This window comes from Cyclopterus lumpus, chromosome 5 (assembly GCF_009769545.1).
Source record: "Cyclopterus lumpus isolate fCycLum1 chromosome 5, fCycLum1.pri, whole genome shotgun sequence".
In the NCBI taxonomy this organism is placed as follows: Eukaryota; Metazoa; Chordata; class Actinopteri; order Perciformes; family Cyclopteridae; genus Cyclopterus; species Cyclopterus lumpus.
The window spans coordinates 8,220,928-8,293,016 of NC_046970.1; the positions used below are offsets into that span (position 1 = coordinate 8,220,928).

The 72,089-nt window shown below is 41.7% G+C and overlaps 3 protein-coding genes and 1 long non-coding RNA gene across 5 annotated transcripts; 1 reads left to right on the forward strand and 3 right to left on the reverse strand.

Moving 5' to 3' along the window:
- Nucleotides 1-3,885: 3,885 nt before the first annotated feature.
- On the reverse strand, nt 3,886-11,184 carry wnt7aa (wingless-type MMTV integration site family, member 7Aa). The gene is made up of 4 exons (XM_034532984.1): nt 11,114-11,184; nt 10,578-10,804; nt 8,135-8,406; nt 3,886-4,442 (listed from the first exon to the last, which is right to left on the reverse strand). Exons 1-4 carry the CDS (start codon nt 11,182-11,184, stop codon nt 3,963-3,965), a joined length of 1,050 nt encoding a protein of 349 aa, XP_034388875.1. The 3' UTR covers nt 3,886-3,962.
- Nucleotides 11,185-14,261: 3,077 nt separating this feature from the next.
- LOC117731142 lies at nt 14,262-16,985 on the reverse strand. The gene is made up of 2 exons (XR_004609510.1): nt 16,946-16,985; nt 14,262-15,227 (listed from the first exon to the last, which is right to left on the reverse strand). It is a non-coding gene; the product is annotated as an uncharacterized LOC117731142 (long non-coding RNA).
- A 2,715-nt stretch (nt 16,986-19,700) lies between these two features.
- On the reverse strand, nt 19,701-33,510 carry ptpdc1a (protein tyrosine phosphatase domain containing 1a). The gene is made up of 10 exons (XM_034533639.1): nt 33,292-33,510; nt 29,366-29,461; nt 26,723-26,894; nt 25,781-25,861; nt 25,493-25,611; nt 24,519-24,656; nt 22,890-24,001; nt 22,281-22,466; nt 21,028-21,138; nt 19,701-20,933 (listed from the first exon to the last, which is right to left on the reverse strand). The coding sequence occupies exons 2-10, from the start codon at nt 29,451-29,453 to the stop codon at nt 20,820-20,822; spliced, it is 2,121 nt and encodes a 706-aa protein (XP_034389530.1). The 5' UTR covers nt 29,454-29,461; nt 33,292-33,510; the 3' UTR covers nt 19,701-20,819.
- A 3,977-nt stretch (nt 33,511-37,487) lies between these two features.
- On the forward strand, nt 37,488-41,024 carry barx1 (BARX homeobox 1). 2 transcript variants are annotated; one of them, XM_034533198.1, is made up of 4 exons: nt 37,488-38,134; nt 39,373-39,664; nt 40,047-40,126; nt 40,479-41,024. In XM_034533198.1, the coding sequence occupies exons 1-4, from the start codon at nt 37,930-37,932 to the stop codon at nt 40,733-40,735; spliced, it is 834 nt and encodes a 277-aa protein (XP_034389089.1). In that variant the 5' UTR covers nt 37,488-37,929; the 3' UTR covers nt 40,736-41,024. The 2 variants fall into 2 exon arrangements, with proteins under 2 accessions (XP_034389089.1, XP_034389090.1); XM_034533199.1 differs by having other exon boundaries at nt 40,042-40,126; nt 40,479-40,709.
- Nucleotides 41,025-72,089: the final 31,065 nt, after the last annotated feature.

A 72,089-nucleotide genomic window follows, 5' to 3' on the forward strand; every position in this document is an offset into this window, starting at 1 on the left:
GTTACGTAACAAACAGTTATTTCACGTAACAAACGTAGGGTTACTTATTTTAACCTAAATACGATAACCAAGTAGCACCAGCAAAATTGGACATTGTGGTCATGACATGGTTTTGTCAACGAGTGTTTCAACAATTATATTATATATATATATATATATATATATATATATATATATATATCAATAAATAAAATCCACATTAATGAGGAAAGATGCATTATAAGGAAGTGGAACCAACGTCACATACATACAGCGGTAGGTTGGTGAGAAAAAAAGGAGAAGTGGTCATTATAAGACAGATAATAAGATAACAGACAATCAGCGTGCTCAGGTATCAGTGTGAGTGTGTCTATTTCATGTTGACAGAAGTAGTTGGCGAGCATATCATTGTAGGCCCCGTGAATAGAAAAGTGAAGCATGTAACAAGCCGGCGCTCTGTCAGACACTCGGATAACGTTGTTGGGTTTCTCAGTGACAGAGCCTTGGTGTTACTCTTAGCGAGGCTGTTTGGCCAGCTGCCTTTTCAAAGCGTCACTCTATTGAGGCGAAGTTTAGCCGAGGAATGTTTTGTGCCGATTATTCCGGGAGCGAAGACCTTTTCTATTGCTCGGACTGAAATCCTTCTTGACATCATCCCCTTGCAATTGTAAAGCACCCCAACCCCCTTCCCCGCTTTCGTCCCGTTTGCCATTTCCACAAAATAAATAGCGTCCAAATTTTATCTGGGTTTTGCATGGTTACCATTTTGTTAATGGGCAGTCTGGCCTCTTGATGAGACCAAGAGCATTTTTGGGGGGCACAGTGTGGTTGTTGTAGCAACGTCGTTGAGGAGTGAATGAAGCAGATGTCAGAGTAATCCATCAGCCGGCAGCTCCACACTCCCACACACGCTCACACACACACACACACACACATGCACACACACACACACGCACGCACGCATGCACCCACACACACACACACACAGACACACTGGTGTGACAGTCTCTGCAACCGCAACCCTCAATCACACCCACTTCAGTCTGATCCTTCCTCATAATAACACTTGAAAAATGTGTCTCAAATACAAAAACGACTTCCCTTCTGTTAATTCCGACAGAACTTTTATTAGCCAAACGATGAATGAAAAGACAACGTGGTTTTACTTATACGTCAACAGTGCCCTCTGATTTAAGAGCACTACAGCAGCGGTTGGGTGATATCGCTTCGTCAGTTCCGTCGCATGCAAGAAGAAGCATTAATGAGGACTGAGTCAGTATTTAATGTCCCTTTGCTAGAAAGTCTTGTTAACAACATAATGAGGGAACTGTAACTAAAGAATACTGCATGGTGATGAAGGCATGTTACAGTTATGTCATGAACCTACACTATACTGTACAATCACAACAGGTCACTAGTGTCCCTGTTATGATTTGTTGTTTTAGGTTGAAGTATTAGGGCTGGATATCACAATTTCATACTTAATAATGACAGACTATCAAGTATTAGAAGTTGTATTAGAAGCCTCTGTCTTGTTTATTTATTCCTCAATCAGATATTTCATGAACCTAATTACAAACTTTATTTTAGTAATTTTGTTTTATATTGGAAGAAAAACCAAATAATTGTTTTTACAGCTGAAGTCCTGGTGGCATAGCGGTCAAGGCTCTAACCATCCACTTATAGACATTTGTTGGACATTATTCCACCGTCATCTCTTCCCAATCTATCTAGTTTTGACTGTCTTTTAAAAAACAAAAGTATTCAGAGGAAATGATACCCATCCCTAGTTGGTATTTGTTGAGAGCACAACGATCAAAAGAAAGAGCACAAAAGTAAAGCAGTGGATCTGTGCTTAACCATATAGGTTAACTCACAGAAACGGTAACTCACAGATTCTGAAGTATAATAACCTCATTGCAACACGTTCCCCCTCCAAGCTTGTAGAATACAGACATTCGAGCAGTGGCCCTACGCTTCAAACTATGATGCTTTTCTTTTAAAAGTAGTATTCTGTGTTCACATCAAAAGGTACAGTTTCCGCTCATTGCATGCATACAATGTCTCTTAAAATTAACTTCCAACGTTTACTTTGATTTTAGGTTTACTTACGGCGTAAGTAAACCTAAAAGTCTTACGCAGCAAAACTACTTGGTTAAGCTAAGAAAAACAAAAAATATGGTTTTGGTTAAAATAAGTATGTTTGATACGTAAAATAAGTAAGCTTGTTGGGTAACATGCGTAGTTACATAACAAAACAACGGTAAAATAAGTAATCTTAGACATAAACAGCAGTCTCCTAGGTGAAAGTCCTGTCTTGGTTTGACCTGTCCGACCTCCACTCCCATCTGGCCTTCGTAGACTTTCTCCCTCTTTATACTCAGTCAGTTGCTATGAAGTCTAATAATGATGTGCATGGGTTTACATTGGAGTTAGTTGAAAGCCAAATGCGTCCCATACAGATACTAACGGTAGCCTTTTAGCGTTGGTATCATGCCAATGGCCATGCATCAGTATTTGACGAGATGGGAGTGAGAGTGAGTTGGTCAATCCATATGTCTAGATGGATAAACAGTTTATGTTTATTTGTTGTTGTTTTTCCAGCTGTCAGCAGCCTTTAACCAACACCATTAAAGACTGTTGCTAGTCATGGCAGAATGACCCAGACGTTGTTTAGACAACAGACATTACAGCTAAAAAGATGGAAAGATGACAAAAACACCAGGTGGATATTGTAGATAACGGAGAGACCGACAGTTACAATGGCTAATACGTACCACAAACGCAATGCACTGTAGAAATTCATATTAGCTGTAGATTTTGATTAGTTTTGTTTGAATTTACAAGTGTTCGAATTTGAATAACAAAAGCTGTAGCAGATACTAGTTTAACTTAGGCTATGGATAGTAAACCACAAAAATACATTTGACTTTTTCCGGAAGGCAGATAAAAGAAGCTGAGCCTCATAAGCTAAAGTTAGCGGAACAGCAGCTAGCATGGGGGTGACGTCAGGACTTTGTCTTTCTACAAGTGGCAAAGCAAGGTGAGATAAAGTTTCCTGAAATGGGTTACAAATCTCAATGCTGCACATTTCATTCAACATTATTATATGTTCCACTGCCGAGGAACAAGGCACATTTTCAAAACAGTGCTTCAGTGGCAAACTCAGTAACTCAACAGTTAGAAATGCTAAGGGAAATCTCTATCTTACATAGAGATAAAAAATAAATTAAAAAAAATATTATATAAAAATAATCTCTTACAAAATATATTCTATCAACCAACATCAAGGAAAGGGGGGGGGTCATGCCTGGAAGCTCGCATTTGCTCCTCGATGCATTCATTTTAGCTTGAAGAGTCAATATTGCTGCTCAGTCACAAACTCTGTAACATTCCAGACAACTAGCAGCAAACTGTGGACGGGGGAGAGAGACAAGTGGAAAAACAATACTATCATAGCGAGCCCAGGATCAGTAGTTTAATGTTCCTCTGCTAGGCTTAAAGCACATGAGCTGCAGGCTCACAAATGTGTCATTCAGTCGAGCTCCAGTGTGTAAGTTGTCTTGTTAAAAAAGAAAAAAAATGTTTTTAAGTGCACTTGAATGCTTCTACACCAACTTAAAAACCTTACCAGATTTAGTCAACAGTGAATTTTCAAATATCATCAGTAGTTTTCTTATTTAATAAATTATTAGTCTCGAAATAAAAATAAAAACTGCTCGAGGTGAGTCATGCCAGCAAACTAGTACGGCCTGCAGAGAAGTCAAGCCTAGGGCAGCAAATGGCATTCAAATGTAAATTTTTTTTAAAAGGAATTTAAAAGTCCACAGGTTGAGTCCAGTGTCAAGGCAGATGTCCATTGGCATCAGTATAATCGACACACATTGGAGGAACCCGGTGTCGTGCTTATTGACAGAATGGAAGTCACTCCGCACACGTGTATCGGTCACAGTAGTCCAAACGCACGTCAATGCGTAATATTTCTATTTACAGGTGTACACCTCTGTCCTCTCGCTGCATGTGTTGCATTTTACGTAGCAGCACCACAGGAACTTGCAGTTGCACTGCCAAACGCGTGAGTACTGGTGCGTGTCGTATCCCCGGCCGCAGCACATCAGGTCGCAGCTGTTGGGCTGCAGAGCTGTCTTGTTGCACAGGCGACCCTGCGTTCCCATGCTACCCGTCAGCGGGTCGGCCTCGCAGTAGTTGGGCGACCTCTCAATGTAGACCAGCTCTGTGTCCGTGGGCTTGCGGTAGGAGTGGGGTTTCTTGATCTTCAGGAAGACGGGGCGCTTGTTGCGGCTGGCACGCACCGGCTCCACGTGCACAGCCTGGTTGTACCTGTCCTTGAGGACGTATCCCAGCTGGCGGAACTTGGGGAGCGTCGTCCAGCACGTCTTGGTGGTGCAGGACCCCGAGACGCCGTGGCACTTGCACTCCAGACGCATGCCCTTCTCCAGGACCTACAACATAGAGGGGAAAGTTGAGATGGCGCAATGGTTTCAGAGTGTCAAACTGAAAGGTGTGTACATTGAGCTTTGCCTGATTAAATTGCGTCGAATTTAGATGTTTTCCAGCATCACAAGATCAAAGTTGAGAAGTATTCTTATTTCATACAGCCGTCTTCCCATAATGAGCAAGTAAGAAAGATACGAGTTCACAGAAATACCCAGTCTAACTTATTGCATGAATAGTTCAACAGGTTGAGACAAACGTTTTCGAGCATTCCAAATGAATGTAAGCATTCCAGAGATCTCAGAGCTGCTACAGTATGTCGCCCTATGGCCAGTAGCTAGGTATGTGCCATTCTTTTTACGAGACAGGATGAGCCAGAAAACACTCACGGAAAGCACATACTCATACAAGCATGGAACCCTTGTCAGTTCATGTATGTCTTGTTATTAAGAATCATAACGGATAAACATAAAACTTCTGAATTTGAAAGGTACATGTTGGGAAGTGGTGGAAGAAGTTCTTAGATCTTTAACTTAAGTCAAAGTAGTCATACCACAGTTTAGAAATACTCTCTTACAAGTAACAGCCCTGTATAAAAAAATAATTGTATCAAAAGTAAAAGTACTAATATGCAGAATGGCCCATTTCAGATTCATATATATTTAGAATATAAAATATTGTATCTTAATTGGTGATGCATTAATGTGTTCGGCACTTTAATATTGCAGCTGCTACAGAAGGAGCTAATTGTAATAACATTATATACTATAATCTATAATTATACATTATAATGAATTAGATGATTCATATTTAGTATGAATAATGTGAATCTGTAAAGTAATTAGAAGCCGTCGAATAAATGTAGAGTAGTAAGAAGTTAAATATTTACTTCTGATACATTGTGGAATGGAAGTATAAAGTACTATAAAATGGAAATGCACAAGTAAAGTACACGTATCTCAAGATTGTTCTGAAGTACAGTACTATTAGTGACATTGGGACCCTATATTCACATTGCAGGCGTTAACAGCAGGGGAGTAACATTACGTTCATACAGCACAAATATCAGAGGCAACCCAGTGTTACAGAGAGTTACAAATACAGCATCCAACAGAAATTTAACAAATATAAATCTGATCATTGTCATTTTTCAAACAAGCAGACAACAAGAGCAAGTGCCAAATATAGAAAGAGGCAGGCATATGTATATACAGTGTACGTATACCATGTATTTCTATACATATTTCATGCTTTTCAAATGGTTTATTCAAGTCATAATAAGCAGCAAAACTAATTTGAAAAGGCTCCATTGACTTTACATCAGTTCCCTAGTCATGGGGAGTACTGCTCAGTCTTACAATCCAGTGAAGTGTTGTATGTGTCCCGCAGCTCTGGAGCAGATTGTCAAGTCAAGGAAAAGAAAGCCGCTAATGTCATAGTGATGACATCAGAGTTATATCAGCTCAGGGACTACTTTACTTTGTTTAATGGAACGCCTCTGTTACAAACTGGAGGTGTGGAGTTTGACCGAAGTGACCATTTACTAGGGATGATAAATTAATTAAAATGTCATTGAAATTGCAATAGGGCAATATATGCAATGCAATGTTGGCATTATAGGTATAATAGTAAATAATAGTATATAAATACTATGTTAGATAATCATCATATTAAACAGATATTAAACAAACAACTAGTTCATAATCCTTTTTAGAAAAAATGAAGTAGAAATGTATGATTCCCTCTAATATTGCAGATCATATCGCAATTGTAATATGAGTCAAACAAATCAGAATTCGATTTCTTTTTCAAAATCATTCAGGGCTATTGAGTTGCATTATGGGAAATATTAGCTGCTCATTCAAGGGAAGTGTGTTTGTACAATAATCCGTTTTCGTTGTTGACCGATTTTCACCCCCAAAAATCTCTGGATGTTTTGAAAATAAGCGGATCGATTCTAACAAACTTTAGGTAAAGCCTAAGGAGATTTTTGTTTTTCCTGCGGCAAAGAAATAAGTGAGTCAGTTGTAAAAAATCAATAACTGATTCATTCTGCACATTGTTTTTTTCCAGCCTTTCGCATTACTGTGTTCTTTAAATCTGGTTCAATGTAAATGTGTAAATGTGATACTTTTTGATATAAACCAAATATAATAACTCTAAACCTCAGAGATCATGTATTGCTTTAAGAGGGACAACCGCAAAGGAGAAACAGGCAGCGTAACCACAATATATGGCTTTCTTATGGGGGTCATTTTGTGCACAGTCATTTGGCTCCCGACATCTGTCCACTACTAAACAACATCAGTCTGGCTAATGCACCCTAATATGGTCCTGGGTTCATCTCAATGGGCATCTTGTCGGGCGCTGTTACCTCTTGACTATACATTGCTTGTGTTCTCTAAATACCAGTAGGATCTGACCAAACTTGTCCTCTGTGGCCTCCAATGTTGCCTTATTTGTAAACCATAAATACTCACTTGCACTGGTGATGTACTTTCCCCCTACCAAAGTCCTACCTATTAGCTGATCAACAAACCATGTGTTAACCTTGTACGTATATTAACACATTTCTAAAAAGAAAATGATATACGCAAGTGAGTAAATTATAGAGATTAACTTGTATAGACTAAAGCAGGGCTGAATGAGATGACCTAAATGCTTCGATTAAACTGAGACCAAACTTTTCTATGAATGTCAGTTTTGTGTGGCCTGCAACCGACTAGGTAAGGCTTGTTTTTAGTCTAGCCAGAAACAACTTTAGCTACTGAAGCAGCTGCTGATCACTTGGGATCCCTACTAGCCCATTAGGAGTGAGGGGTCAGCAGTCAATGACGTATAACATAGTCAATAAATTAGGTTCTTCAAAACATTTTGAATCACCACAACCATGAGCGGTCCTTGAGAATAAAGTCATCAATGAGCACAGAAAATATTAAGCTTATGGGTCGGTTAGTAGGCGAGATTAGCCGTGGACAGACACAGGCCTCACTTAGATAATGACACAATTTACCTTACTTCATTTACTGTTCATTGGTGCACGTATATGTGTTATGATGTGTTTGTTCTGTGTTCTGTGTCTTACTCACTGACCAGTTACAGACTGGGCTGTTGGCTGATTGGTTGGTTGAACTCCTGGTACAACGTTTCCTCACAACGGTTCATATGATATGTCACGAAAAGTTACTTCTCATTTTTTGTCTGTTTACCTACGAATGCCAGCCACCCGTGTAAATAGACATTGATTGAAGATTGTGGTATAAAGACATTTTTGACCAGTAAGAAAATTCATAATGCAGTTTAATGAATTAAATGTATGTCCCGAACAGGGACAGATACTCGGTACCGGCAGATACCCTGAGTTGAGATATCAGAGGATAAAAAGTTGGATCGGTGCATCCCTAGCATCAACCCTGAGAGAGACTACCCCCATGTTCCTCCAAGTATTCAATGGTGTACCCTATTATGGAATATTCTAAATATAACATGATAAGTCTACAGCAGAACTTTGCCTTTCTCCTGTGCTAAAACACCTACTGTCTGTAATACAATTCCTATGGAGAAGCACCTCACAAAGCCCCACTTCCAAACACCCAAACATATACCTTTTGATGTGCCTGAAAGCATCTACAGTAAATTACTTGTCAGATCTGTTCAAAGAAATGTAAAAGGTCAGACTCCAGAATAATACGAGCCGTACCTTGCGTCCCACTTCGTTGTTGTGTAAATTCATGAGAGTCCTGGCGTTCTGCTTGATCTCCCGGGCGTCCACAAACACCTTGGAGAATCCCAGGCCGAAGAGGACATCTGCAGAGCAGCCGCCCCACTTCCAGCCCTCGTCCTGGTTGTAGAAGCCCTGCTTCTCCTTGTCGCAGCCACAGCCGCTCAGGCTCCCCTGGGTGCAGGCGGCGGTGACCGCGTGGGCGACCCCGGCTGCGATGATGGCGTAGGTGAACGCGGCCTCCTTGCTGCCTGCGATTGGAAGCGAAAGAAAAAGAATACATATATTAAGCACAATTGCCGACAACAGGATTCACTATTTCAGGCACTGTCAAGACTCCTTGCATACCTGACATAGCTGCTGCCTCAGACCAAATCATAAAATACAAGTGCCAAGCCCAATTGCTCAAACAAGCTCGGTAAAAGCAGATACAGAAGGAAGCTCTGAATCGTGCATAACACATAATGCAGTTTGGAATGGAGACATTTGTCTTTGTGATGAGTTATCAGTTCTAAGTGTTCTTACTAGTCTTTATGCTTTAATACATTCACAAATTACCAGTCAATGTGCAGATTATTTTTGAGTGGTAAAGATGTTTTTTTGTTGTTTTTTTTAGATCATTCAGATGTGTTCAAATGTTTAGGCATCCTTTATGGCCTTCTTCCAAACTGCCGTCGCACGTAGGATTCACCATGCGAGATGCATCTGAGAGGCATGCAGAGCCTCCCTATATAGATGAATTTCCACTCTATAAATCTGAGTGCTTCAGGTCAACTGCTTTTTTAATTTTTATTATTAATAATAAAAATGGAGATAATACCTGAAGCATATGTAATGACCATAAGTTGCAAGAAAAATGCTCTGAAAACGTCATCCTCTTTAACAATTAACAGAGGCCTCCAGTGCTTCAACCTGAGAAGTCAAACTAACCCTTTACAGCCAGTCAAGGAGCAGCCGGTGCCCACAAGAATACTTGATCCTAATGCCAAAATACTGTACATTGCTGCATCGCTGCCAACCGCAATCCCAAATGGATGTGCTCTTGTCAGTTATCAGTGTTCCAGCCTGCTGAAACAGAACAATGGACTCAGACATACTGTGTGCAGGGGCAGCTGGACCCAAGCTGGAACTTCATCTGAATTTGGGTCGTAATGGGTTCCAGCAACGTGGAAATGATTTTTCAAATGAGAGGATATGCATTTAAAAAACTTGTGTAGTGGTCTAAAATCATTCCACCTAAAACATCCCCTGCCAAAGCTGCAGGACCTGGAGGTACATTTTGTAAACCTAGAAGAGAGTACTTGTCTGAACTTGAAGCTTCTTTTTTTTTTTTTAGAGGAGGAGGAGGGGGGGGGGGGTGGGGGGGGGGGTAATTTATGAACATACATGATGGAGGTTTAGCTGAGAGCAGATAAAGAGCATGTAGCTCTCTGCGTGTTACCAGCTATAGGAGAGCATACGTGCACACGGCTACAGTACGTAGTCATGGTAACAATCAGACATCCCAACCATCACTATCAGAGGTCATTAAGGAGTCTTTATCACCGTATACACTGAGCTACAGTGTGTGGCCATTCACACGTCAAACTAGAAATACATCTTGAGTTCATTAAACTGGCAAAGCAAGCCGAGTCCACCAGAATGTTTCCGCTAATGTTTCATTATATTTCATTACAATATAATAGACAAATATAACAGACAGTTGAACACCAGTGCATTAAACGTGTTTCTCCCCACTTATTTCTGCAGTCCTTCTCTTTGGAGAAAACATCGCCTCGAGCCTTGTTCCACACACACGGGATGAAAAATCTGTGGCTTGGTTTTTTTGTTTTGTTTTTTTCCACCGGGAGAAGATGCATCAAGTCTGAGCTTTCAGACATTTGTCAAAGTGTCAGAGGTCAAAATGGGAGGAATGCCCTATTGGGACTGTTTTCGTTTTTTTTGTTTCTGACAAATTATAGCAATTTTCTAAACTTTTTTTTTATAACTTCCTAAACAGTAAAGATAACATACGACTCAGTACATCAAATAAAACATGCTGTGGTTAATAGTATGCAGCAATTAAAAACAATTCTAAGTAATAACTACTTTACAATCTTGGGAGCACTGTAACTGACGATGACATGCTTCAAGAATATGGAACTAAATGATGAAGTGGAGCTCTCGGTATAATAAGCAGTTAGAAGCTTTCTCTCCTTGGAAAAACAGCAGCAATGGTAATGCAGTCCTAATATTTGTATTTATACTCAACTGCACCGCAATTGTATAGACTTGGGAAAGCCCACAGAAATCCATAAGATGAAAAAAAAACCTGCGCTCGAACAAAACAACCGAATATAATTAATATATTTATAGGGCTTTTTTGTGTGTGTTTTGTTCTTGGTGCACAGCTTGCTGAAATGAAATGAAAAGTGCAACATACCCACTTTGAGCTCTTTCCCGAACACGGTCCTCTCTGCCAGGGCCGAGCAGTTCCAGCGTCCGTGTCTGAACTGGAACTGGCACTCGTTGATCCCCATCTGAACCCCCTCTCCGACCACGATGATGGCGTCGGGTCGGCTCTGACAGATCGTCCTCTGACGGGGGGCCAAGCCGGGGATCTTATTACAGATGATGCTCGCTCCCAGTGCGACCACCGATGACAGACCCCTGCGGTGGAGGCGAGAGGTTACAATGTGGCTTTTCTTTGCAAGTTATGCAGTTGTTTTCATATTATAATAATTATATAGACACTTGACTTGACGTATCACACATGCATAGAAGTGCACTACATTATTAATGTAATAATACGTTAATGAATTGCATGAGATGCGTAGCCAGAGAGCACCCGACTTCTCACTTTTCGGCGGAACTCTTTAAAATATTCATCCAATTCTTTTTTTTTGTTCTACTGCATTGGTTTGCAAACGCGTAACCAACCCGCAGGACCGGCCTCCGCACCCCCCCCCAATAACTCACCCGATTTTCAGATACAACACTCCAAGGCACAGGAAAAAGTGGAAAATCCAGCGCCGCGTCTTCCTACTCATGGTGCTCGCTCGGCCCCAGAACAGCCGGTGGATCAACGCTCTGTCGGTGCAACAAACCGGCCTCTACTCCTCCGCCGAGTCCCGTGGGGTGTCAAGGTGCTCCGAGCTGCCGCGCGCGTGAACGATAGAGCTCCTCGGGACAAACCAAAGTCCGTGGTGATCGACTCGTCCTGATTTCATTTGGTGGTCGGTGTCCGGCGGTGCGAGCCTGCGGTGGAGCATTGGGGCTGTTGTTTTCCAGGTGCGCAGCTCCGCTCCTCCGTGATCTGGCTTGAGAGAGAGCGCGCGCGCGTGTGTGCGTGTGTGTGTGTGTGTCTCTCTCTCTCTCTACCTTTTCTATCAGGGCGTGTTCTGCGGAGGATCTGCCTCTGAGCAGCTTGCAGGTACACGCTCAGCTCATCGGTCCCTCCGCGCGGAAGACCCGGGTCCAGCTGAGGGAGCAAATGTCGCACTTGTTGCAGGTCATGAGCTCTCTCCGGGGCGCCGCATCATCCGCGCTCACTTCACGTCTGACAAGACAACCAGCTTTACAGAACCTTTTTTTTTATTTTGTATTCCCCCTTCCAACAATGAACGCCCCTCCCACTGACTGCCTGTTGTCTTGGCACGTTCTGGGACCCCGCATCTCCCATCAGATCACATGGCACGTGATGCGAACTGGCGCTGCAGACCGAGACTGGTCCGGTGGAGCGTGGCTGCATGCATTTCATTTTGATGCACTCACGTGCAATTTTGATGCACTTTAGGCGCACTTTTCGTTACCATATTATACTGGCATAAGACACGTTAGAAGTTCCTTCACATACACGATGTAAAGACTCGTTGTTAGAGTAAATACAAGCCAAGTGAAGCCTATGTGTCAAGTGCCTTCAACTTGCATTCTCTCTATTGATCAGCAGGGGGCGACTCCTCTGGTGGCAAAAAGAAGAACGGTTGTATAGAAGTCTAGAAAAAAATGACTCTACTTCTCTCCTGATTTATTCCCTCAAAAAACATTGTAAATATGAGTTTATGGTCTCAATCACTAGTTTCATTCAGTAAATGATGGTCCTATACACAGTAAAATAGACCATAAAAAGGGTATATGCTTTCGGGCTTTGTCTCTACATCACTCCTACATCCAAATATGGTCACTTCCACGGGGCAACAGCCACCCTCATCACAAACGGCTTCTGAAATTAAGATTAAAGTTGTGCATTTGTGCCAACCAGACCTATCACAGGGTTGACGCACCTTTGTGATGTAATTATTACCTATATCCATTGAGCAGGCATTTCCCAACATCCTAACATGGTTGTATAATACATGAGTCTAGAGACCACTCCCCCCAATACACTTCAATTTTATCCTCACAAGCGCAGAATCTGAATTGTTCGTGGTTTTCTCTGTAAAATGTCCTCAAATGTGTTCGATAAAAACAGTAAAGTAGTACAATTGGCTTTGGCTCGACCAGCTGCAACTCTAGCAGCTTCTTACATGGCAAGACATCAATAGGAATAATAACTTTGTACATTTTGCCAATAAACCTAATTTGCAATGAGCGTTGAATAATTTTAAGTGCAACTGTTTATATATATATATATATATATATATATATATATATATATATATATATATATATATATATATATATATATGTAAACCATATATATATATATATATTTCATATATATTTCATATATATATATATATGATATACATTCGCCCTGTCAGCTGGGATAGGCTCCAGCGCCCCTAATGAGGATAAGCGGTATTGAAAATGGATGGATGGATGGATGATATACATAATATATTTATATATATATCCACATATATAGTTTCTCTCAAAATTGTTCAATCATTGCAAATTAGGCTTATTGGCAAAATGTAAAAACTGTCAGCTGTTTTCAATAGACAAGTCAAACAAGGACAATTTAAATATCTCAACACAACAAATGTTACAAGTGGTTTCTTCTCAAAACAAAATGCCACTTTTAATGATTCCTCGAGGGCAATGGCCTCCAGCTCTCTAGTCTTGGGTTAGCGTGCTGCAACCACCTTCTTCAAGTCCCGTTAGAGATTGTCTATGGGGTTCAAATCAGACAGCCACTCTAGAATCTTCCAGGACTTTTTCTGAAACTAAGCCTTGGTGGACTTTGAGGTATGCTTGGGATCATTGTCTTGTTGGAAGGTCCAATGAGGCCCAAGCTTCAGCTTCCTCATAGACGGCATGACATTTTCTCAGAGGATTTCCTGATGCTTGCATCCATCTTGCCCTCCAAACGCTGCAGGTTTCCAGTGCCAGAAGAAGCAAAGCTGTCCTAGAGCATCGCTAAGCCACCGCCATGCTTCAGTGTAGGCAGGGTGTTCTAATCAGCGTACGCTTCATTCTTCCTCCTCCAGACATACGCTGATCCAGAGGCCCAAAATGGGCATGCTCCTTATTGTGGAAACTGAATCCTCAGTTCCTGCTGCCCGTTGATTGATTCCTCTTTCTGCCACTTCCAGGTAGTGTAGCCAGTGTTCCTTCAACTTTGAACGTGCAAACTATGCTTCCAACAGTATCGCTAGGAACAATTAATGCCTTGAAGTGTTCTCTCAAGCACACCTGATGCAATTAATGAGGGCCTCGATTAGTTCAGGTGTGCTTAAAACAACACCTGATTTGGAAATGGGTTCTGAGGGATTCTAGTAATTTCTTAAGAGGTTTAATGGTTTTGAGACCGCAGTAGTAATTAAAGTTGCATTTTGTGTCAAATTAGGAGAAATAATTTACCGCTATTTAAATTGTCCTTGTTTGAGTTGTTTATTGAAAACTGAAAGTTTTTGCCATAAACCTAATTTGCAATGGGGGTTGAATAATTTTTTGTGCAACTGTATGTGTATATATATATATATATATATATATATATATATATATATGTCTATATTGTAGTATTGCTACTTTTACTGAAGTAATGATCACTAACAGATTCAGATTTTAATCATTATCCATGTATAAACAAGGCGAGTTCAGGTCGTATGGAATGAAAATGGAAAATACAAACTTCCTCCATGAAACATATCAGAGCAGGAAAAAAGAACTCAGAATCTCATCATTGAAGACCATAATTTCTTTAATGGTTCAGATTTTGAATTAAAGGACTATAGCACCATCTATTGACACAACTGTGTAACTACTATTCCCATGTTCCAAAGTGCATCCAGTCAGTTCTGTTGCACCTGGTACAGTGAGACTTATACCGTAAATCATTCTCAGCACAAGTGTGAGACAGAATAGGTGAGGACACCTGTGATGGTGTGCAGGGCCTTTAACGTCTGTGTTAGATAGCTGTGACCAATGACGCTACAATTGGCATTCTAATGCCTCTGATATTGGTGGAAGAGTAAATGTAAATTAATGTGTAAACAAACATGTAAGAAATCCTGTGTGCAGGTCAGCTAATCACAGACGCATCTTTGCCGCCGTTGCACGACATGTCACCTTATTATCGGGTCTTCACAAAAGATGATAACGGCGCACACATTACAAGCTCAAAACTTTGAAGGCACGCAAGAGAAAAGAAGAATTTCTGAAAACAATCACTCCGGTCAGTGTTACAAAAAGCTTTTTGGTGGCATAAAACACTTCATGAATACTAAATATTATACACTGAAGACATGCCACTCCACAGGGAAGGCAATAAATTGTATAGTTATCTCCCAAACAGGGCAAAATCAAAACCCTAAAACTATACAATCTACTACCTCACACTGTGTGAGCAACTGTGATAAAACATATTTTCCCTGTGCAACCACGACTGAAAAGTGGCCTTCAGAAGACATGAAGGATCCATGGAGACATGTACATGGCACTTTGAGAAAGACAGTAGGTTGAATAGTTATCTCCCAGTGCGGGTGTGACCCTAAAACTATACAACCTACTACCTCATCCCACGGTGCAAACAGAATGGATTTCTGCCGGGAAAGTGGAGGCTGTGGCCGATTTAATGACGATCAGACTCTTGGGTCAAGGACATCCACAGGCTGAATTGAGGTCTTCTGACACAGGCAGATGGCGAGACCTGTTTGGAGAAAAGGTCACATGGGTGTGGAGAAGTTAGGCTCAACCTCAATAATTTTACAGCTGAGGAAGGTTCTCAACAGGTGGGACCCAAGCAGGGCATTTCAGCTCAGGAGTAATTACAAACATACATTCAGTCCAAATAATAATGTGAGAACACAACACAGTTTGTAAGGTTACAAGATACTGTAATTTGAGCCAGAACCAATGGTGGATGCCAATTTGAATGTTCAGGACCATGGACAGCAGCTGGCATCATATCAAATATATTGTGGTGGCAATGAATGCAGGACATGCAGCTGGAACATCCCATTTTCTTCATTTGTCCATGTTGATTCTGACAAAGATTAGCAAACATAAACTTCAGTGCGTCCAGAGTTACGGACGTACAGATGGAGAAGACTGGTTTGAACATCTGATGAATATCAATAGTTCATTCTACAATGTAGTTCAATGCTCTGGCTGGAAACAAATTCAGAAGTAGGAACCGCCTGCACTTCATTTGAAGTTGTAGCTGTACATTCTATTGGGATTAGAGCAGGGTTTCCTGTAACGTATTAGACAATTGATTTAATTAAAGAAATTAGTCTCATTAAGCTTTAGGGGAAATGAGTGGTGGTGCAACAACAAGGGTCACATATTTGCTGAGGAAGGGGATGTTTAAACATTCATCAAGCTCCTTCATCAATAACGAGATGAGATGCATCAGGATCAAACGAGAGCCAACTGAGCAGGAAATTACTTGAGGGCTAACATTCTGAATATCTGTCAATAAAGGTTATGAAGGTTATCTTTCAATTCACTTGGAATATTCCACAATGACGTCTGGTTATGTCTGACTAAACAGTTTTAAACCAAAGATCCAGTTTACAATGCAACAGAGGGACGCAGCGAATCCTCTCAATTGAGTATTTGAAATTAAAGCATCTTTGGATATTTAGCTTGAAGAATGACAATTCGCTGATAACAAAATTGCAGCTCCGGGGCGTAAAGTATCGATACCATGACTAAGACCACTTAAGATAACTCTGCTTGCTTTGAGAAATGATTACCTTCATAACGAGGACATGGAATTATACTTCTAGAGTGCAATAATCAGACGAAACGAGAGAAACGAGTCTGAGGAAGAATTGACTAAAGCCAAATGAGACAGGAGGCTTATGCAACTAATGTGTGCCAAGCTCTATTCATAAATAATATTTTATTTAACTCCTTTTCATTGGGGCTGCTGTTATTTTATTAATTCGACGGAATTATGTTCCCCTGAACGTTTCTGCCCGAGGAGGACCTGGACTGACACTCCTTCAACAGGCAATGGAAGCTAACAGGCTAGCTAGCTAGTTCTAATTACTAGCCAGCGTGACCGGACATTTAAGAAGTAGTTACACCTTATTTGGATATTTTCACCGTTAGGAAAGTCTTATTAAATGCGATATGAAATGCATCTGCAATGTGCTCAACACACTGAGCTGCATTTAGCCAGCTAACAGCTACGTCAGTTAACCACTCCTTACAATTCGCGAGCTAACCCTAACTAGCTAACAGCTAGCTAGCAGCACGTTCCAGCATGGTTGTCTAGGAAAGCGACCGCTCACAGCACCGCAGCGGGCCGGTCCGCGACAAAACAAGTCCAGTTGTTATTATAGAGCGTTTTAAAGAATACGTGGCCGGACACTGAGGTATATGTATTCAATAATGTGTAATTACTAGTCTACACACCTGACTGCCATGTCTGGACCGCTTCTCCACACCTTCTGACTACTTCTTCTTTGCGGCTTGTTGGCGCAGTTTACAACGACCTGAAAGGGCCCATTATTCCCCCTGCTGTTTAGGAGTGTACACTACAGCAATAATGAATGAATTAATCAATAATTAACTCACACATAGAAAAATCAATGCTGGGGACATCCACATGCAGAAAATCATGTGGATGATTCGGTTGATTCGGTTTCTTTCACAAAACAGAATCGAGTTCTTCTCATTGCAACCCCACCCCCCTCCCTTCTTATTTAGATTAGATTCCATCCATCCATCCATTATCACCCGCTTATCCGGGGTCGAGTCGTGGTGGCAGCAGGTTCAGCAGGCCGACCCAGGCTTCCCTCTCACCCGCAACACTTTCCAGCTCATTCTGGGGGATCCCGAGGCGTTCCAAGGCCAGCCGGGAGATATAATCCCTCCAGCGTGTTCTCGGTCTTCCCCGGGGCCTCCTACCAGTTGGACGTGCCCGGAAAACCTCTAATGGGAGGCGTCCAGGAGGCATCCTGACTAGATGCCCAAACCACCTCAGCTGACTCCTTTCGACACGAAGGAGCAGCGACTCGACTCCAAGCTCCCCCCTGATGTCCGAGCTCCTTACCCTATCTCTAAGGCTGAGCCCTTAGATTAGATTAGAACACTTTATTAATCCCAAATGGGGAAACTCATTTGCCACCAAAAACTCATACAGACCACAATAGACTCATACAGACAACAATAGACCTAGTCGGCAGTGCACAACAGACAAAAAACACATTACAAAGAATAAATAACACCAGAAAAGGCCATATGAAACATGAGTGACATCAGAAAGATGCTAAATCTAAAAAGGTGTTCATTAAATAGTCCAACTGCTGCTGGAATGAAAGACCTTCCGAGGCATCTGAGTTGCTCACTAAATGAGTTTCTGAGTCCATTAAAAACACTGTGTAATAGATGGCCTTCAAAAGAAACAATCGTTTTTTAACTTGGCCCTTGTTCTCTTATCTACAGTGACCTCGAGTGAGTCCGGGGTAAGGCCAGTCACTTAGCCAGCCTTTCTGATCATTTTATTGATCATCCGCAGTAATGCCGCCCCTCGAGCAGAGCACAGCATTGAAGAGGACACTAGATCCCCTGGTAGAAAACATGAAGACTAAGGATCTAAGCTTCCTCAAGAAGAAAAGTCTTGACTTCGCCTTTTTAAATACAGCAACATTGTTTTTTTCTAGATAGACAACATTGAGTTAAAAAGAAAAACGTCATCACGCCAGCTGACAAAAGATTCAACCTCCCGTTTATAGGCCAGGTCATTGCCTGCAGGGCGGTGTCATCTGAGAACTTTTGGATGTTACAGGATACATGACTCTGCCCATAGTCCGCTGTATAAAGCGAGAATAAAAAAGGAGATGCAACATGTTCCCTAGTGTGCTCCAGTTTTAGCTAAGCTCGTGTCCAACAGTTTTTTATCAAGCCTGACAAACATTGGACCTGGCGGTGTCTGATGCCTGGTGAGCCGGCCTCCCGCGTTGGCCCTGCTGATGCCCCCCCCCCCCTATACAAAATAAACTGAATTGAATTGAATTGGTCGAGACAAAAGGTAATCCAAGACCCAAGCTATAGTTGTATTGTGCAGTTTTTAGCTAAAAGGTGTGGTTGGATTGTATTAAAAGCACTAGAAAATGAATATAAATACTGTGAAGCATATAGTGAATACAGTGTGGAACAATGCTTTATAAATGACAAATTAAGTGTTTACTCATACTTAACTAATGCTTCAAAGCTTGCATTATAATTATTGTTATTATAAAGTGTTACCCACTAATTTCAATCATTACTCAGGTCACAGGTCACAGGGGACGAGATCAAAAAAAGAAAGAATGCATTTGCTTATAATGCAAAAGCTTGTGAGAAAACAAGCTGATATACATCAGCCGACTAATATAATATGTACTGATTTGCCAGTATCGCTTCAGGATTCAGTTACACATACCTAATGTGTGTGTATTGCGTGTTCAATTGGCCAACCACCAGTTGTTTAAACCTATTGGCCTTGTGATAGACTCGTAATATGTAACATGTTTCATGAAAATCACCAAAACATGCTACGATTTAAGACATAATGCCAATAAAGCTGATTCTGATTCTGATAATTAATCTATCTCAGAGTCCCTGCTCTTTACTATAATTCATTTGGCAGGACTTTAACAGCACATATGTTCAGTGAAGATCTAGCTGGTATGACAGATGCTCTCTGAAGTCTGATTTAATATACTTAAATTAAGTCGAGTTAGCTCGGATAACTTAATGCTACTGCCTCTGACTCAGTTTATTACAACATGAAGAGACAGTGCTAGCAAAATAAAGAACAAAGTACCGTTAGCCAGTATTTAGCTGGTGTTGTGGGCTCCCTTTCATTGTTTTGACCAAACATTATTATCCGACTCACTCAACACACTCTCGTGGACAAACGGAGGCAACACCAGGAGGAGGCAACACCAGGAGGAGGAAACACCAGGAGGAGGCAACACCAGGAGGAGGAAACACCAGGAGGAGGAAACACCAGGAGGAGGCAACACCAGGAGGAGGCAACACCAGGAGGAGGCAACACTAGGAGGAGGAAACACCAGGAGGAGGAAACACCAGGAGGAGGCAACACCAGGAGGAGGCAACACTAGGAGGAGGAAACACCAGGAGGAGGAAACACCAGGAGGAGGAAACACCAGGAGGAGGCAACACCAGGAGGAGGAAACACCAGGAGGAGGCACACTTTCCTTTCCCTCTGAGCCGTATGCCAACAATAAAAGCTGCTCATCCTAAAATGGGTTAAACGGCCTGTAAAAAGATTAACACGCGCTTCGACACAGCTTGCAGTCAGTTGAGTTTAATTATGTAAGTAGCCCGTTGTAACAATGAGAAAATAGTGCTTGTCGGAAAAATTTCCCACAGTACAACGTCTCATGTCCTTTGTTATTATTATTATTACCATTCAGAACGTGTCAGCAGATCAACATTACATTGTATCCACACACGAGACATTGGAGGCGAGACACACACACACACACACACACACACACACACACACACACAGGCGAGGCCACGTTACACACAGCAGCAGGACACAGGCAAGAGGCCGGTGGAGTTGAGGCAGGCAGCACTGTGCCAAATGCAACAGTGGAGGCAGATCGATGTTTGACAAATACATGAACAACAGAACAGTACGAGAGGTTTTTTTTGGTGCACGCGGTGTTGAGGACATAAAAAAATCGATTGAAAAATGCACTGTGTGGCCTGTCGAGTTTGCATTGCCACAACAGTAGCCACAGTTTGCATTTGACTCTGAAGAGATACACTTGCCATTCTACGTGAGCTAAGCAGAGCGCGCAGCAAACCGATCGCTGCATGTTTTAAAATCGGGAGATCTGAATAAATAAGACACGTTGTAGCATCTGCACAGTGTAAAAACATTTTGGTTTAAATAAGAAGTCAAAGGCCGGCAGCTTTTTGACAGCCCGAGTCACACGTTTAAACGTTTAAATAGAACGTTTCTCGTCATCTTCCAACCGACTTAACAGTTTGACAATAAAAGCGACATCTAGTCCCCACACAAATATTACACTTATGACAAACAAAAAACTGAGCACGGTGGCACATTAACAGAGAGGATGGCAGTGCTTAGAGACTATTAAGAGCTTCCAAAGGAAAACTAAAAAACGCTAAACCTTCAAATTACGCAGTCTTCAAATATCTTGAGAGACTAAAGATTGGCAGATCTCAGCGGTATCTGATGCGAGGAACTTGCTTAAAATACATAATTCCCAAAAGTCTCATCAGATCGGCCCCGTTGAGGCCTGGATCAAGAGTCTTCGTTCTCCTCCACAGCTTTGTCGCGCAGCTCATGAAGGACGGGGGTCAGGGTTTCTTTGAGTGTCGCGTACAGATGCTCGCTCTTCTCTGAGGCGGGGTCGATCTGGAGAGAGAAAAGGAAGAAAAAAGAATAAGTTCCTTCATGCCAAACAAGCGTCTCCATTTAATCAATACGCAACCGCAATGTTAATGCTCACCGTAGTAAACACTTTTATTGTTTGGTTGAGAAAACTGGCCTCCACTTCCTCAGGCATTGGCAGGAGATGAGCAGCACAGTCGAGGATGCAGAGCAGAGTGAGCCTGTGGCCCTGGCAACGAGAAGGACCATCAGATTATTTCAAAAAGCAGCGACAGTATCACATAAATCATATCTATGTAAGGCAGTCCGACGACGAGCCAAGTGATGGCCTTGGCTTCAAACCGAGGACTGCGTATTAGGAGTGGACGGATTCGTCGTGACGTCACCAAATGGTTTGTGGACTGTCGTTTTGAAAAGCCTTGAGTTCCACGTTCTGGCCGTCACCATCTTTGCTTTTTGTAACCAGTGAACGGAGGTGACCATATTTGGACGGCGGAGGAGGGACGCAGAGACCGTCGATTGTATGTAAGAGGTGGACGAAGTCATTGGGACGTCACCATCGGTTTGTGGACTGCTGTTACGAAGCCCCGAGTTTGTTGAGTTGGCCGTCGCCATCTTGGATTAGACTGGACTCGAAGAAGACCATAAACTAGAGATTAAGACCATAAACTCATGTTTACAATATTTACTGTGGGAATAAATCAAGAGAGAAGTAGGGTCATTTTCTCATTGACAACAATCTGATTTACTTTAACAATCAGTGGAGTCGCCCCCTGCTGGCCAGTAGATAGAATGCTAGAGAGTACAAAGCACTGAATCAATGGTTTCACTTTTCAGAACCGGAGGTTCCCCCCTGCTTCAAACTCTTTTAAATGTTATGAAATTACCACCCAACCTAACAAATGTTAGAGCCTCTGGACGAGTAACGTTAACAAACAAAAACAAGTAAATATTTTTTTTTAGACTTTTTCAATGCCACTGAGAATTAAATAAAAATCCAACTTAGCAACTGAAACACGTCAGTTTATTAGCGTGGTGGAGAAAAGGGTAGAACAGAACTGGTAAATAACAACAAAATGCACCGTGCCTTGTCTACAAACTGGCAGTCTCGTTGATTCTGACACGCATCGTCATTTTCTGTTCGAACTTTGTAGACACAGAAGTGCATCTCTCCAGCAAATGTTGTTTGTGGAGCGCCTTTAATACATTCACAATGAAAATAGGACTTATATTTTGCAGACATTACCAGGGTTATAATTAGTTTGAAAGTGGAACTGGACACTGTGGTAAACATCTGCCTGGCACAAAGCCGTTAAACGGCGTCAGAGTGCTTCAGACCGTGATGCTGTGGAGGATATTCAACCCAGCTACCTTTTCCAGCGAGTCCAGGGCGTTTTGTGGGTTGACGTTCTTCTCGCTGAGGGCCTTCACATCATCGCTGCTGATGACTGGATCCTTGAGCTGCTCCAGCCAGGACCACATCAGACCGGATAGGACCAGAGGATCTCTCTCCACGCACAGCCTCTCCCACGCTCCCTCTCTGGAGTTCAGCTCCGTCTGCACATCGCAACACAAATCAGGGTTGAAAACAAAGTGTCACAAAGCAAAAATGTTTTTATAAAAATGCAGGTTTAAAATCAGGCGGCAACCTCCAGTTCTGAAAAATCATGGAGGAAGTGTCTTAAACCTGCATGTTTCTACTGACCATCAGGGGGCGACTCCTCTGGTTGTATAGAAGTCTGTGAGAAAATGACTCTACTTCTCTCTTGATTAATTACCTCAGTAAACATTGTAAACATGAGTTTATGATCTCAATCTCTAGTTTCAAGTCTTCTTCAATAGAGCATGATGTTCATTTAGTAAACAAATTGTGAATAATTAGTCAATCTTGATAATAAAGAATACTATGGTATAGTGCCTACAAATATTGCCCAGCCCTACTATATGGTTTATTTGAGAGTATTTTCTGGGGTACACTACCTGCCACATTGAGACCTTGGAGGTCAAATCCTTGTCCGTCAGGTCCATGGCCAGAGCTTTGGCCACCAGCAGGCGTCTGCCCTCTGGAGACAGCTCAGACTGGAAGGTGATAAAGGGAACCTCTCTGACATTTCCTCCGTCCGCTGACACGTCCACATCCGAATGCTCCCTGCCGGTCAGCGCTTTGCCCCTGCCTGATAAGGCTGGCAGCGTTGCGTCACAGTGAGGTCTTCTTCCCTGCTCGCACATGTTGAAAGGCAAACTCTGATGCCCATGGCGGAGTTGCTTTTTGAATAAGGGGGATCCCGCGTCTTGCTTTGCGTCTGTATCGGGGACCTTAATGCTGCGGAGAATGTCCCGAGGAGAGGGGTCGTCAAATCTGGGGGAGATGCAGGCTGTAAGGTTGCTGTGAGACAAGGAATGTTTGATTGGGTGGCTGATTGGATTGTTGCTCTTCCAATTCCCAAGATGGTGCTGCCGTTCTCCAACTTTGTGAAGCACGGAATCGCTGTAACTGAGGCTCCTGTTGTTGGACAGGGAGGACTTCAGAGGGCTTGCTGCATCCTGCTTCCTCCACACAGGGTCGAGCTCACAATCACTGACGAGGGGCTGGTCGGGAGGGGGTCCGGACTGCATAGCGGGTTGGCCGAGGGCATTAGATGAACAAGGAGGGACGGGGATCCCCTTCCCCCTCATCTCCTTCCCGAGTTGCTGGAGGGCCTGCTGGGACACGGTCTTCTCCACCTCGGCTGTCAGGTCGGGGATCTCCAACCACTCCTCCTCAATCACCACCTGTCTGTTGGCCGCGATGTCGATGAGGAGCCTGCACACCAGCTGGACGACCTTTGGCACGTTCTTCATCTGTCGGGCCTCGTAGCCATGCAGCAGGTGGCGCTGGCGGATGAGGTACTGCGACAGGGTGACGGCACTCGCTTTGGGTTCTGCACAGGAGAAGACGCTTCGGAGGGGAACCAGGAACTGGGCAAACTCTCTGACGCACAGCAGCTGGCCTCTGGTCTGGATAGAGTTGGGCCTCTTGGCTCGTACAAAAAGGATGGCTTGGTCGGCGCTCATCCGGGACGTGAAAACCACGTAACAAGCCAACAACACACCTGCATGATGGAAAGAAAGAAATTCAAGACTGATATTTTACATGCGTAGATGTGGAGCTAAAGGGCGGGTCCATCTGCATTCTTCTCAGGGTTTTGCTGTTAGCAAAAAGCAGTGACGTTAGTTACCAAAGTGAGCTAATCAATAAGGTTATGAATAATGTGAATGCTTGTATTAGCTGTGTCAATATTAGCCGCACAAAGTTTGGAAATAACAGAAAGTGTTAGTTCTAAAATATTTTGCCGTGGGGTCGTATGTATTATGCAGATAAAATGACTTTAGTGGCTTTGAAGAGAGCGAAGTAAGCCCTTTCTGAAGCCATCAGGTCAGGTAGGAGAATGATTTAAAAAGGAATAGGGAAATTGGATTACGACGCTAAAACATACTACGGTAGTACTTTGACCAAAATGTGAACTTTTGGATTTGGATACATTAGGAAGAATGATATAAAAACCTCAACATCAACAAAAAATGGACCCGGCCTTTAAGCCATATGCCAAATTGACCGGTGTTACGAACCTGTTCTTCCAAGACCGGCGTGGCAGTGGACAGCCATTTTCCCTTCTTGGACGGCAAATGACATGACTTTCACCATGTCAAGGATTGTAGTCAGAGAAGCCACACCGTAATCCTTCCACCCAAAGTTGTAGTAATAAACTGAGACACACAAAGCCAGAAGAAGTGAAAGCTGGTCAGTATCCACATAATAATACATAAATCAGTTAAAGTAATTACATATTGTCTTATATATTACAAGAGTACTCCTCCAATGCAGCACTTCATTCCTATAGCACGGTCAGACTGGTGATCAGTATGACGCGTGATGAAGACCGATGAATATGAAATCCCTACTTGGTTACTAGGGATCACATCACGTTCCCGATGTGGAAAAACACTGATGGTCTGAAGAAAATGTCAAATTTACTGTCGTCCATTGTCTTATACCTGTCTGTAGCCATGCAGTCTACTCTTCATGTTAAGTAAGCTACCACTAAGGAAGGTCTGAGCAAGTAAAGCCCTAATTAATTTGTAAATCGGTTGCTAGTCACAGACAGCAATCGACAATGTAAACACAAAAGTCAACGCCCCTGAGACAGACAGTGATTTTAGCCAGATGTTGAAAACATGCAGAAGTGCTTTAAACTTGCATTATCTCTATTGACCATCAGGGGGCGACTCCTCGGTTTGTATGAGAGAAATACAACGCCAAAAAGAAATGGCGACGGCCAAAAAACGGCAATGGCTGATGGCATGGCAATGGCTAAAATGCTGAACTCTGGGCTTCAAAACTGTGTGAGAGCCTGAGAAGTGTGCGTATGTGTTCATTTATGGGCCGTTGTTAGCTTGCTAGCTCTTTTTGCTAACTGCTAATTGTTTTAATCAATCAAACTCAGAGTTTCTGAGTTACCAGAACACGTTTCTGCACTGGTTTATGTGTCCTGTGTTTTTGGAGTCTGCAGAATGTGCTGGTGCAGGTGGATTTGGACACTCACTTCCTGCCTCCATGAAGGTTTCGGGTCGATACGTGAAACCGCTCTCCTGCTCCAGCGGGTTGCCACAGCTGGCGTGTTCTCCGGGCCGCTGCAGGTTAATGACCGTCTTCAAACCACACCTGAGCACCCCAGCAGGTCGCCCCACAGGTCAACACAACACATGCATTACAGAGCAATGACAGCAACCAGCCTCCGTTTCACTGTTAATCTAAATGTTAGTAGAAAATCCAATAAATCAAATGCAAAGCTCAGATTCAAATGAAGTGAGAAAGAAAGAGACTACTGTACCTTTGAAACTGTTCAATTACATTATATTTCTCTATGATTTCAGTGGAAGGCCTTGCCATAGCTAGCAAGTTGTCAGTAATCCTGGAAGTGGAGAATATGACAAGTTAGGGGGAGAATGTTAATCAGAAAGGAATAAGGGTGAATAAGGACTACTTATTATGTTAATAAGAGCTCATTATATCAAAGTACCTGACTAATTTAACTAATAGATATGACCGAGAAACAACCCCAGTTTGTATTATGTATTACAGTGAATAGGTTTTCTGAAATGTTATCTTTAAATATGAAAATGACGCATTATCTTATTATTTACAAATTTGCATAGATATCAGAAAGATTGAATGAAGCCAGGTTCTAAAATATTGTTAGAGTCAAAGGTTTTTATAGAGGGGATTTGTATCAGCCATAAAAAAAAGTAACATTTTGCCATGTTTTCATGTCGGGCTATGAATGATATGTGATGTAACTGAAGTGGAGATTTTCTAACTAAACTAATTTAAAGAAACCAGCCTTTAAAGATAAGTTTTGTAAAATGACATCATTCACACTACAGTTCAATAGGGTACGGTACACCATTCATTGTTGATTACTTACATTGATACACAATTATTTTCTGTATGAGCAGAATGTTTAAATATGCAAAGGAGGCATTATCTAATGCTAACCTTTGAGAAATCTACAGATCAAATACACAAATGAGTAAAACAAACATCTGAATGTGCATTTCTGGATGTTCCCATGTTGATGCACTGAAACAAAAGCTCTCACTTCAATGTTTCCATGAAGAAAAACAGTCCATAGTGCAAAACAAAAACCAGAACAAACATATTGGCTTTTCATGTAACTATTGATGTGGACTCCGGTGACCCACAGCGACCGGGCACAGCACTGAACGGGAAAGCACGACATCACAGATGACTGTATGAGGACCGGCCAACATACCAGGATGAGTAGAGTCCTTTGACGGCTTGCTCCTCATCGCTCCAGCGAGAGGGGTTCTCGTATTTGCAGGCTTTCCCTCCGCAGGCCATGGAGCACTGCATGTGACCGGGGATGACGTGCCTCAGGGTCTCCCCCATCTTAGTGTACTTTGCAGTAGGGACCCTGGCATTGGCTGGTCGGGGGGGGGGGGGCACAACAAAGAAAAGAAACATAAGAACAACTTGACAATACTCATCAGTGCTTAGTGCATGCTCTCCTTGCAGCTGAAGTCATCGCCAAAGCCCTGAAAGCAAAACAATTTATTTAGTGTGGCGTTACATCTCCTGATCCCGGGTTCAGCGAGAGGCGGAGGCTGCTTCACGCTGACTGCCACCATGACTCTGTGGAAGGAGGAGGAGAGCGTCTCCAGGGCAGAGCTGCGTCTGCGATGCAGGACCTTCAGCAGGACGTCCGAGGCCGAGTGCCGGCGGTCGTGCCGCCGCGAGCTGCCCGCCATCTCCCCAGCTACGAAGCGGCGTCCGCGGTGCGGCTGCATGTCACTGCTGCACTAACAAAAAGTGACCAGCTCAACGGCTCTGTGCCAACGGATAATCATCATCACGCGGCAATCACCCGTCGGCAAAGAGAGGCGGCCGATTGGTTTCATCAGCAGCATTTGATGTGTCACCATGACGACCGTCTCCAAAGTCGCCGGCTGGGAGGTGGACGGGCCGAATGTTGCGACGCACACAGATCTGAGGGGCGGCTTGTTGATGAAAACAGAAACTGTACCCGCAGCATGCAAGAGTGAAACACTGAATCCACGAAAGCCAAATGGGTCACACGACCCAACTATTCTACAAATAAAACAATATTTTTTGTGTCGAAAATGTCTCGTTATAAGTTTCCAAAATTAAAATGGATTATTTAGTTTTTTTAGAAAAGCAAGAAAGTCCTCACATATTAAGCCGGAACCAACTGGAACTACTAGATAATTCCTTGGAGCACATATACTGCAATTAAAGGGGAACACCCCCTAAATTGAGAATGTACATTTGTTGTATGCACAGCCGAGGAAAGTTTAATACATTTTTACTACTACTCTCCGGTCTCAAAATTGTGATACTTGTCAGCAAGTATAAAGTCTGGAGCTGCTCCACATATTGGTTTGAGAGGAGCCAGGCGTAGATTGCCAGACAATGAGCGCCAGTTAGATTTGATGCTGACTTGCTCTGACATCATCAGACACACAGGAGCAGCTCTAAAGTTTTTAGAGCCATGACTGCAGTTTTCCTCCACCAACTGCAAGACCCAGAGCATGATGGGAAACGCCTGACTGTCGCCTGATTAAAGAGCATCACAAATTAGAATATTTTAGCACTCTAGTTTTTGGATTTGGGAGAGTCGCTCATGTTTACTAATATTTGTTTTGGACTGTCTTAGATCATAGGAATAACATTTATACATTTTGAAAATGAGTGTAGCTCCCCTTTCAATTTGTTCAACTTATATCAATAACAGAAGAGCTGTAACAATGAGATAACTTGCATACACTTATTTAGGACAATGCGATGTAATTGTTCCACTGGCATTGTGCTTGAAGCCTGCTCAACCAATCAGCAGCCGGTCCACCATCAAACTGAAGCCAGGAGGTGATGCTGCTGGCTCTGTGTGTGGGAGCAGCAGGCGGCCCAACAAACAGCACAGATCAGAGAAGGCTGCGGCAACACCGAGCGTCAGATGACTGGCTGCACCAGTTATGGTCACATAACGTAGCCGCATTTCTCTTCTCCAACTGGCCTATTATCTAGACTTACAATCAGGACTAGAGGAAGGACTATTATTATTATTATTATGAGCTAACAGGAGGATAACTCCTCACTTTATATTTCAGAAGGGAAAATATCAGTTGGTAATAGCTGACTAATTGATATATATACTGTATATATTTACAGAACATCACATAGGTGTATTAAGGAAGAAAAACTGCTTAATCCCAGTCTTGTGAACCCAAATCTCCCCAAAATGCCATATTAAGCGTGGCGTCAGCATTAGCTCCTAGCGGGGACCGGTGGAGCAGTGAGGCGGAGCGTTACTCTTGGCCAGAGGAGGAGATGCCGCTGCCGGGAGCTGACCCCTTCTCCTCCTGCCTGCAAGTTGAAGGCTGCATCAAAGCCGGATTTGTCGGTGACACGCTGGTCGCTGCTGGAGTCTGAGCTGAAGGAGTTCCTGGTGAACCTCCATTTCCTCTGATTTCAATGACAGATGTCTTATTCATGACAAACCAGCATCAATAATAAAATAATCCTGGTGATTTCCTTTTATTGAATGTTGATGAAGAGGACGAGTGTTTCTTTAATTTTACAGGTAAAATTATCATTTGCAAACCATCCTTGTGAGATAATAGGTTCGCTGTCTACTTTATCCATCTGTGTACAGCTCCATCAACATATTCACATAACAAATTAATTATTTTGTTTGTTTTACAAAAAAGAATTAACAATTAATTTCTATATCTTCTTCATCACTTTGTTCAAAAAGGTATACTATCATCACTGAAACCATGTCAAGTAGACAGTCCTGTGCCATTCCACTGCACTGCACTGCATTAAAAAAATTAAAATAAAGATCTTGTGTTGTGTTTGTGTTGCTGAGCTCTCCTACCTGTCTCCATCTCCGCGCTGATCTCTTCACTGTGAGCTTCACTCGTGGAGTAAGGCAGGTCGCTCAGTATGCTGACACCGGCTGCCATGGCAGGGGCTGAAATGGAATAAACATTGTGTGTTAAAGGCGGATGGAGAGAAGAAGAAAAAAAACAGAAAAGGAAAACAGCCTCGCGAGCAGAAGCTTCGGGGGTTGTGCTGATAACGCGAACGGTAACAAGGTGCACACACAAATGAGATGCGAGGAGCGGCGTTGCCCGGCAAAGGCGACCCAGGGGAGAGGGGGGGGGGGGGGATGATGTGCTAAGTGAGCCACCATGTCAGCGGCTCACGTGTCAGCCTGACGGCTGCACCTCTGGGAGGCAGGTGGGAAGGGCCCGGTGGCAACGGTGGGAGCGAGGAGGTGCCGAGTTACACACCAGCACTTTGAAGTGCATGTGAGAGATTAGAGCGTAATCCCTCCCGTTTCACTGGGCTGGTGCCACGCATATCAATTATTCAAGCGAGAACACATCCACCCACTACTGTGCAGCTTTGGGGCCGCACTTCTTGACTTGCACATCTGATTTTTGTAGCCTGATATCAGAAAAGGCTCTCCCAGCGTGTCAATATAACTCTGGGTGCTGAGGGTTTCTCACGTTACAGTCAACGCTCCGAAGGGCCTCTGCACTTGTGCTAAGCCGCTGTTGCAGGAATGAAACTCGGCACCCTCGCGGCTCCTCGCTGTAGTCCATTAACAATTGACAACTTCTCGATGGGCAAATGATTCCCTGACTTTATGCTTTTCCCTTCCTCTTTGATTAAGTTAATTAGGCCTAACTTATACACAGAGTCGGTGGCGGATTTTCTAAATAGTTGTCAATGCTTGCGTTGCTGAGCACCTCGACTTTTTTTCCCGTTCCCCGCACCTCGCCTTTTGTGCCAGAGCTATATGACTTCACCTGTAGCAGTTACCATGATGTGAACAGAAAACCAGCAGGAGGAAAACTAGTGCAGTACTTTAGATTTTGGGGAGGTTGTGTACATGTATTTATGCAAAGTATCGCCTCTTCTAGTGGACCACCATGGGATCTTATTTTGTCAATTCCATTCACACCCATTCATACACTGATGGGAGGGGTGACCATGCAAGGTGCCACCACCAAAGTGTCTTGCCCAAGGACACATCGACATGGGCTAGCAGATCAAACAGACAATCCTCTGATTGAAGGATGACCCTACCACTGAGCCACAATCGCCCCAATAATACCATACTCTGTGTATAAGAAGTGGACATAGTCGCCGTGATGTCACCCATTGGTTTTGAAGCCACGAGTTTGACAAATTGCTTGTTTCCAGCTTAAAAAACAAGTCACATTTATGTCACTGTGAAATATTTCTGTAGTCTCTGAATACTGATGGTGTAAAGTTAGTTATCTTTAATATCCACAACTGATTTAGGAACTTCTTTTACACTGTAATTCACACGTCTTGCTACAAGCTAAAATGGCACCAAAACCTAGTGTGACACTTTTTTAAGCGTTTCCAACAGCATTCCTGTCGGAGCCCGACACCCCTTGCCATCGTTTATAGGAACCTCTTGATAATAAGCTGGTGAATGAGAAGGCGCTCTCTATGACAAGTGTGACGTATGCGCATCAAATATTAACAATGATATGACACCGAGCTAATGTAGGGGCCACAAATAAATCTCTTCACTCGGCCGCTGACCGAGAGCAGATTCACCGAAACCCTTCACGCGGTGGATCCATAAACTCATGTCCGGTGGGAAGCCGGTGTGTCTTGGTGGCCTTGAGAGAGATGGTGAGAAGGCTGAGACAAGTCTCTCAGGGACGCTGCTGACGAGTGTGGGATGTGAGTCATTTCCACTGGGTGTGTTGATAAAGAAACATGGTGCTCCTCCTCACACCACGTTTCATCTAAATCTGTCTGTACCAGGAGAATACCGGGAATATTCGGAGTGGAAACTTACCATGGGACTTTACAGGAATTTATAGGAATAAAAAGGAAATAATAAGAAAAGAAATGGAAACAACCGGGTAATAGATGAAAACAAACCTTGTAAAACATCATGAGCAGACATTGTACAATAGTTTGCCAAATAAATCAACTAATTTGTCAAAAACATACAATATGAGACGTGTCATGGGGGTGAGTTAACTAGCCAGCAAGTCGACTAATGGGGAGAGATACTTGGGCAGTGTGCAAACTTCGGGTTTAAAACATGTATTAACAAAATGTATTATATATACGGAAATACATTAATTAAAACTCTGCAATTAGCTTGATCAAGCTACTTCCAACATGGTAACAGCTAGCTAGCAAAAGGTAGCAGTAGGTGTTAACAAGTTATAAAGTGTGTTCTTCGTTTTAGGCTACTATCTGCAGATTAACTGGTATAACAAAAACATTCCTGACTCATGTAGTCCTTTGGCACTGTTGAGCTCATCATGTGATGTAGGAGTGCTGCTAAATGCAGTGTAAGTTACGATTCAATTAAACAGGAAGCATTTTAACCAAAACATGTAATAAGATCTACTATCCCCTTTATTCAGTGTATTCCCTCCCAAATGAAGTTACATATTAAAAAAGGTACATTTTTAACTCAAACGTCTGCAACAATTCTAAACTTCCCGAGCGTAAATTACATTTTACAGAAATATTCCGAGCCTTCGCAACCCTTAAATAGAATACGCAGCCTTCACAATACAGCATGGCTACCTGCCACCAGAGGTGTGTTTATGTGTGGCCACTCAGCTCAGTAGGCCAATGTCACATCCCATCGCCACCTATTAGCATCATTCTTCACACAAGCAGCCACCAGTGACTAAATAAGACCTGTGGGTGGGCCTCATCACGGAGAATGATAAATGGCAGAATTAGAGCCATACCTTGAGAGAAAAGAAAATGTCCGGAAATATTATTATTTTTTATTAAGAAATGTTTATATGTCTGTATGCAGGTATGAGCAAAGCAGAGCTGGGAAATTCAAGGAAATATCGTGGGAAATGTTAAGGGAGTAATATTTAGAAAAAAAGTGCAAACAAATACAGTGACATTGTTTCAGCCACGTAGAGGATAAGAATTACAGGCCAAGGACCACTTCTCACTAGCTAGTCAAGGGAACAAAAATCACAATACAAAGAATAATACATGTATATATTAAACAGGCACTCAGTTCACTCAACATTGAGCAGTGAATGGAGACTTTGACATAATTAGACTTGACCTTATTTGCACTAGATGCCTCGAGACTTCAGTCACTCAAATCAAATGACAGGCCGTGAAAATGATGCAGTGCAGTACAATAGGGCTCTGACTTGTCATGACACGTAATTAATCACGGTGTTATTACACCCGTGCGTTTCTGATGATAGGTCTATGACAGGAGCGAAAGGTCACACATCCTTGGATGCAGGGCTACTTATTCCCTTCTAGCGTTCAGTCAAATTAAGTTGAGGGAAGAACGCGCCTGTACGTACACGGGAGCAGCACGTCTCCGACACGCCGATATTAGAGCCGTTTAAACGGGGACACTCCACATGTCCCCTCCTCTGACTACCGTTACAGGTCTAAAACCTGAGATCGAGAGGCGAGTATGTTGCGGTAGCAGAGCGGCGTGCCGGCGGACGCAAGTCATCGTTTGGCCGCTCGAGCCGGCGAACAAAGCTGCACTGAACGCCCACTCTCTAAATTAACGTCGACTAAGCTGACCGTTGAGGCTCGCCGACATTAGTCGTGGTTGGAGCGGCTCTTTTGGCGCAGAAAGGCCAGCGTTCAGCTAGCGTTAGCTCGTTGGGATGTCGCGTTCGTGTCCGGTGCTGATGCTGCGAGCCCCGACGCTAACGTTAGCTAATGAGCTCGCCGTACTGTCTCGGCGTTAACTGACGCTAGCATGGTAGCTAGCTGGAGAGGGCCATGACTTACTCGTGTCGGCTGAGCCCGTGGGGGTTGTCTTCACTGTATCGGATTCATCTCTCTGACTCCGCGGTTGTTTCGTCGCTGGCACGTAGCAATCCGGGATTTTTTTCTTTTTCTCTCGAGCCACATCATTTGGTCCGCTAAGTGCAGCTAGCTTACTAGCTAACTTAGCCACCTGACATGTTGTCACGGGACGGTCCCGTTACGTCACGTGACCAGAGACGGGGCTCGGTTCGCGTTGGTGTAATGGTGGTTCTATCGATTATTTTATGAAAGCAGTACTGGAGGGTTCTGTGATTTGTATTATACTTTTCTTCCACGGGAAATTAAAAACGGAACATGTTGGTGCTGGTGAAAGCTTATTTACTCTGGTACACAGCCCTGTAATATCGCTTATGTTTTTGTTTCCGTTCTTTTTTATTATTTTAATCCAATCATTTTAAATCAGTGATTTAAAAACAACAACACTGCAACCGTTTCACTGACTAACTCGTGCTGTAGAAGTGGTCCTATTACGAGCTAATTACATATATTCCCTAATGTGTCAGGATAAGGAATATATGTAATTTGCTGGTGTGTGTGTTTGTGGGTATGATTACATTCCACGTTGAGGTAAATATCTCTCTAAGAAAATCATTTATTCATAATGTTTAAAACAAGAGCCCGGTCTGACTGGTATGACAAAAACCGGAGACAACTGAGTGTGTCTTATTCTGAGGTCCTCTAGTTCCACCTAGTGGCTATTCTATTAAAATGACGCGATCGAGTTCCAAAGAAAAGAAACGTATATTTATATTGAGCAGATACTGTCATTCATATATATATATATATATATATATATATATATATATATATATATATATATATATATATATATATATATATATATATATATATGTATATATATATACACAGTATACAATATTTTTTTTCTTCCATTAACACTATTTAAAAACTAAAAAAAGAAAACAGACACAAATGTTAAAATGTGATTCCTAGTGTGGATCTGGTGGCAAATGCAGATCTTTATATTCACTGAATCAAATAGATTTAGGCATGCAGAATTATTACCATTATTATTATTGTCACAATAGTTTTTAAATGTATAGAATATAATCTTAGAATCAGTTTGAATATAGATAACCACCTCTGCAAAACTGCAATCTGCACCTTGATTGATCTGATTCATTAAAGTGTCATGTTAAAATGCCTTTTATCTATTTAATTTGTACATGCTCCAATACTTCCAACAGTAATGGACCCAGAATGATATTTCTGCCCAGATTACTATGTTATAGGTTTAGGGAACATCGTCCCACATGGACCCAGAATGAAGGCCCTATTGTCAAGATACAAGACCCATCCTCCATCTCTTACTGCTTCACGTCAATACATAACGGGACATTCACAACTAAACCTGTTCTCACTCAGTCTAAACTCAGACCGCGATGCCTGGAGATTGGAAACATTTTTTTAAAAGTTTTATTCAGGGGAATATAAGTGTTCTTAAGGGAAATATAAGTTTTAAAAAGGGAAATATCCGTTTTATTCAGTAAAATATAAGTTGAATTAAGGGGAATATAAGTTTTAAAAAGGGAAATATACGTTTTAATAAGGGAAGGGAACTTAACCAATCCACTCACAAAGGATAAAGGGCTTTGGTGGGAATATATATTGCGGCTACAAAAGGATCCGTTATATCTAAGTAGAATTATTAGATTAGCAGATTTAATCGACACCGGAAACGACGTTTTTTTCTCTCCCGCTCGCTCAAATAGAATGGAAGTCAACGGGATGTTCCGCAATGTCATTATTTGTACACGCGCCAGCTATTGTCCAGGTATGAGCTGTGTACTTTGGTGTGCAGTAAAATAATGAGCAAAACATACTTAACATAAAAAATACAGGTTGGCCTGATGACGTAGTTTACAACGCGGTCAGTTAATATCTCCCGAATGGGCTTCACGTCAAATATGTCAGGGAGGTTGCCAGATTTGATCAATGTATGGTGCAAGTGGCCGAGTGATGGCCTCGAGATGTGGAGCGAGCTGCAGACACACTGGTGGTGTACTTTCACATGACAAAACACATTCTCTGAAACCACTCATGCTGCTATCCTGTCGTCACGCGTGTATCGTGTAGTTCATTAATGTGTCCTGCAGTAGTGGCGACGGACGTCCTCCGGAAACTCTCCTTGCAGTCTCACTAGTGACCAGCAGGGGAAGACGTGTCCAAAGGAAGCCACCTGGAGAGGAAAACTCCCTTGTGACGTATAGCTGATGTGGTATGAACAACTTGAGCGAATCCATGATGTACTTGTTCCTGCAGACGAGGTGAGTGTTTGCCACACACACATGTTGGATTGACTTGGCAGATGTGAAGAACAGCTTCTCTTACAATGTGTTAGTTGGAATAATGATGACGACTCACGGGAACATCTGGATCATTTGCTGATATGTTATGACCAATGACAACTCATTTTATTATGGCATGGGTGAAACAATTCTAAACTAAAGATCACTTTTTTATTGTTATATTTTTCTACAAGAAACCTGACTTTATCACCCCAAATGACAAAATACGCATTCTTTTGGAGGATTTGTGATTTGACATGGCATACAAAACTGCATTGCAGGACATGAGGAGCTAAGATAACAAATACAAATGTTGATCAATAAGACTCTTATCTCCTGATTCTCCTGTTCTATATACACACAGTTTCTGTGAGGATTTTTTAACTGGTTATGAAACAGTCTATATGACCTCCATCAGTAAACGAGACCATCAGAGAGAAGATGGTCTGTTTCTATATTATTCTTAATGCTCCTCATTGGCGCCACCGGGTCAGATTCTGTTCAAATTCAGATTAAATCCTGCAGGTTCCCCATAACTTCCTTCAGCTCAGACTGTAGTGGGGCCTGCAGCAGACCAGTCCAGGACTGACCCAGATTTGGCTTCTCCGCAGCCTGTGAACTGCAGTTGGAAGCTCCGGCGGCACAAGGAGAGCTCAGCTCCCGGCACTGCTGGAGACCCAGGACGTATTGCATGGGCCCGCTGGAGGGAAGGGAGGCACGGGAGAACCAGAACCAGGACTGAGCGGCAGAATGTTTGACCCCTGCTTCAGTAACATGAGAGGTTAATGGAAACTGGTGCAAGGAAATAATACCACCTTTGTCCACAGGGACTAACATCAATACAAAATGAAAGTTCCTTGTAGTAGCTTTAAAATGTGTGCCTTTGTTTAGTCCTGTTAGTGTAAAATATCATATTGATATTTCATGTTGCTCTTTCCTTTATTGAACAGCGTGCATGCTGTTCTCCAGAGCGTTACTCATGTCCCTGAAGGGCTCTACTATTTGAGAACAATACACACATAAATCTGAAATATTATATGCATTTTATGCTTCTCATATTTTAAACTATTTTTGGAACATCTTATTGTTGGCTTGTTTTCTTTCCAAAGTGTTCAGTGATTGTAGGTTGTCTATTGTGTCCTGTGTGAACGAAAAGGTTCCACAAAATGAGATTTAAAAAGTAAAAAAAACACAAATTTTAATAGACCACCAACTATAAATTCAACGGTTCTTTAAGGGTTTCAGCTTTTCTCACAGCAGCCCTGAGGCATGCTAAAAAAATATGCTGCGGGAGATGTTTCACAATCTTTTGAGCCAAATAACTAGAGAAGAAAATGTTTTACTGCCTCAGCTTCACTGGACCGGACGGATTTAAGTGGGACACATGATATGTCCTCTAAATCATTGAAATTGTGTTTCTGTATTTACTCTCACTTTCATCTATAGATCATTGTCAGGGTTGTGGTTTATTTGGAGATTTTTTTTACATAGAGAAGTAAAGAGTTAAAAAAGAAACAAACACTACCTTCCCATTTGCATCCTTTCAAGTGTTGATTGTAAAATACACGTCATGCTTATTGTACAACCTGCGAACTCGAACCCTTTCACCATCTCCTTCTTCTCCCCCCTCGTCAAAATGCCTTATAGCTCTTAAAAGTCCCTCTCAGGTTATTTCAAGTGTCCGTCCTTGTGCACTTCCTTTTTGCATATGAACCCATGCAGGACAAGTGCGGCTTTGCATGTAACTTTGGCTGCGAGCAGACGAGCCCCGAGAGGGGGCGGAGCTCCGCGACAAGACCCATAAAACCCAAAGCTTTGTTCCTCCGCTCACTGCCAAGGTGACGCGCTCAGCGGCTGACAAATAGCTCCGACCTGCGTGGCTCGCGCGCGTGCTCACTTACACACACACACACACACACACTCACACACACACACACACACACACACACACACACACACACACGCGTACACACAGCAGAAGCAGCGGAGTGGGCATGAACGCGGCCGGGTTCGGGATTTTTCGGTCAGAGGTTTGCTCCGGGTTCCGCTCTCCAAGAAGAACCAAACGTGGGCAGAAGTAACGCGTTTAAAGCCGGCACGGGACGCCGCAGAGAAGCAGTGCTGCCTGTGCTTGATATCCCCACCCCGCCCTGAAGGATAACTTTGATCTCGATCACCGGACTACAGAGGCCCTGCAGCGGGAATATGACAGCTGGCTCGGGCCACTGAAGGGAGCGATAATCGGTGCACGCGCTCGGTGTCCGTTTTGGGGTGACCGCACGGCCACATTATGCAGCATCCTTTGGACATGGCGGCGCATTACTACGCTCCGGAGGCGCTGCCGCACGACCACAGGACTCATCGCTACCGGAGCTTCATGATAGAGGAGATCCTCACAGAGCACCCGGAGCACAAAGCGTCGGCTCCCGCCGGGGAGCTGCTTAAGTTCGGGGTGCAGGCTCTCTTGTCCGCCCGACCTTTCCATAACCAGCTGGGTAAGAGGCGGCTGCGAGCGGATGGATGAGTGCCGAAAGGAGACGATGTGTGAAGCGGTTTCATGCTGGAAAACTGAATAGTTAATAATATATTAAAGATTTGAAATTATAATTCTTCTGAAATGCAGATCAAACAATAAAGTTGAATAAAGTGTCTTTCGAGGCAAAATAATGTAACTTCAGACACATGCAGGTTTTAAATTATTTTATTTGTTTTAATCGAGTTTCAGCTAATGATGTGCAACAATTAGGCAAAAGTGGCATATAACCGACATGATCGGGTAAATGTCTTAAAGCTATGGGGTTAGTTCATGTGTTTAGAGGAAAGTTCTTATTTTGTTTGAACTCTCAAAAACTAGCTTAAATACTATTTTAATAAAATATTCTATATTCTATTATTATTATAATATTCTATATATATATATATATATATATATATATACATATATATATATATTAAAGTTGAATAAGTAAAATGTAGTCAAAAAATTATCAGGAGATGCAGTATTTACTGATATTCTTGTAATACTCCATATTCAATTCAATTCAATTCAGTTTATTTTGTATAGCCCAATATCACAAATTACAAATTTGCCTCAGAGGGCTTTACAATCTGTACACAGAGGCACACATATGACGTGGCCACACGTAATAATAAGACCTATCTATTAGATTTTGCTCATCTATATTTTGTATCGTGTTGTATTAAAAAACACATTTGTCTGATTTCATCATGAAACAAACAAAAGCATGTGAAGTTCAGTGCCAGGCATTTTCCCTTGAAGTGAAGTTAAAAGTAATATACATGCAAAGAGCTGACATTTTATAGTTTGTTCCCAGCTGGTTCCCACTTTGTGAAAAATACTGATGCATACATCTGTTTATTCTTTTTAATACAACCGAATAATGGACAAATAGCATGACAAGAGGTCTTATTCTAAAGTTTCAGGCCATTCAAGTAGACGAGGCCCCCCTCATTGTTCATGTTCATATATATATATATATATATATATATATATATATATATATATATATATATATATATATATATATATATATATATAGTTGTGAGATTAGGGATCGGCCCTGAACTCTGACCTGAAGTCTGTAGTTAAAATGTTATAGCAGCTATATCGGATGAGCGAACGTCCCATCAGACTGCTCACGCGAAGCTAACCTAGACTAGCTAGCAGTAACTGGAGCTCGGTACTAAAAACAAGCCCCTCGTGTCCTTCCAGTCCTAAAAGCCGACCAGACGAGCCTCCTCAAGTTCCCCATGTCCCCGCTGTCCTGCTCGCTCGGCTCCCCGCTCGGCGCCCAGCTGCTGTCCGCGGCGTCGGGCCTGCAGATCGGCGCGGCGTCTCACCACCTGCCGCTGGACCTGCACCTCCGCGGGAAGCTGGAGCACGGGGCCGACGGCGGCGGCAAGAGCAAGAAGGGCCGCCGGAGCCGCACCGTGTTCACCGAGCTGCAGCTCATGGGGCTGGAGAAGCGCTTCGAGAAGCAGAAGTATCTGTCGACGCCCGATAGGTGGGTCCACGGAGACGGCTGAGCCAACATTTCGACTCGAAATAGCTGTCGCTTTTTAAAAAAAATCACATTGATGTATTATTCATTTATTTATTTTTTACCCATAATATTTTCAATTGTATTTTGTTGTTTCAAAGTCTTCTTTGCGATGCTAAAAAAATTGTTATCATTGTATTGTGTTCCTCTAAAAGTGGTAAAGTACAAACATGGAGTCAAAAAAAATGTTTTCACAAAAACAGGCTGTTATAAAATAGGTACTACTTTAAAGAATGCATTAGGCTGGGTTATTAGAAGCAACCAATCATGTGTCCATAAAACTGAAAAACATCATCATGTGATGCAGAGTTATTGATTGTACGCATGTATTTGTTCCTCAGAATAGACCTGGCGGAGTCTCTGGGCCTCAGTCAGCTGCAAGTGAAGACATGGTACCAGAACAGACGGATGAAATGGAAGAAAATTGTAAGCTATTCCTCATTGTGGTGGTGGTGATGATGATGAGGATGATGATGATGATGATGATGATTACTATGAATATAATGATAATGCTGTAGTGGTCATTTTTTATGAGGTTAGGCCTGCAACAGCAACACAAACAACGAGTATTTACAACAGATGTTGATGGGAAACGTAGTTCGGTGCATGCAGATCTAAAGGGATCTCTTTAGGAGATCACATGGAATGTGTCATATATTTTGAATTTGGTATATGGAGAATTCAGGGGTGCGGCCACCACCAAGCTGTCAATATGTGTTGTGTGTGTATCTTAATTCACTTCACAGCCAACAGATCTCTTCTCATGTTCCGCCCGCAGGTGTTGCAGGGGGGAGGTCTGGAGTCTCCCACCAAACCAAAAGGCCGCCCGAAGAAGAATTCCATCCCCAGCAGCGAGCAGCTCTCCGAACAGGAGCGAACCGCGGCCGACGCGGACCGCCAGTCCGAAGGCTCGAGCTCCCACTCGGAGACCGCTCAGGAGGAGTGACCCTGCTACCCCCTCCGCCCCCGGCCCGCAGCCGCGCGGACACTCCCGGCTCTACACGCGCGCTCGGCGTATTTTCAGATTTTTTTTAAAATGTCCTTTTTCTTCTTCCGGGAGGAGCGGGAGGGCGCCGGTGCTTTTGAAGCGGGACCGTCTCGAGCAGGCTCCCAGAAGACGACTCGCGGGCCCCTTGCAGGATCGCCTGGACTGTTAACACGCGCCGACTTCCTGTGGCAGCCGCGTGTTGTTGTTGTTGTTGTTGTTGTTTTTTTTACCACGCGCTCCCCTCGTGGTGAACTTGCTGCTGTTGAGGAGCTCAAACCTTCGCAGTAGGTCTACCCCTTTATATTCTAAGGGGATACGGTTTTTTTGCATTCCCTCTTTGTGTAACTATGCCATGTTTAATTATTAAATATATTTTCACAATTACACTGTTCTGTTTATTATAAAAGAGCTAGCTGATGACAACGAGCGCATGTGATGGTGGTGATGATGATAATGATAGCTTCCAGGCTCATCAGTCTCAGGGCCTAATATGGTTACATATAGAAATGGGTCTGTCACGTGACTTCATATAAGATCGGAATCACATCATGAGCACGTTTCTTTTAATGTTGCATTATCGCTGCCTAACGGCCGGGCTTATTTTGTGTTTCTGGGTCCTGGTTTAATGGCTGTCTTGTTAAGTCGCGGATTAATTATTTGTTGTGCGTAAGAGAGGAAGTGATGAAGAGTGGACTTCTTGATTTATTCTGAAAACCATTGTCTGCTGCAGGTGGAGAAAACATATCCCATGCTTAAAGTTGTGGCTTTGCTTTAATTCATGTTCCCACTTCAGAGGCCCATCAGCACCTTTGTTATATTCGCATCATTATTACATGTATCTATTCATACTACTGTGTGTTTATACTTAAGCACAGAAAACTTCCTTTTGTTAATAATTCATTATTTTTTATATTAATTTTCGTTTTGTGCCAACGTACACATTCAAGCTGGGATGTTGGTTGTACTCGGATGCTTTTTTTAAAGCAAGAGGACTTACATTGGACAGCGATCAGATTGTATTTATTTTTATTTTATTACATTGAACGTCACATCGAGTCATGAAGATCAGAAACGGTTTTAACAACTAGAATATATAACTATTTAACATATATAGCGTCTCTAAAGAATAAATGCGGCCCAAACATTCCCTGTGAATCCGTGTGTGTATGCTCGTCTTTCACTTTTTTAAAACGTGATTTCATTTAAATGTAATAATTACATAGCTTATCTTTACATATGCTGTATTCCAGCACTCCAATTTTAAATCCATCAATTGGTAATTGGTAATGACTTCTGTTTTAATTAGTGCTTAAAACATGTGTTAAGGTCAAGAGGGACAAACGAACCCGAATATATCCCGTATCAATATATCAATTGGCCTTAACTTAAAGTATCACACGCATTTATACTTTCCTAAAATAATATGAATCTGTCTTTCCTCGTTTTTTTTACGTCAGGTAATATTTAAAAAGCAGAGGCTATATTTCTTGTTTTCTATAATATATTAATATGCTTCTAAAAAGAACTGTCCAAACAACCACTTTTATGCACGCCTTACATCTCTTTAAGAAAATTCTAAATGCCCATCGTTTCGGGAATGTTTGACTTTTCTTCTTACGTGAATATAAATATTGTACAGGCTGCTCGGTCATATTAACATATAGCTCAGCTCTCGTGAAAATATGAAGTATATGTATTTGGCGCTCGCGTAAGCAAACAAACATCAGAGCGAATCAGATTCAAGTTCATCTGTCACGTGACTTCATATAAAGTCGGAATCACATCACCCGCACGTTTCATTTGATGGACTTGTCTCGTGCTCTTCCTTCTGCTATTAAAGCGGCCGATTGATTACAGCTGAGGATGACACGGTGTTTCATATTCAGAGTGGAACACGCGCTCCAACATCAGCTGTAATTATGGCATCAAACTGATTGAGAACATTGTTAAGCCGGTTTGTTAACACAACGACACACACCTGTTTGTTCAAAACATAACTGTCAAAAGTCCAATAAGTAAATGACTGTTATAAAAAAACGTCCATCATGTCACGGTATGCTGCTATGCCAACGCTTGGAATACATATTGTAATAGTTGTAATAAGAACAATAAACGTAATTGTTGTACAATAAGGGAAAATGGGCTTAGAATGAAACGAAAAACAGGCACAGAGAGGCTCATAAGATGGGAAATACAACACACAAATAAGATTCAAATTCAAATAAAGTCAAATTCAAATAAGATTTTAAAAAAGACTATGCACAACAGAAGATGGAAAGAAGCCACTTATTTATATTACTACTATTAAAAACATCCATCATCAATACACACTGCAGCAGCATCGTGGGGTCTCCGTTCGCCAGGGGTGGAGAAAACAAGTATGTATGTCAAATAAAATCATAAGAAAAAAAAGTTTGATAATTAGAACAAAATAATTACTTAGTCAATATTTTGTAGACAACATAATCATATTAATAATGACAAATGACGCCAAAATCCAGAGGCACCGATGCCTGGAGTGATTTGAACACCCCACCTCATTCCGTTTTGCATCAGAAAGCCATTGAACGCAACGCAGCAGTTAAATGTGTCGGCGGCTTGAAACAAACACGCTGGAAACATTGGGCCTGAAACGCTTGAAGACTTTTGAAGCTTTTACTTTGGCCCTGCATGGTGACCCTGAGGGCCTTTTGACACCTGCAGAACGATCATAATATAAATATGTATTATTATGTGAAAGTGCTGCGAACAAAGCAAAACGTGTCTTTAAAAAAAGACGCCAACAATTAACGGTCTGAATTACAATCTGAATCCGATTCAAAACATCTGCATCCAAAAGCGCTATTCAGCTCTTATTTCAGTGTCAGTTTCATATCTCCACAAAAACATTGTATTATTGGTTATTATATATATATATATATATATATATCCATCCATCCATTTTCAATACCGCTTATCCTCATTAGGGTCGCGGGGGCGCTGGAGCCTATCCCAGCTGACATAGGGCGAAGGCAGGGGACACCCTGGACAGGCCGCCAGTATATATATATATTAAGCGGCATATATAAAAAGCAGCACATTTTTGGGAATTATTGATGCAATAACATATATTCATTTTGACTCTATGCAAAATCATGTGAATCCAGATTCTTAAAATGTCTTCTAATCATCTGAAATACCTTCTTCTTCTTTTTGTTCAAAGTGCAACTCTTTTTTTTTGTACGCGGTGGTCTTGAGTTCTCAATTGCATCCACAAGTTCCACATGCAAGTCTCCAAATACACACACACACCACCATCATCATCATCATCATCATCATCATCATCATCATCATGGTTAATTGGTATGCAGATTATGACGGGTTGGCCCAAACAACAGAGCTGAGGTTGGCAAAAAGAGTCCCAGCGACAAGGAAGAGAAACACAAGCACATTGTTTTGTTTTTTTAGAAATGCATTTCTCACCATTGTCGGTGTGGTCCACGTTGTGTGTGCGTGTGTGTGTGTGTGTGTGCGTGTGTGTGTGTGTGTGTGTGTGTGTGTGTGAGGAGGCCTCTGCTGGAGGACCAAGGCTCTATCCACGTGCACATCCTCCCTCCTGGGCTTTGGAGTCGGCACAGCAAACGACTTCCGACATAAATTGCAATCAGAAGGGACGAGTCAGCCACCAGGAATCCGCAGATTCCAACAGCCACATTCACTCGGAGCAATTGAATCATTAAATTGGAGGTGGGGGTCTTTTGTGTGGTGGCACGATATGGCGCTCCGGCACGAGCAATGGGAGGTTGACCCCAATTTTTTTTTGGAGAGCGGGTGTTTGTGGAGTCAAAAGGTCCGCGCTTAGACAGAGCCCAGGCTGGGGCTCTGGTAGTTCGGGTGGGGGTTCTCCTCGATTAAAGAGCCCCTGATTAATCGAACGTATGTGCCAAAACTGCACATGCGGCCGTATGATCCCAATTAGACTGAAACCCAACTCTGCGCAGACCCCGCTCCACATGGCGCTGCTGGTCCTCTCCTGTTTTCACTGGACGCTGCCAAACAACAGGCCTCTTTTCTCAAATATTATTATGATGATTATTATTATATTTCTTTGTTATTATCGTTCAACAGGCGTCTGATAGAAGCACAAGCAAAACGGGAGGAATATTTCAGAATATGTCTGCGTGCATCAAGCCAGTTTTACAGAAAGTGTTGGTGTGACGTCATGTGCTGTTTATTATTATTGGTAAATCGCTGTTATCATGAGGGCACCAGAACATCTCAAGATTAAAGTTCACATTTGTACCTTTTTAAAAAAGCACATATTTTCTCATCTTCCACTGCATGCAGCCATGTCGATAGTTTGGGTTTTATACATTAAGATTTTCTGATATTTGGCTGCAAGATTTCTGGTGAATTCTTTGTTGGAATGTAAGTAAGTACTGTAGTGCAAATTTAGTCTCTTTTTTTTCATTCAACTCCCAGTTAAAATATTTTTTTAATGCAAAAAAACCATGTCATGGTTCCAGCTGCACTGGTATGAAGATTTGCTGCGTTTCCTTTTAAATAATTGAAATGTATTTTAATAATCGGGACAGTTTATAAAAAAGAAAAGAATATTGTTAAGGTGTGATGTCATTTCTCATTGTTTTCAGAACAATCAATGGAGAAAATACTCAACTTATTACTCCATGATGTCAATAATAATAAGTTGCAGTCCTATAATGTATCATCAATATAACAGCCACATAGAGTATACATTTTGCTTTTCATACTTTTATAGGCTACATTTTCCTGATTGTACGTATACATTCTTCAACATTTTCAGTGCAGAACCTTTACTTAACTATTTTTACAGTGTGGTATTTGTACTTTATAGATACTTCTCCCACCACTGGATGAACGGAATTCTGTTTTGTGTTGTCGAAGGTGGCGCTAGTTTATTGAGAATTTGGGAGTATTTACTACTCGAACACAGTATCAACTGACTGTTGAGGGCCTTAAAGCTTCCCTAATCAATATTCTTATATTAACAATAACTAAGTTGACTCGTAGTAATGTACCTGCAGCTCTACGGAGCCATTTAGTGTTCCTCGGCTCATTGTGTAGTTTTTCTGTCCCTCGACTTTACTGTTTTGGTTCACTCTCGAGGTTCTCTTTAACCAACAGCAGGCAACTGTTCTAATGGACAAAGCCTATCGTATGCTACCTGCTCAGCACCAAACAACAGACAGAAACAGTTAGAAACTAGCCGATGAAGAAAATGTCTTTCCTGAAGAGTCAGGACTTGTTGGAGACCAAAGCAGAGCTGAAACACACACAGTAGGTTCAGAAGGTCGTTATCATCTATTCACATGGACAACTGATTTCGTCATCAGAGGATGCATGCAAAGATGCTATTCGGCCTTCTCGCTACAAGTAGTGTAGCGATCTACAGAGCATTTGTGGAACGCTTCCTCAAAGCAGACAGTAAATACAGAGCTACTATTAGTCCGTGATGTCCGCAGTTGTCTTCAACCTAACTAAGTATTGTGCCCCAAACCTTGAGTTGATTTCTTTTAATTTGCAGTGTTGAGTTTCCCTTTCACTCAATGTGATAGGTGCAGTTTGGCCCATTTGAAGCATTAGCGTAGTCGTGATAACCTGATAACGCTCATTCAATCGCCTGATGACGTTCAAAATGTGTGGCTAAGAGAGAAGAGAATATTTCACTTATATTCACAAGCACAACTGTAGGCCACAACAACTTTATAGGTGATAGAAGGTCAGTATTATGTTGCTTGCTTGTTCTGCTTCCAAAATAAATGATTAATGCCATAAGGTGGGTCCTGTGTTATTACCTGAACTGACGGCCATGTGTTCCTGTATATAATTTAGTTTTAAGAACCCTTTTATTTTGTCCAATATGTTATCTGAGTTTAAATAAGTGCGAAGAACAGGTGCCCAGTATCTTATATTTGCCCAAGGGGCCCACTAGCATGGTGACTCTGGCAATGGTGGTGCTCAAAACTGTAGAAAATTACATTTAAAAAGGACAGAATCGTCTCTGTTTATTACTTCCTTTTTTCCCTGTGAAAGGTTATTTTTGGGGAGTTTTTCCTGATCCGATGTGAGGTCCTGGGACAGGGATGTCGTATAGGCAAATTTGTAATTTGTGATATTGGGCTATACAAAATAAACTGAATTGAATGTAATATTACTCTGGAATATCCAGACCTCACTGTGATTTGTGTTAACAGGGATATTCAGTGGAAAGTAGTTCCAGTTAAAAGTGTTTTGGTGTGTAGAGAGGAAATGGCATTGGCATTGTACATTTCTGCAAACTACGGCTACGTGAAATTAACCTGTTTTTGCATTAGTAAAGCGTTTTGGTGTTTTGGTGTGAATGCAGCATTAGAGTTGTTCTTTAGTATTTTTGACTAACTTCAATCAACTTTCAAGTTTCATCCATTTTCTTGCCCAACCAATCATTTCACAAAGCTAACCATAACCACGTGGCAAGTGCGTTCCTGTCAGTGTGATAATAGGCCCACATTTCTGGCCCCTGTGTTGCAAAGACAATACAAAATGGCTAAATACCAGACTTTATGTGAGAAGGTATATTTTTTTAGCTAAGCATTTCATCCAGGACTAACCTGAACGCATCAAGCTGCCAACCAATTAGATTCTTCCAAAGCGCAGGTATGATTTAGCAACACTTCTCTTCGTAACACGGTCTTGATGTAAATATGCACTGTGACTAAAAATCATTGAATGATTCATTTCTACAGTAATTCTCCATTTGGCGTGATAATCAATTATCCCGACAATCAGCTGCAGCCACATTAACCCATGACACGTTCACAGACTGCGCTTTATAAATAGCTCAGTGAGACTCCCATTCATTACGGGGCTGAACTCTCAGCACTCTGACGGGCACATGAAGTGAACCGCGGAGCAACATTTGCAGTTTGAAGCGATGGGGAATAAAAGCCCTCACTGTTTCCCTCCCTGCGACAACTTGTGCCAGTGAGTGGGCACTCACCCAGGGCTGCAGTTCAAATAAATACTATTTTCATGTGTACTCAGACTTCAGAGTCACGTTTTATAATTCAGAGGGACCAGAATTAACATTCTAGTTGCCATATATATCATTTGTTTATGTTTCTTTCCTCCAAAAAAGACACCCCTGGGTATAAGACCTATTATCACACATGCAAAGTTGGTCTGAAATGTAAAATTATAGCGATAACACTGGTAATATTATCATTGTTATGATCATCAAGCCCTCTGAGGCAAATGTGTAATTTGTGATTTTGGGCTGTACAAAATAAACTGAATTTAATTGAAACTGAATCATGGGAACCATTATGATCCATTATATTTTTATATTCTTGCATTAATTTGGCATTCAGCAGTCTCTTCACTGGACTACATTTCCCATAAATCCCTTTTCTGTCTCGCGTTGTACTCACATTGTATTCTTTATTTTCTCATGATGACGTTTAAAGGGTCCGTTCACCAACCACATATTTTCTTCCTTGCCTTTTTAGGTATTTAGCCACGCAGATATTTCCACTGCTACCCCAATACACGTGACGGACATTCACTCAACGTGTTCTGTTGGACCCCCACTGGGCTCTTTGACAGCATTGTTCCATCTGCTTCTGTGGAAATGCAGGAATGGTGCTCGCATGGCAAACATAAAGGTACATCCAACACGGCCAGTAGCAGAATGCCATTACTGTGAAGCTGCTGTTCTTCTGAGGTCACCACAGGATCAGGAGACACTGGATCCGAAAAGGGAGATGACGCATATAGCAGGTTTATTTGCTTTTTCTTCAAGTACATCAGAATCATTTGAAAGAAATCTAGGAAATGTTAAAAAAAAGTCATATAAATATATGTAAATATATATATATATATATATATATATATATAAAAAGTCATATAAATATATGTAAATATATATATATATATATATATATATATGTATATATATACATATATATGTGAATATATGTATTTATATATATATATATATATATATATATATATATATATAAATATAATATAATATAATATATAATGTCATTAAGAGGCTGTTTTACCTTTTTATTTCCTCATCAGAAGAAGGAAATCCAAGTTTCAACTCGTAATCATAATAACTAGTGGTATTTTCACATTACACATTGCTCCTTCAACAACTTGGATAGATGTTATGTTCAGCAATCTCAGTCTACCAAAATTATCTGGGTTTGTTTTTAAGGGAAGACGAGGTGAATAGGGTGTAACACTTAACTAATATATATCGTCATTTTTTCTGAACATTTATGTTTAAATAAGCACATGAGCCATTACTTTATCAAATGTGCACAAATGCACCTTCATTTCCCAAATGGAAACCTGATCATTAGATAAAGCCAGCGTTAAAAAAGTGTTTCATTTTGTTGACATATAAGAGTCAGAGGTTTTTACAGAGGGATATTTTGGATATTTCTTTGTTTCGCTCCATAAAAAGGCAAAAACTAAACAAATCCCTTTGTAAACTCCTTCAGAATATAGAGAGGAATACATGTGATGTGTTTAAGTGCTTCTAAAGTAATTCCTGGCTCAGAGTCTGAGAAACAACTCATTTAGAAAACATGTATTAAAATCAATCCATATTATTGAAGAAACTATGAATATGGTTGGAAATGTTAACTCATAGATATCACCATGAAACCTCCCCAGTTGATTACTGACATTAAGACGATTATTATTTGTATTAAAAGTGTTCCTACATTTAATAGTTGTATATGTAAACAAAGCATTATCTATTGATAACCTTTGGTGAATTTAGGAGAAATTTACAAACGCAAATAGATAAATTGGTAATATAAACATCTAAAAGTGGATGTTTTCTTTCCACAAATCTGAAAGACAACATGGAAGCAAATAGCCCAAAATCTCTGAATTGACCCGTGAGATAGTAGTTTTTTCATCAGTACAGAAACAGGTTAGTAGTAAAACAACATTTATATACAAGAAAATATCACAGGATTTACCCACTAATGCTGTTGCTGCCTAGTCAACAAAAATAAATGGGAATTTTCATAGTAGTAAACTGGTCCATCATCATCACAATGCACTCAGACTCATTTCCAGACCTAATGGAGATAGTGTTAAAGTAAAGTTTCCTCTCGCAGGTGTCAGGTGATTTCCTGGGGCTCAGATCACAGCTCCCCGTCTCGCAGCTAATGGGAGAAGGCATTAGAGGACATAAACAAGAGCACATCAGCCCGTCGGTTTCCTCCAGTGTCCCGATGCTCCCTCTCAGCCCCTCCACCCCTCCGCGAGCACAGTTTGCAGGAAATGTCAGCCGGCGTGATTGATTTGAGATGAGCGATTCCCTGACTTCATGCTTGTATAAAGCAAGACAGCTGTTGGGGAGAAATCAAATTCCTGCAGGAGCTGGAGAGACATGTTTTTTCCATCTGTTTAACGGAGTCGTTGCCTTTCGTTGGACGAGTAAATAATAAAAACATGGCCAAGATGTGGCAGGAGGTCAGTGAATACCCTCATTATATAGCAATTACAGCACAAAACCCCCTTTCCCTTTCAAAATCCGACTTGAAAGGCAATCCCACTTTCTCTGGCTTTTCAAAAGTAAGACATGACAAGGCGGCCATCTATCGTTGGTAACGACTTCAAGATTCATGTTACCCAGGGTGCATAGCTAAAGGATTTATCCAGTCGTTCATTCATTTTAGTGAAAGATTCCTCTTTAGCTTACTCTTCTGAACGCAACCGAATCTTTTACCTCTTCAGCCCCAAACATATTCTTTCTCGCTTAACATTTGTGGTAGTTAGACATGCACATTGTTTTTTTTCCACAGGTTATTGCGCCATGAAAATTATTTTCATTGCCCGTTTCTGCAAAACACGGGATACGTTCAACATGGAAGCTTTGCTTTCAGTCAGAGCTAGTGATGCAGTATATTGAGCGATGTGGTTTAAATGGTAAATGGATCCTTTGACTGTATAGCTTGTTCTGACCCCTCAAAGCGCTTTAACACTATACTTGTTCAGTCACCCATTCAATCCCATTCATACTAACAGGGCAACCAAGCAGGATGTCACCTGCCCATAAGGACTATCTAACCATAGATACCCATTCATGGACCGCAGGAACAGCCAGCGGGAGCAATTTAGGTTTAAGTGTCTTGCCTGAGGACGTGGACTAGCGGAGCCATAGGATTGATTGAAGGACCACCGCTCTACCACTGAGCCACAGTGTAATAACAAGAATGACAAGCAGGAAAGTCCACAGAGGGTGAGGGGGTCAAACAAACACAGGACTTTCAGGCAGGAGACAGTTGTGAAACCAGAAGTAAACGTTGACGTTGTATAGCAATAACGATGAAAATGAATGCGCTGTATTTTGGTTGATATCCCCAGAAATATATTTGTACTTAATCCCCGAAATCATGAACCAGGAAGTATAAAGGTCGCAAAAAACCAGGGAGGTGAGTGAGGGTCTTTCAGCCCTGACTGTGCCGGTCGGAGTGGATTGACACCTGGTCTTTCACCCAGGAGGCCGTTGCTCTTGCCCACTGTGAAACAAGGGCACTCTACTTAAGTAATGCCACTTATTTGAACCCTAGCACCAATCTAGTAAGGTTCATTTGAAAAGATTCTGCATGTAACGAGTGGAAATTGACACGTGTTGCTGGACTTGAAATGAGGAGCAACTTTTTGGTACGATATCATACGAACCGTTGACTGATACGTTGCTTGTTGCGCAAGAAAGTCTGCTACGGGCAAGTTTGTTTACGCTGGTTACGTTGTTACGGTTGTTGCTTGCGCTACATTTTTACATTATTATTTTCACTAGGGTTCTAGTGGTCTGAGATTTTCACAGAACCATAACCATCTTGGAAAACACCACGATTTCCAGGTATTAAACTTTTATTATCATTATAATTATTATAACTTTTATTATCAGTTACAATGATCCTTAGAGGATTGAGGACAACATTATAATAAACAGAACTATAACATGTTATATAACTGAAGCATGTTAGTTTACATATTACCAGCACTATAGCATGTGAAATGACCTACAAAATATAAAATAGCTGTGATCTTTTAAAACAACATCCTATGATTATTAACACTCAACATGTCGTGCAGGAGAGCAGCGGTGCAGCCAGACTATTCTCGCCTGTACCATAAACTCACTTGCGTCGTTTTTTATCAATGCTATTTATAAGCAAATGGAAATTGTAATACTGTGGTATAATACTGTGATACCGTTGTGACCATATTTGACCCCAAACCATAATGTGTTGTTTAATTTCACAACATTTAAAACGTTGACATTTCTGCGCGCGTGATACTAAGCTGATATCAAACACATTCATGAAACGTTCAGAAACGTCAACATTAAACGGCGTCCCCATGCAGAAAACGCCAAAAGCTAACAATTCTTACTCTGACGACCTGGTTGACCTGTTACACAAATCTCACTAAAACACTGAGGCTTCTTCTCAACACTTCAATTTGTCACGCACTCTTCACATTGCTTCCAAAAGAGCTGTTTGGACAGATCCTTCACTGCGGACTTCTTATCACTGCACGCCTGTGTGGAAACAGCTTCATTTCTCATGGAAGGCCTCCGTGACTCATTGCGGATGTGCTCTGTGTTCGTATTTGTCTTCTTATTTAGATGTGGCTGATAGCCTTAAGCATTTCTGCCCTGGCAAGAGGGTGGAAAGCAGCTGGGCAGGGGCCGCGCAAAGGCACTGGGCCTTAAGTGATGGAGATTATGAAAACAGATGAAACTCAAGGAGCGGAAACTTAGTTTGAACAGCAACAGAAACACTGTGAGAAAACATTAGGGCCTTTAGAGCTACTGACTGCTGATTCTTATCATTTCGCATGATTTACCAGGTGACTCCCAAAGCTAAACAGAACATGTTTAGTTCAGAGGTTATTATCTGAAGTTATGTTATTATGTGAAGTATTGGTAGTTGAGGTCGGTGTGCTCTGTACAAACAGGGGAATCAGCAGAAGCTGCTTTAAAGCACCACTTGATCCTCTGAAGGGTTGTTTTCTAGTTTAAGAATCTGTCACAGTTTCACGTGGCTCTGACATTATGAATAAGAAAGCAGTTTGAGTTTGGGGTTAGGGCTGTAACTGATTATTTTTGGACATCAATTGCTTGTTTTTGTCCAAAAATGGACAATAATAGAAAGTGGAGAAAATCCATCCCATCTGAGAAGCTAGAAGCTTTACATGTTCATCTCCTCTGGATTATTACAACATGAGGTTTTAGTTTTGTATTGCTGCTATTGGTTATGATAAGCATACCGATTTGAGACAAACCTCCAGGTTAGTCAAACTTATTTGGAAGAGAGAAAACAAAGGCAAGCGGTAAGATTATTACTGAAACTGTAAACACCCATCACAGTTTATAGAACAACTTCCTGGTTCCACTCTGACTTATTGTACTTGTGCACGCACACAGTGCACCGATGAATTATTACCGTATCTCCACAAGGGATCCTGGGAGGAGATTATGTGTTCACTCGCGTGCATCTGAGTATGTCTGCCTGTCTGTCTGTCTGTCTGTCTGTCTGTCTGTCTGTCTGTCTGTCTGTCCACATCTAAACTCGCATACTACTGGACCCATCTGCCAAATATATGTTTTGTCTCATTTATGACTGTATGGTTGCAGGGATTTACACTTATTGAAAGATATATTTTATTGACTCATCACTCCTTTTAACTGGTCGGTGAGTGCCGGAACTGCGTCAGTTTGGAATTTTGTTTGTTTCCAGATATGCACGATGAATGAGACTTGAAACTAAAGATTGACAATGTTTATTGAGGCAACAAGTGAGAAGTCGGGTAATTTTCTCATTGACTTCTATACAAGTAAACATAGTTTAATCTATATTGAGAAGTTATTTGCTTAATCATCGTTTTGTGCCACTACCAGACAGTAAAATTAGTGCAATATCAATTAGACAAAAACATGATTTTAAAAAGTCTCCATCCCAAGTGGAAATCTCGCCCTTATTTCTTGTTTTGCTATCTAAATGTCTTATAACTTCATAGGAAAGTGTATGAAAGATTGTTTATTTGTTAAATTCTCCATTGCTCCTTGAACATTGGACTTTCTGCCTTCCATGTTTTTCCCCTGCATCGGATAACCGTGATCATTAATACATTGTTAGAGGAAATGTGTATAAATGGACAAATGATTCCCCTTAGACCAATCACAAACGAGTACAATGAATGTTTTCACCGTTTACAAAATTATGACAGCTTGACTGCAGCTGCATCATATTATTGCAATTATCCGTAATTCTAAATCCATTAAACGAAGATCAAAGGCGAAGCATAAAGCAGAAAAACACAATGACGTTTTGTTCAGGGTATTGTTTCAGCCGTAGCGCTACAATACATCACAAACAATAGTTCTACAAGTGACATCATGAACCATTAGAGACAAACATGGATGGAGTTTCGTCCTTTTTGTCCCCGGCCTCTAGTTTGTGGTTGTAATGTTTCATAAGGCTGCGATTATCCTTGAGGTCACAACAGGTCATTTTATACAGTGACGTCAAGTTTAAAAAAATGGTCTCAATATGTGAAATGGCTACTATAGGGAGTAACATCATCACACATGAATACAATTGGGCTCAATGAGTCCACAAAAGTCTCAGCCTTCCAGACAGTAATATCGGCCCGGTCGCAGAAGATTAAAAAGTGTGCATCGCTGCAGTTTCCCAATCCATGTTGTCTGGATATTTATTTGAACAAGACATGCACAATACAATTATACTCCATAATTTCCGGCAATTGCTTTTAATGTTACAACCTTCTGTGGTGTGTCCAATCCTCTCTCCTTTGGATTGATTGCGGGCTGTTGGAATATTTAGCGTGGATTAAAATAGCAGAAGGCCTTCTGTGTTTGTCGACTGGAAGACGCGGCCGTAGTAATCTCCCAGATGTGCCTCACATGGCTCTGGAATCACTGGAGAGGCTTCCAGTGTATGTGGATTTCAGTGAAGACAATCAGAAACTCCTGGCACAGGGACTGTAAGTAATTCTATGATGGCCTTGGAGACGGTAACAAGAGGTGACAGTTATAATCACCGTTGTATAGCCGTGATTCCTTAACATGGATGTAAAAGATGTGCATGGAAAACATGTTGGACATGACTTGGACGACGGTGGAGGACCTAATCTCCTATCCAGCCTCCTATCTGCTCAAGCTTTATGATTTATTCCTCCGTACATCAAATTTAGTGAGGCCGTCCTGCCACAATGAGCAACAGCAAATGTACAATAACACCATGTGTTTACGATCGAAAGGACAGCGCCCTCTAGTGGCGAGACGCAAAGGAGGAAGTGAGCCACAAAGTCCACATCGGGAGGGAGGAGAGGTGGCTGGGTCAACAAACTTTAACTTTGAAGATTAACACAGGACACCGCGTTTTGTTTCTATTTCCAACCTGTTGTCTTTCCCAACTGTCACATGTGGATGCTTCGGCAGGACCCCTTGGCGTCACTAATTACCTCGTGCCTAGGTTTGGGTTAAAATACATAAAGTATTTACGGAACTTAAAATAAGTCAACTGTTGACTTTTATTTTTCCATGGCACACCAACTGCGGTCTCTAGGGTCAAAGTCCTGTATTTGTTTGATCCTTCCATCCAGCCCGTCCTCCTTCCTTCACTGGCTCTTTATACTCGGCTGTAGCTCATGAGGAGGGTGGTCGTCCTGTAACCACAAGGTTCCTGGTTTGATCCCCGCTCTCCCCATAGTTGCATGTCTAAGTGTCCTTGAGCAAGACACTGGCCCCCCAGCTGCTCCCCGCGTGCTTCAGCGCAGCCCATTGCTCCTTAATAACTAAGGATGGGTCGAATGTGAGATTAATACAAGTGTACATTATTATTAAGTACGGAAGTTACATGACAAATGAGCAAACATTCCCTTCTGGTTTTACATGGGACACAAACAGTGGTCTCCTCGGTGAACGTTTTTAGACTCTGACCTCCACGCTATGTGGACTTTGACATTCTTTATAGCGCGCCACTTGTATTGGTTCACGATTACATTAGAAACAATTAAATGGCTTATGTACAAATCATTTCCTTTCGTGGTCATTTGGTTGTTGAACAAAAGCTTGCATTGGTCTCACTATTGATTGTCAGTAGCTTTCAATTGCTACATAAACATGCTTAATAGACACACATACACATGAATGGCTACGTATGAAGACTGGACCAATTTTTGTTTTAGAAAAACTTTCTTGATGGCATAATGCCAACTGCTCTTTAATGTAGTACTTCTAGGGTAACTGCAGAAGCAAAATAGTTTCACTGCAGAAAATGAAGGAATGAAAGTTGAAGGTTTTTGCTGCCAAATCGTATTTCAAAACTTTCGTCATGACAGTTCACATATTAAAACCCCCCCAAAAAGTATTGTTCGAAGGCCACCCAGGCCACCATGACACATTATTTAAGTGTTACTTTGCTCCAGTCATATCAAGAGGTGGGCATTCAATCAATACCCCTCCCCTTCTACTCAATGCCCCCCTCCCCCCTCGCCTCGCCTGCCGCAAGATTGACCAAATACCACTGCAGCCGCCAAGAATATCTCACCCGAGCCATACACGGACTCATGTCTCAACGAAGAAGAAGAAGAAGAAGAAAAAAAACCTGTCTAACAGTTTGGCGCGTAAATTGGCAAAAGATTCATGACCTGTTAACGCACTCTGGGGGGGGCAGAGGCAGATATGCCAGCGCATCCCATTAAAAGCCCCGGGACAGCGTGCATTAAGGAGCTGGCTCTCTTAAACATACCGATCAAAATATTAATGGTGCGCTATAAACACTGTGCCTGTATCTGACAGTGATTTACTTTACAGAGACCTTAATCCGAGAGCGCGCCGCGGCTCTTCTCATTAGCGGTGGCCTTTAGCTCACACTCCCGGGTGACACACACAGGTGGACGCCGAACCCCGGACTGACTATTGTGTTTATGTTATCTTTTTCATAAGCTCTGTTTGAAATTTGTCAAACTGCATCACTGTTTAACTATGTGCCAGTCAAACTTCCCACTGCCAGATGGGTGCCTTTTTGCTAACCTTGCCCAAGGCTGCTCCGCCACACAGTGTTTCCACCCTCCCTATCGCTCTCTTCTTTTTCCTCTCCGCCGTTCCCTTTCTTTCTGTTTCCCTCCTAAGCACCGCCAGCTCTGTCAAAAAAAAAAAGGGCCACCGATGTCTCTAATTTCCTTTTAAATGAAAGCGGCATGCTGGCTATGAATGAAAGTCCTCGTGACTGCGGACGAGCGGCAACGCTACGGCGTAAAACGTTTTGCGGTCACAAAGCAGTGGCACACAGAGTTAAGTTATGTAGGGTGTTAATGTTTATGGAAACAGGGAGGGGGCAAACCTTGACAGAAAACAAACCCGGTAATTAACTGCAATTTAGATTTAGCAACGGGACCCCACACACACACACACACACACACACACACACACACACACACACACACACACACACACACACACACACGTACACACACTGAAAGAAAGCAGCTCAGCCTCTGTACACGCTCCTCAACTCGCCTGCATGGGTGAAGTGTGTGTGTGTGTGTGCGTGTGTGTGTGTGTGTGTGTGTGTGTGTGTGCGGGGGGAGTTGGTCTTATTCAAGTGTTTTCTTTAATGTTTTAACGTATTCACTACCTCTGCATAAACCTTACTGTTGTGTTTGAGAAATGTGAATGTCCATTCATTACACATCAAAACAAAACATTCCGGAGACTTACTTGTGTTGCGTAAAATTACTACAAATATCAATTTTATTATTTTGTGTTAAAGGTACTTTATTGTTGTGAAATGTGCTTTAAGTACCGATTTACCTCACGACAATAAAGTGACATTCACAGAAATGAATGCCGGCTTTGTTTTCACTGTATAATTGGTTTACACAACTTGAAGAAAAAGTCTGGTGATGTTCCATGTTTGACTTAAAGTTACAGTGGTTAACTTAAATAAAAATACATTTCTGTCAGTAGAACATGTCAGGATATCGTGATTTTTGCGAATGCCATTAAAATCACTAAAGGAAAGCAGAGGATCTTTTTGTTTTGCTAGAATATCTGTCTCATGTACTTCTGTCAGGATATAGTGACACTTTGAGCAAATATGTAAACAGAAATATTATAGTTACTGACTGTAGCTTTAATGTAATCAAGTATCAAATATTTTCTTCAAAGCCTTATATATCATATTCCTCTGTGCAATAAAACTCCACTGCCAATACAAACACATCAGTGAGCACCACCGGCTGGCATACTACACTGCCAAGCTGTTTCATGAAGGAGTTTTTAAAATTATATTTGTAATAAATCTTTAAATTCGTGATTGAAGATTTTCTTTGTCTCCAGTTGGAACCAATAGCCAAAATGTAAGCCTAGACACGATAGGGAAGTCAGAAAATATTATTAGTCATTGTTGGTTTTGGTGCTTTAATGGGTTTTGATAATTAAAAATAAATATTCAATTGATTAAAACCAATGGTGAATTGAGACCGTAGAAAAATACGTACAAATACTTTGTACAGCTTTAGAAATTGTACATTTAAAAAATGTTAAGTGTAGTTCCTGGAACATGCAAAAAACACTGATATAGTCCTTTAAAAGGTTTTACTTTGACTGTATTAGTAAAGGTTAAAGCCAAAATGGTGGTAGACTTTAGTCACAATGGCCGACAAATTCCCAAGCTCCAAGATGTATTAATAAACTGAAATATGAATGTAGAGCTCTGACTGTATAGGCTCATTATTCAGGTCACTCATCTGACTATTTTTTAGGCTTATGTATTTTAGGAAAAAACAAGAAGGAAAAATGTTCCCGTCACTCACAATTAAGGAAAAAAGTATATTCATAAGACTTTTATAAACAAGCTAATATACATGGGTAATCCCATAACTGTGTTGAATCTATGTGTTATTTAAGTTGAGCCGGGGACAGTTGAACTGAAATGTCGTTGCCTTGGCCTCTACGGCCACACAGTTTTAGGAAACTGTGAAGGGAGCTGTTCGAACAGATGTAAGGCAGAGTGAGTCAGGAATCTGTTTTGAACAATCATCCAAAAGATTAAGGATGTTAAAAGCCATTGCGGGGCTTTGTTTTGACAAGCTAAAAATGTTCCTCCAGCCTAATATTTACAGCAGACAAGCATCTTCGCACTGGACACTAGAGCGGTGGATGAGCTCCGTAAGTGCTCTGCATCAATTTAGCCAGCTAATGTCCAAGTTGGATTGTGAGCCGCGCTCTTGTCATCGAATGCCGTAAATACGGCGAAATCTAATGTGTTTCTGTGTTGCCTTCTTCTTCTGTTATTGTAAGCGCTGTTGGATGTAATGATAGAGAGGTCCAGCTGGCCCTATCAGCCTCAGCTCCCAATCTAAACACGATGATATAGTGCAGGTGTCCGCCGCTGCCTCCCCTGGCACCTCGGTGGAAAACATTAGATCGGAGCAGGGCTTCCTTTATAGCTTTTAAATGGAGGCGCAGGTCAAGGGCTCCCATCCAAGGGCCCCCGATCTATACCGTGACCCCCCCACAGTCCGCCTACTTCGGCCTGGAACAGGGAGATGGAGGCGTAAACCAGACGCTGACCGATGACCCTCCTGCCAAACTACCTGCACCTACAAAGGAAGCCTCTGATGGATGGCGGTGGAAGATTGCTCTCGCCGCATGTTTGTATATAAGAGTTTCCCAGCTGCTTCTTGCCTTCTAAGTACGCGGCAACTGAGGGTTTTTCTAGTTCGAAACAAATTAAAACCCCCAAGGGCTTCGTGCGAATTAATTTAAACACAACCCGTTTTGGTCGAATCCAAAACTAGGAACCTAGAGGTGCAAAATAGTTTTGTTCATTCACATGGCCTCTGCTGAGTAACAAGCTAACGTTATTAGGTGTTAGCATTAGCCATACATATACCCATGCTTTGTCTGAGTGTGCTGTTGGATCGAAAAGGCTTCCGCACATTACTTCTCAGACGGTTTGGTTTAGTGATGATCCGTTAGCGAAGACAACTTGAGCCTAGTGGGAACCGGGCACTAGGCTAATGCCGTTCCCCACCATGCTAGTGTTGTCCTAGCTAATTTCTCAGATTGAGAAATCTATTTGAACAGAATATCTCTCATATTTGTATTTTCAATTCCCATTCAAGAGAAGAATAGTTTGAGTTTGGAGTGAAAAGTGTCAGCTGGGTGTCAAGGCTATGTACCAGCTCTTAAAGAAACTACCTCCTTCTGTCTTACTGGAATTAACGAGCGCAGATTTGTATTAATTTTTTGCAACGTTCTACTGCAGATGGAGCGGTCCGTGGGCGGCTTTTATGAGTAACGGCATGCTGATGCAGTTGAAGTTCACATTTTTGCCAAATGGCATGCAGAAGTGTGACAAATTGCATCTTATTAAGGAAACTCACTGAAAGGTTGTGGAAAAGAAAATGGGAGACATAATTGAGAAAAGGACATTTCTTTTCACCTAAAACCTTTCATTAACTGTCTAATATTTCCAACTCAGAGACGAGGCCGTTTCTCGCCACAATGTTGAGAGTTGTTAATGTCCATTCAAGATGACGAAGCGGCATTCCCAAACAATAAATCCAATCAGGTTTTGCTCTGCCTCATCAGGTTTCACCAAATGTATCCGTGGCATAATTCATCAGACATTCATACCTTTCAATAAGACATTTGGCACCATCTGTCAAAGTCATACGCTGAGACATTTTCCACGTCTTCGGCTCGAACACCAGGAGGATTAGCGTCACAGCCAGGGCACTCAAATGAAGGAGGGTATTGAACAAAATAGTATTTAATTACATTGATTGAATGTTACCTAGGTACATTTACTCAAGTAATGTACTTTAGTTAAATGTTGAAGTACGTGAACTTTGCTCAACCTTCACTTTATGCCAATTCATTACATTTTAAAAGGGAATATGGTACTTTTTTCTCGGTTTTTGCATGAAGTTCTACTTATACAGATATATTTGTATACATATGTATACAAATACATATATATATATATGTATATATATATATATATATATATATATATGTATATGTATATATATATATATATATATATATATATATATATATATATATATATATATATATATATATATATATGTATAACTTAAATGGTTGCCGGCATGTTCCAGACAAAATACTGTTTATATCAAAGGAGTCTAGTGGCTTCGAAGACTGACTGAGAACTGTCTGATGGTGAGGTAAAGCGGTGAAAATATAAAGAATATCATGTACACTTAAACTGGCAGATTTTTTTAGGTGGGTCTTTTTTTAGGTGTCGTTTAGGCCACCGTCCACAGCCGCATTACCTCGCCACCAGACCAGGCCCTATCTGAAGCAGTTAATTGCTTCTCTTCAAAGCTACAAAACTCCATTGCCAAATTCATTGCAGAACACAGGAGATTACATACTCACCCTTTCAGTGATTTCCAAACAAGTGTTGACTCATCAGCTAGTGCTAGCGTTCACATTATTCACAACTTCATAGATTAGCTTGCTTTGGTAATACATCACAGTTTTTTGCTTAACGACTGATTTCCATTTGCAAAATAACAGAAAATAACAAAGCTGAAATCGTCCTCAAAGTAAAGGATATGAATACTTCCTCCACCACTGATTAATACACTCAGTAATTATTAATCATAAATGTGACTCATTAGATTTTTAGACCATGAAATTGCACCGTGAAAGAAAACCTATTGCCATGTGTGTGTTAAGAGCCCCAGCTTAGTCCAATGTAATCACTCCTCAGTATTTTCTGCAGAATGTCACTTTGTTAATCACAACGGCATTTAGGTAATGGAATAAATATCAGGCTACAGTTTATAAAACAAAATAACACAGGGCCACACACAGATACGACGCATACTTTGCGTCTGAAACAGTATGTTTTGTCTCCCGCACTAATCACCACTGTGATCCCTTTGTAATTGTAATTGTGCGCGTTGAAGTCATCGGGAACAAAATGTAATATTTCACAGTGATGTTATGATAGCCTAATTCCTCCGGTCCGCCCCGGGCCTGTGAAACGCAGCATAAGTTGACATGCGAGTACAAACAGGGGAGCCGATCGCAGGTGTTAAAACACTGCATTGAGCACGGGGTAATTTTGACATGTTTTTGTTTCATTAACACTGTATTAATCCATCTGAGCGTCCAGTACACCTGTGCTGTGAACCCGGGACGCGTTCCTCTACACTGGAGCATTCCTCAGTGACAGCCCCACTTGTCACGCCTCTCTGTCTCCACGTCCCCACCTGTGGTAGTCACAACAATTGTACCCCCCTCCCACTTCTCCGGCCCAAACAGCCCACCTCTGCCTGACTCAACCGTGTTATTTTGACAGACGGTGTGTAAAAAAACAGCTGCTGGAAGTGTACGGCAAAAAAGGTTGCCCAAGTGTTGGCTGACACAATCAAAACGCAATCCATTAAGAGCTCCGGGATGATAGCAGCGGCGGTTTGTAACTCAGCAGCTTTGTTAATGGGCTGTCTTAATGTTCACTGTGAGCTGATGTCATGGCACGCCAGTTGAGCCTCAATGCGCAAGCAAGGAATGCCTTCTGTCGTGACATGCAGTGATTACAGCACGCGGGATCGTTTTATTATCACGTCTCAGTGACTCACTTGAATGTGCCTCATAAAGGTTTGGAGTGAGAAGTGACAACTCGGATGAAAGAACTGGCACCTCTAAAGTGTTTCTATACCGCTCCGGGAGCACCGAAACTAATTTCTACTCACGTTTTTTTCTGATTGAAGATAAGGAATGTGATTATTGATGTGTGGCTGTTTTTTTAAAAAGGTTTTTAAAAAGGTTTTTAAAAAAAGAGCTGAAAGGGAAGCCAACATAACAGTAACTTACTGGACAATCAGAATGAGCAAAAACATAATGTCTTCCATGGCCATGAGGTTGAGAACATATACATCATTAATGTCAATATTATTCTGAAATGTATGCAATTAATAATTCTTTGACTTGACAAAACGACAATCCATGCAAATCTTAACATGTTTGAATTCAACAGCTGACGAGGCTAAAAACCTAGCGGCACTCCATCAACACGAGCTAATACAACCTTTTATCCTACTAAATGGTGTTCCCATACAACCCAACTGCTGCAATATACTTATACTCTTCTACATTACAGAGGACAATATTGTACTTTTCACTTTACTATATATATTTGATAACTATGGTTTACGGTTCCTTATTGTATTTCAATTTTACATATAAAATTCACATCAGTTTCTAAAATATGCTAATTTGTTATGGATGAAATGACCCAACAGTTGATGACCCGGCTATTTATTGTCACTAACTTGTTCATGCATCATAAATAGTAATCCAATCGTATTATACATTTTTTTCTGATAATACTTTACATTGTTACTTTTACTGAAGCCAAGTCCCTTAGTCCCTCTTCCACCTCCTTCTCCCAATGACCTTGTTGCTTTAAGTAAATGAGAAAATTCCTTATATATAACATATACGTATATGATGGGAAAATGAGTGGTTAGTCCAATAACGTACCCTGACAATCTGTTGCACAACAAGCTACCTACTTGTTGCTTTCCACCACTGTACAGAAAGATGCACATTCGTTGGCAATAAGCTCCCCCTGTGTCTCGTGTGTTTATTGTGTCAGTATCATAGCAATGAGGCCGCATACGGCTTTCGGGAGGCTCACTTGTGGCGGCTGAGTGACGTGAACCCTCGTTGGCCCCTCTTAAGAGAGGACATGCTGATTAGGTAATCACCTGTGTACACAAAGCCCTGCGCGCTCCTCTCCCTCCACATCCTCTCTGACAGACATGAGCGGGACGACACGGTTCTGCATTCACACCCCTTTTCATCGCTCTGTGGATAATAGCTTTGCTGCAGGCCTGCGAGATGGTAAAACATATTTACCGTCTCGACAGGTGAGGTCTGGCCTGCTCTATTGTACACTTGGTGGGGGGAGAAGAAAAAACCCGGTCACGATGAAAAGTTAATCTTTTAATGCAAGCCAGGTAGAGGCTTATTATCGGCTTTGGATCCTGAACCTGAAGTGGCTCATGAGCTTTTCCTCTGCCACTACAGGACAGGATAATAGAAAAGACGTTTTTATGAATTATAAAAACGTATATATGTTTGTCCTTCCATTTTCTTCTTCCATGCTTTTACACAGCATTTATTGTTTGTGTACTACGTCATTATTATCCGCTTGGCTCTGTTATTAATAGTAGAAATACAGTGTTGTGTCAAACCGCTGGACACAAATGTTATCTCAGGGTGCGCGCGGCCCTCCGTTTGCCGATCCATGAAACTCTGTCCTAATTAGCTAAGCGCCGCTAACAGATGAGCCGGTCCGGTAAGGAGAGATGGGGCCCCCGGGTGGACCGGCTGGCCTCGGAGGCCTGATGTGGCTCAGGCCTGTCAGTGCTCGGCAAATTGATTCAGTGGCACGCTCCGCGCCGAATAAAAGAGTGGCGGGGTGGGGGGTGGTCGAGAGACTGGCGCTCCATTCATTAATCACTGAGGTAAACAGGCCATCCAGTGACACCTGGCCGGGTTAATGCCCGGGACCCTGGAGTAATTACCACTCCCCCGCCTCCCCAGTCGGGGCCCCGTACAGCCACTCACATGAAAGCCTGTGATTATAAAGGAAATGGGAATTAGCAGAAACATTTCAGAAAGGCGGTCCTCAGTTCACCGGTTGTGTGTGTGTGGGGGAAGGGAAGCGGAGGGGGGGGGGGGGGTGGGGGGGGGTGGGGGGGGTGGGGGGGGGGCTGCATAAGAAGAGGGAGGAGGGGGGAAAAGTTGGTGGAGATGTGGGCTGATTGGAGTTTCCCCCACGGGGCATGAGGGGGGTGGTGGGGCGCAGGGGTCAGGCCCACACCAAATTAGTAGTGTCTGTTATTTGAAACCAAAATAAAGCAGGAGCAGCAGCAAATGATTTCCCCAATGCTGCAGTGCCTTTCTGGGCCCTCCTTGTTGAAAATTACCGAGAGGCCACGTCGCAATTAGTGGTTTGTTTCTTTTAGACTGAAATATGGCCATAATTCATAGCTTTCAACTCATTCCATTGGGGAAGATGTATTGGCTGGCCTAACTGGGCAGGTAATTGTAACACATGATATGGCAATTTGTTACCCAAGCAGTGAGTACACAAGGCATTTTGCATGGACGCACATAATGCTGCGTTGGTATTGTGGTGAATAAAAGCCATTTGTTCCCCAATAGGGTGTAATCGAAGAGTTCTTACTCGTCTATTCATTAGGAGATATGAGGCGAAACACTCGGAATGCTTCCAGTAAGTGTCTTAAACGTCAAAATGAGCCTGGTTGGAACATAGCTTACATTTCCTCTTCAGCAAATGTTCTCCAGAGCTTTGGCACGGCCGAGGCCCTCGTCAACGTTTTGTTTTTTATAAAAACAATTTTTTGAAACCAGACTAGTATCGGTTACTCGATTACAATAGCGATCATAAAACATTATTTGATAATTCTGGATGTTTTTCTGCACGCTTGGCGTCCTCCAGGTACTATGTTTCCTGGAGATTAGCGAGCTAATCTTCTCCCAATGACTCATTACGCTCCGTATATGTAATAATTGCCGTGTGAAGTAATGATCTAAATACAAGTGGTTCCACTCATAACCACTCTTTAATTTTTCCAGAATGTTGACCTAGCCTTGGCAGCGCTCGGGTCTTTTGCCAAAGTGGATGCAGAACATTAAACTCCTTTTTCCTCCTTTTTTTTTTTAAAACTATTTTTTTTTTTCTCTCTCTCCATCCCGGCCGTCACAACATTTACAGTAAAACTCCATACTTCCCCAGTGATTGTTCACAAAGACCACAATGGGAGCGAGTGTGTGGCTTTAACGTGGCTTCATAACGGAGATACGATGTTGTAATAACCTGCAGATTAACAAGTAAACTATAGTATGGGCATAGCAGCAGGCGCTGAGCTGGATCTCTCTGCAGTCCTCCGCCAGCACCAGAGGGGCTATTACACAAGTCCCTTAATGACACTTAATGATTTAATTGTGTAGGAATCATGGAAACTAAGTGATACATGGCTTACTCATGTTGACGTTTAGCAGACCCAAATCCATGTGTTCTCTCGCTGAAGGGAATGTACTCCCTCGCTCCCTCTCACCCATCTTCTGCCATTTCCACACGGCCATTCCAATCCAGCTAAACCTAGACTATTTATTTCTTATGTTATCAAGTTGTCCCCAGCCTTCACCACACTGGGAACCTTTTTAGTAATAATCCCCCAGAGTGAAAGCCAAAGCCGTCTAATTAAGAAGATTTTCCAAACCAGAATGCGATATTTAGAACATTGTTATGCCCATTTATGTTGTCACCGAGCTCAGCCATCTCCACTTGTTTCCGGTGGACGAGTCGTCCCAAAGCAGAGCTCGTCAAAATGGTGAAGCAGTTTAGCGATTAATCGCAGCATTGAAATTCTTAAGGATGAGAGTGCTCTCTTGCTGTGGCGCGCTAATGTCTTCAGAAGAAAAAGCCCGGCTCCGGCGGGGCCGGACACCGCGCACATCTGCCTGGCTGCTTCCCCAGCCGTTGACAAATGGAAAACTACACTTAACATCCTCAATCGACGCACACTTCGTTTTTAGTTCTTCTTCGTTCTTGTGGAAATGGGAAAGTTTACAAGTGCTCTGCAATAAATGAGGTCTCAAGTGCACTTAAAGTGACAGCAAGTGTGGATTTAAATGTCCGCACTACTCCGGGGCCCGGGGGTTGCTGCTGAGGAGCTGCACACGGCAACTGTTGCTCGTGCTCAGACGGAGCCTTAATGGTGGAGCTAAATCCTCAATCTGGACCAGTATCAACAGTCCAGTATCAACAAATTACTTTTAAACTCAAACCACATTGAAAAGCTTGTATGGTAAATATGTTGTCAGGGTAAAGCTTAAAAGGACAGGTTATTGAGTAGAAAAGCATTACTGACCGACATGTTACAGTACTGTTATTATTTTTTTTCCATCAGGGCGGCAAATGATGCGTATGAAAACATCAGAACCCACTGTTTTCCATGAAAAGCCCACACACTAGTGGGACCTAGTCAAGTTGACGGGTATCAGAGTATATCACCGTCCAAACCAGTGACGATTAATCAGCACGTTCTCACTCCCAACTCGTCAAACACCAACACTTGATCAGTGGCCCAATACTCCAAAGTATGACGCTCGATCGACTCCTCTTGAGTCAGTTCTGGACGTGTGAAGTTCGGGCATAGTGTCGACATAGTTCTTTAGGTTTACTTAGGCAACAAAAGTATTTGAATAAAGTTAGGCACTGGGTTAGGTTTCGGCAACAAAAGCACTTAGGATTCGGCAACAAAAGACACAAAAAACATTGTTATTGGAGTTAAAATAAGCATGTTTGTAGATACAAACAAGTGTGCCTGTTACGTAACTGGCATTAGAACAAATATATTTCAGGGATTACTATTTGAAAATCAATCATTAGATTACAGTTAGTAAAAACGCTCCGTTACTTCGACGAGGGGGCGAGGGTGTTCGCTATCTTACAGGCAGTGTGTCGGGACAGTTAACTTGCGGATGAACGCACCACTTATTTTGAGCCCGAAGCTAACAAGCTAAAAGGGCTCAATCCAATGATTGATGATGGAACTGTTGAAAGCAAAACTAATCAGAGGCGTACAAAAGCCTTTTCAAACGGTGCTTGTTTTTGTTTTTGTAGACAACCCACATAATCAGCATATAACTCCCCGATAGCGGTGAGGGGGGAAAAAAAACTCCGACATTCAATTTCTCCATTCGGCCTCACAACACATTAGCTCTGTGCGCTCCCAGGGTTTCTTTCACAGCAGGAGTTGCTTTTGGCCTACAAACTGCAAAATAAACTTGGAGGAATTCCCTCTGGTGAACTGAGCCACCGTGAGTTGAGTCACAGAGGTAGAAGGGCAAAAGGCCTCTGGCTGGTACACATGGTCAGAGAAAGAGAGCCCCTAATAGACTCCAATATCACACTAATAATGGACAAAATCTCCACTTTAGTTTGGCCGTTTCTTTGAATAAATTAGCTCACTCTGCACTTATTGGTCCCACTTTTGTCGGTTCCTTTTGCTCACATGATTTCAAACAAACTCAGTATTCTGCTATTTTTAAGTGTTTTAACGTGCAAAGTCACTTTTGCATCAGCAGGAAGTTTTCGACAGGCTTCCATGACTACACAGCAAAAACACTTTTTTTTTCCTACTGCTTACGTGCTCCTCGGTGCCTGGTCTCAGTTGAACTTTGCCTACAATCACTCATAGTTTAATTGAAGGCGTTTCATCGTGTCCGCACGATTTCCTGCACAGCATGACAGCTCTCCACTATGACAAAATGAGATTGAAGGGGGGGGGGGCAATCTTCCCTCTAAAAAGCTCATCACAAAAAGGCGCAATGTCCTCGCAGTTCAAATGTTTCGACATCATCACACTCGGCTCTTGCAGCTCTGTTTGAAGATGGATGAAATGGCTTTTAAAGAGTCGGAGTGAAGAAGTGCAGATACCTTGATGAAATATGTCTTGTATACAGAAGAGATTTTATTACTCCGTCGCTCAGACAAAGCCATCAGCACAGTGCACTTTTCCACTGGGTGCCTAATGTAAATTCCTGCTCGGTGTTTATAATTTCCACAGCAGGTGATTCACTCAATCAAAGCGGGAGCTCCAGTTTCCACAGGCCCCGGACTAAATCTGGAATTACACGCGGCATCTGAGAGGTGCAAGCTCAACACTGGGACTTTGGAGAATAAAAAAATGAAATTGAATAAAAATCATACCTCACAACCATCGTTACTCATTTTCTATCCCAAAATAGACTTGATTTTATCCGAGTGAAAACAGTTACCCAGCTGCAGGAGTACGCTGAATTAACAGAGGTTTCTGCATCGATAATCGTCAATCCCCCATGTCAGGAGAGGGGCCTTCAGTGCAGGTCAGAGGCTGCCACATGTAATCAGGGAAGATCAGAAAAGTCTCCAGGGGGAACTGAAGGGACCTCTTACCAAACCCAGATGGGATCCCGCTCGCCCTCACTGCACGTGGACGTCAGGCATTACCTCAGCAACTGTAGGCTGTGATGCTCCAGATTCCTGCCTGATCTCAGAGTTACATTTTGACACACGGGTGAGTGGCACACTCTATCTAATGATAGAGTAATGCCAGAGATGATCTAATGATAACTATATTTTTAAATGTATTGGTGACATTATCTTATCTTATCTTAGTTATTTGTATTTTATTTTATTTGTTTTATGTTTTTTTGTAACGTGTCTTTTATGGCTGTAACGATATCAGATTTATTGTGGGCAAAATAATTCACAAAAACAATGTTTTCGTAATATCTACAGATCATATGAAAAAAAAGTATAATAATAATGCTTTCATTCAAATTCATCTTGGTATTTAGAGTATTTAGGAAAATAAATTAGATTCAAAGTGTAGGGAGAGTCTGTACAACTAGTAGTGTAATTTAGGAGGCCCTGGATTATTTAGAGCATATTATCATTTTCATTTTATTAAATATCACAGTTAAATATTTACAAATCCTATCCATTGTCCAGCCTTTAGATCTGCAATCACATATGTTTCTACTTTGTAATACTGAATAATGTGACATTATTTCTTCGTTGTGTCATATTATTATGACTGTGTATCCTGCTGCTGTTACTTTGAATAATGCTATCAATCTGCAAATGCTGTATAAGTTTAAAGTGGTCTATGTTTATTGACAGCATTTGTTTCCGCTGTGTATATTCCGTGTTTCTTTCCTGTTACTGTTTCGGCTGCAACGACCCCTTCTCCTCACGGGGGTTATTAAAGAAGAATCTAAATGTGGTTTATAAAGTTGATCATTCTCATTTTTATTGATGTTATTTTATTTAGATGAATAGGTCACAATAAAAAGAGGTTTCACACTCATTTTAAAGAATGAAGGAAGTGGAAACATTTGAAACATAAATGATACATATGCTGTCTAACACAGGTGGCTGTATTATTTATCATTATCTTTTATTAAAGGAAAAATAGCAATGAAACAGGAGGCAGAACATTATTTGTTTAAAAATAACTTAACATTGCAACGTAACAATGTAATGTTACAACTGAAAATAGCATAAATAAATACCGATATCAGACTCTCATGTGATGGCCTAACAGACTTAAACTCAACGTTAGAGTATTGTATTATTGTATTAAGCATTTATGTAACAAAACTGCCTTTTAATGTAAAATAAATTAAACTAATCTATAATAGCTTTTCATTAGATTGTAATTGGAGCCCCAATAAATAATGCATCATACTTTATAAAATCTTATCTTCTAAATTCTTAATCTATGACTGGGACGATGTAGCTGTCAGACAAGTATATTTTAAATAAATAGTCAAGTGCACACATTTTCTAAGCGATTCATTACATTGTAGCGCTTGACTGTTATCTACAAACACATTAAATCAAAAATAATTACACTGTAATTTCCAGTCTGCATGGCATAAGGATTTATGACATGTTCTGTAATTATTTTAGTTTGTGTGAAATACTGAGCATTTCATTACAAGAGTTACTTATCACTGTGCAGCCATTAATTCTCCTCCACTTACCCCCAGAACTGAAAAAACAAATGTCCTCCTGCCAGCTACACTCAGGGTTCCACACAGGCTCCCCGTGATGTGGACGTGAACTCACAAACTGTGTTGAAACATGAGCTGACAGACGCACACGTTTTCTGAGGATTTGTTAATCTCTAACTAATCAGCCAGCGCTGTGTTTCAAGTTATGTTGTTCTATAGTAGAAGAAGTCATTCGAAATGGATAAAATAGCCCATAAAAAGTGTTTTGGAGAAATGTATTTGAATGTAATTCATCAGGTATTCAATTTTTCTCATTTCTACTTATTGACGTTCAATGTCATTGACACAACAAAAACTAATTCCTTCATGGGACTTGGAGCAATGGCTTTTCTGAAAGTTGTCTGAAAGAAAACATAAAAAATGCTTTAGGTTTTTAAAAAAACATTATTTTTTATGGCGAGTGCGAATTCAAATTAGGAAATATATTTATATTTGCTTTTTAAATAATGTTATATATATACACACACACACACACATACATACATTAAAGTAATAATGGCTCTTTAATTGCATTTTCAACTTAAAAAAAAAAAACTGGAAAAATTGCTGTTAAGTCAACCGTTTACATGGCGAGTACAAATTCAAATTAGGAAATGCACCTTAAAGATCAAGCGGCTCTACTTGATAAGTACGTTGGCAGGTAACACGGTTCAGTTTCAGCTTGCGTAACTGTTCGTGCTGTCATTTCACAATCAAATGAATCATCTTGCTCTCATGAAACAAAGACAAATATTTGCCTTTTCTTTTAAAGCTGAGCTTAATTAACGGGGCCGGAGGCTAAAGTTACTCAGGTGGAAATGACAGTAGAAGAAGAGATAATGAGTCTGAAGACGAGGTGATGAAGACATCTGAAGACGAGGTTTCAACTCGAGCAGAGAGGTGTGCCAAATGAGATTTTGATCTTTTTTTCATGTCATGGAATCGAATGAAGCTGCACGTCGGTCCTTCACAGTAAGATGAGTCTTTGTGCACTCGACACTTGAGCCATGCAGATGATGAAGTGCACACCAGCTCTTCTTCACTGTGCAATAAACACAAACTTGAATCAGTGGTCGGGAATTCATTCCTGTCAAACTAATAAAGGGTTAGTTTATCCAAATGTGCCAAAATATTTATATTCATAGAATCTTTTTATTTTTATTGTCCATGTTTGGAGATATGTATCTCTAAAATATTTGATTCCCTCACAAGACAATTTGGAATGGCTGAAATCTTTTTCTAATCCTGACCAGTATAGTGTAGCCATAGTTGCATGAAGTGCACTTCTTGGGCATGTATTGGCTAACTGGGCATAACGCCTACATGTTTATGCAGATTTTGAACAAAAGAATATGTAAATCCTGTTTAGTGCTAAGCAGATCTTCTACCTAATGATGATGAGGATGCCCCTACGGGAGCGAGCCAAAGAGCCCACGAGGCTCTAAAGTGCACCTCTTGAATCAGAGTGTGCAGAGCAAACACTGCCGTGGCTGCAGAAACTATAGTCACGCTGAATGAAGGAGCCTGACAATCACAGAGCATCCACATCGTTCTCTACTTGACTTTGGATCATATATGTTTGAAAAGGCAGAAAGATTGAAATTGATAAGCCAGCACATGTCAGATGGACAGCAGCTTGTCTCTGATTGTACGTCCAACGACTGAAATCATTGTATGTGAGTTTTTGTTGAGTGGAGCTGGGTGGA

What these genes read in the sequence shown, in the direction of transcription:
- barx1 (XM_034533198.1), top strand. Translation starts at nt 37,930, where the DNA reads ATGCAGCATCCTTTGGACATGGCGGCGCATTACTACGCTCCGGAGGCG. An exon ending in ACCTTTCCATAACCAGCTGG is followed by an intron (nt 38,135 to 39,372) that starts GTAAGAGGCGGC and finishes GTGTCCTTCCAG; the next exon opens with TCCTAAAAGCCGACCAGACG. An exon ending in TATCTGTCGACGCCCGATAG is followed by an intron (nt 39,665 to 40,046) that starts GTGGGTCCACGG and finishes TCCTCAGAATAG; the next exon opens with ACCTGGCGGAGTCTCTGGGC.
- ptpdc1a (XM_034533639.1), bottom strand. Translation starts at nt 29,453, where the DNA reads ATGGCAGCCGGTGTCAGCATACTGAGCGACCTGCCTTACTCCACGAGT. An exon ending in CAGCGCGGAGATGGAGACAG is followed by an intron (nt 26,895 to 29,365) that starts GTAGGAGAGCTC and finishes CCCCCCGACCAG; the next exon opens with CCAATGCCAGGGTCCCTACT. An exon ending in GTAATTGAACAGTTTCAAAG is followed by an intron (nt 25,612 to 25,780) that starts GTACAGTAGTCT and finishes TGGGGTGCTCAG; the next exon opens with GTGTGGTTTGAAGACGGTCA.
- wnt7aa (XM_034532984.1), bottom strand. Translation starts at nt 11,184, where the DNA reads ATGAGTAGGAAGACGCGGCGCTGGATTTTCCACTTTTTCCTGTGCCTT. An exon ending in GTGTTGTATCTGAAAATCGG is followed by an intron (nt 10,805 to 11,113) that starts GTGAGTTATTGG and finishes CCTCCACCGCAG; the next exon opens with GGGTCTGTCATCGGTGGTCG. An exon ending in ACAACGAAGTGGGACGCAAG is followed by an intron (nt 4,443 to 8,134) that starts GTACGGCTCGTA and finishes TCTATGTTGTAG; the next exon opens with GTCCTGGAGAAGGGCATGCG.